Raw genomic sequence first — 72,089 nt, forward strand, 5'->3', positions numbered from 1 at the left:
TGACGAATAGTATCCCATGCTACATTGGTGAAACAGATGAGGCGAATTCAATGAGCCACCTAGAACGTAAAACAGACTTATCATTTTCTTAACATTTGTTATTAAAATATTTTACATCAATACGTCTACGCCGCCCATTTAAAAAATACCATAACCAGTAAAATTGTACCATGGTAGTTAGTGGTCAGAATATTTATATTGTATCTAGTTACGGCAAAGAAAAACATTTGCATAATCTCGATATTCATAATCAATTGTAGTTTTAATATTTTGTCATTCCACTACGTTTTTCGAAGTTGTTTTTAAATAACTATGGAATACAGAAATGAGAGTGACAGAAAATATTCCACTTAAATTATCGGTGGTTTACTATAGATATACAGGGTGTTTCAGAGAAGTCTGGCAGAAATTTACACGCGTGTTCTTTGGCTAACAAGGAGTGAAAAAGGTTCTAAGAAACGTTTTCCTAAATTGAACCGTATCCGAGTAATTGACCGTCAAAAATCGGTCTCAAAAACGTGCAGTTTCTATTATTCCTTGGACTCAATTGTTTCATTTTACTTAGCATTGGTTTCTTATCTTTATCGATAAAAAATAAACTAGTATCAAAAGTGCGTTATTAAAATGAAAGAAGTAAGCTACGTGTAGAAATACGTTTTAACAATAACCAGGGGTTTCAAAGTGGCTACGCCTATTAAAAAAACGTAATTATTGAATTAATTTTTTATTCTTCTAATGCCATAAGTTAGTACAAATTACCGTATCGAGCTCATCTCCGTGGTTTTTAATCCCGAATGCCAGTACACTGAATGTAATTGGCTTGTGTAATCATGGACTAGTTAACAACAGGGACGGCCCAGATCTCTAACATTTCCGTATAAAGACCCCAAAAAAAGTGTTGATGCGTTCAGCAGCGTTGCCAGACAAATATGTTTTATCTTAGGTATTCAAACGTCATAAACTTGAAACTAATTTTTAACGGTTTTAGCGGTTGTTATTTGAATTTTCAGATTTGTTGTTTACAAAGGAAACCCCAAACGTGTCTCATAACCATCCATGTTATCACATTAATTAACTATAATTATAGTTATTATTTTAGTATAATCGGTAGAGTTAAATGATACGTTTTCAACCTCTGATTCTAAAATAGATTCGAAATTATTCATCATAAAAAAGGTAAACAACTATTAAGCCTTGGTACAATTATTTATATTTATGAATAATATTATATTATGATAATAATAATTACCGTAACAAATTTGGGAATTGCTTCTAGACGGTAAGCAGAATATTTTACTTTATGTACGATCGGAAAAGCTCGACATTCTAAATTTTTACGACTATTAATTTAAAAGACTAATGTATTAGCATCACATGGTAATCTCGTGGTTCAAATTTAAAATTCCAAGCATTCCAAGGAAGCTTCTTTCCCTATTTTACTCCTCTCGCTTATTACAAGCATGTCCTGTTATGCCCACGATTACCGCTAGAGTGCGTGGATGCTTGTTCTTTTTACTTTTTTCCCGTGCCGGACCGTCCCTGTTGTTAATTAGTCCATGGTGTAATTAATGGTATCGTTAATTAGTCACCCACAAAAAAATGTCTACAACACATGTTCTGATAGTTGTTTTGAACGAGTACGAGGCTCGAATTTGCAATTAACTGAAGGGCCTCAATAATTAAATTGAAATTTCGTATCTTAAACCTGCTATGCTATGGCGTAATTCAGGAATGCGGAATATGCCGATATGCATCTCAGGGAAATGCGATGGAAGCGTGGCGGTTGTCAACACTTAGAGAATTTACGCTGATGTTTCCTCGAACCGAAGGTTCCGAGCCCCACAAATTTTGTAACGATAAAGTGTTGTCCCCTTAATGATACTTTCGTCTTATATTTTCCAATTAGATAATACTTAATAGCTATTAGTGAAATCAAAAGGCGTCATGCTTATTTCTAATTTTACATCCAGTTACATATTTCTCTAGTTTCGTATACCGATTTATTCCGCCGCCAGCTTTGAGATACAGAATTTTAAGAATTTTTAGTCAAATTAAGTGTTGGTCTGATCTTTTCCACCTTGTGTAATGTTAGTAATTTTATATAATAAAATATCATGCAATTTAATAAAACAAAAGCCTACTGGATAATTAATGGTAAGATCAAAGAAAGAATATCAGCACCCATTTGTACGAAAGCTGTGAATAGCAAGGATGGCCCAAACGCCTTCAATATAGCGCTTTCTATATTGAAAATGGATGTTTTTTTTTTGATTCCTCTCTTTCATCTGCACTGTTAAAATAAAAAAACAATTATCAGTCAAGCGTTTCTAATCCATGTAAGCTTCTACTCTATTAAGCACGATGAGAGTTTAAGCAGTTGTTGGTGTTGGGGTACAAATGCTTAGCTATGGCAGGGCTAGCCCCTAACCTTCTACGCTGTTTCAATTCCCCTGTCCAGCTGTGATAAAGGCCTCCCTCCTGTGGCAATGGCAGGTTTTTAAATAAATTATTACGTTTCAATGTATATATGCATTTGACTGTGACCAGTTTTCTTAATAATTATCATTATTTAGTTATTCTAAGTTCCATAGAAATAGCAGCCAGACGTTGTGCAATTGATTTATTTCCATTTAGATGTGTCACAATAATCTGATTGCAACGGCGATTAGATTATACGATATGTATACACAGGAATAGGCATGACGTCCAGGGGATGAAATATTTATTTTCTATTTTTACACTTTTTCATTTGGAATTTGAATTGAATGGGTAAATCGTATTAAACCATGTTAAGCTACCCGATCAGCACGAAGGTGTTGGCTTATATGTTGGCCAACAGCTGGCCCGGAGTCGGAGTATTTGACCAACCCTGGGCCAACCAATAATCGGAAAACAAATTTTGTCTCTACCATAGAGATTTTCTATCTCATATGGGCTCGACAGATTTGCCAAGTACTTTCTCAGGTTTAAGCCGACGGGGACGTCCTGATGACGTGACGGATGCGGAGTCGAGTTTGCGTAGCTCTTCGCTGCGGAACAAAGGAGCGGTCGACGTGCTCAACCCCTGCTTTGTATCTTATAGTTTTATCGGCACTTTTTCGTGTCGTTAATTAGGCGGTTGAGTGAATGTCCTAGTTTAATTAAAGATATTCCACGTTTGAAAATATAGTATAGAAGGGAGAACTGAAATGTTCTGATAAAAATGCACCTCAACACTATATTCTACAAAAAAGCAGTAACTCCGAAGTTCACAGTTGCACCAAAAGATGGAAATCATTGTTTCCAAATAGAATCTAAAGATGGAAATCATTGTTTCCAAATAGAATCTAAAGATGGAAATCATTGTTTCCAAATAGAATCTAAAGATGGAAATCATTGTTTCCAAATAGAATCTAAAGATGGAAATCATTGTTTCCAAATAGATGGAAATCATTGTTTCCAAATAGAATCTAAAGAATGCATTATTGTTAAAGCATTGAATAAGGCTGATGTTTGTGTGTGTGGGAAAACTATTAAATTTTTGAAAGATATATACACATACTTAGGAATTTTCGAAGGAAAGGAAACACATCTCATGATAACGAAATATTTCCTCTCCAAAGTTTAAAGAAAATGTGTTTTCTTATTCCCAGTGTTGGAAAGGAGACATTATATATATTCCGTTTGCTTCATTTAGCCTAATTGGTTAGTGTTTATATACAGTTAATTAATGGAAATGTTTAATATTTGGTTTACATTTTTTTAGATGAACATGTGTGTTGTAATTTGTTTTTTAGAGGAAGTTGTCCCACTTAGTTGGTGCTTGATAATAAGTGCGCTTGGTCTGTTGCAACTGGGAAATATTACACGAATAAGCACATAAGAGGATGTACACCTGCACCTTCCGATTGGAAATTCTATAAAATAAGAATTTTTAACACGACAGGTAATATTGCAAGATATTAAATAATAGCTAAAAATTTCCTTATGAAATTTTAAAGCTCATACGACAAAGGCAGAAAAAATTAAACCGATCAGAAGTTACATCGGATATGTTCAGTGAAACTGAATTTGAATGTGGCAAACGACAAAAAAGAAAATATGTAATATCTTCGAGTGACGAAATGCATTCTGATCCTGGTAGGTTTTAGTAACGCTCATTTAAAGACGCAAATTGGACTAGACCATCTATTAAAAAACTCTTAATACAGAGTTTAAGCAACTGCTGAATGTTGGGAGTTTTGTTGGGACGTAACGTCATTGCCCCCAAAAATTTAAAACTGTCTTTGTAAAGGAAGAAAATCCCGGATACTGTTTTTAGTGGTTGCTTTAACTATTGCAATAACTATTCATGGCAGCACTGAAATTACAAAAATTAAAGATTAGTTTTGATTTATCATTTTTTTATATAATGAATCAGATTCCTTGGAGGCACGAACGAAAAGGGCAGATGGAATCAACTTCTCTCCAAAAGTGTTCTGTTAAAAAGCAGAATACCAAAACCATATTTCCACCGGCCATCACTTTAAGGAAAAATACACCAACTGCAAAGAGTGTTTCAGCTTTATCAGGTACAATATTTTTAATATTGTAAAATGAAGTATCGAATAGCAAGAAGGAGAATTTTGGGAAATACTCCAGTTTTCAATGTTATATGCGAGAGAGATTATGGAGATAATCCTAATGGTAAACTTCGTCATATATTAGGAGGAATAGAGTGGTAAATCTATTTGACGTTGAGTTTGAATATTTATCAATTGAAATAAATTATCAGATGCCAAAAAATATCCTGAACATATTGTAAATGAAAACTCAAACAGTCACAGCCAACATCTAGAACAGCTCGCTCTCTAACATCAAAAGCAGCTGGCGTCAATACATTCAAGGGAGCAGCCTCCCCAGTTACATCCAAAGCAGCATCATCCAGCATACTTCCCAGTTACATCCAAAGCAGCAGCCTTCCCAGTTACATCTTTAGCAGCATCATCCCGCATGCTTCCCAGTTACATCCAAAGCAGCATCATCCAGCATGCTTCCCAGTTACATCCAAAGCAGCAGCCTTCCCAGTTACATCCAAAGCTTATCGGTAACGTTGCATTGTTTCATTTAGTTTGACAAAGACCCGCGGGTCGAAAGCTCGCGATAGTTTTAATTAAACTGCTAATTTTTAATATCCATGTGTTTCCTCCGTTTAAAATTTTAATTTTTAATTTGAAAATTGCTGTACAAATTGGCCTCATTTGGCTCCAACAGCTTGTTGGGAAGCACGAAGAGAATGTTAAACAATACGTTAAATCATTCGTTGTCACTTCAAATGATTTGGTCTGGGACAAATTCCAAAATATCGTTCAAAGAACTCGAGCCGAAGAAGGTGGTTATTGGTAAGTAGCTTAAATTATTGAACTATTAAAATTCAAATTTAAATTATTATATTTCCAGAAGCTGTTCGTCTAAGTATCAACATTAGACTTATGATCGACATGGAAATTGAGGAAGTTATAAAGAAGTGGTTAAAATATAAGAAAGACAGAAACGGTGGTCGACCAGAGAGAAAACAAACCTGACAGGATAAAAATAAACGTCAGGAAAGCCAAGCAGTGCCATAAGTTTGAATATCTTACAAACTACGCAGGTACACAAGTTATTTTATACTATGTCAATATATTTTATCCGGATTTATTTTAAAAGACCTTATTAAATTGGCCAAGTTCCTTTTAAGTGCACACAATTTTATTAAAAAATTTTGATTAATTTAATACAAGTGAAAATTGTTAATTGTAAATTATGAATAGTTTAAAGTAAAATATTAACCTTCATTATGGTAAAGTTTCTTAGATCTATAAATCTACACAATAAGTGTACTACTAGCATTTTTAGAAATCTTACTCATTAATCGTTAAAACGTTTGAATTTAGGAATTTAGGGTTACTTTTCTTAGATCTCACAAGTGTACGCAAGAAGTGTATTACTAAAACTGTAATAACTCTTGCTATTTTATTGTTTAACACGTTTGAATTTGACTAGCGTTAAATTAGTGGGGTGGCGGAGTGGTTAGCACTTTCGCCTCGCAGCAAGAGGAGCCGGGTTCGATCCCAGCTTGTGGCACTGTGTGAAAACTCGGAACAACTCCTTCTGCGTTGAGTTTGCAAGTTTTCTCCCCACTAGTTTAAGGGGTTTTCCCCCGAGTTCTTCGGTTTCCCCTTCCATAAAAACTTGTCTAGGTTAACGGTAATAGTTAGTGTAGGGAGCTGTTGGCTCGATCTCGTGGCATGCAGGGCTTGCCACCACCCTCCTACGCATTGTAACCCGGCCACCTGAATTAAGGGCTTCAAAAGTCACATGATGACTTAGGCCTAAGGTGGTGCCTTGGGTATTAGCCCAGCTGATTATTATTATTATTATTATTATTATTATTATTATTATTATTATTATTATTATTATTATTATTATTATTATTATTATTATTATTATTATTATTATTATTATTATTATTATTAAAATGACTTAAAACTGACTTAATACGTTTATTTTTATGATACGATAAACTAGGCGTACTTCATAATGAGGCGTATAACTACAGCGAATCGAACCCCCAGGCCAACGCAATATATGTTAAAACCGACTGCTGTGCCAACGGAAAAAAAACGTTGGTGATTTTGGAGGTGAGAAAACTGTTTTCCCAACGTCGGCCATTTATAAAACTTTTACCAGCGGGCCGGACTACCTTTCCAACTGTTGCCGTGCTGATCGGGTAGGTTTACCAAACCCAAGGTTAATTTTTATCCTTGCTGTTATAACTGTTTAGTTTTAAGGCTTAATGTAAACTAAATTCACGTATTTTATGACCATAAAATTGCATGCAATAGCTGAACCCCTTAATTTTGTGTTATTTTCCCAACAATTTCCGCCAAACAAGTTAAAACCAGTATCAGTATCCTAAAAAAAAACCAATGAAACTGTAGAAGATCACACGGTATAATTTTATTATTTGGTGTGATCTTCTCCAGTTTCATTGTTTTTTTATTATACTTTCCCATGGTAATTAATAAGTTCAATATTTATCAGTATCCTCTATGCGAAACAAACATATTCAATAAAAGTTCGTTTGTAAAAATGCTTGATGTCAACGCTGAATATCCAAGGCACAAAGAGATTTCTTTCTAAGCAACACGCGAGACCATTTTTTTCACGTTTAGTCTGTAATAGATTTAGTTCCAAGAAAATATCTGCTAAAGAAAATGAGGAGAATTATCATACTTCTACGCGAAAAAAAGACAAACGTTTCATTCATTTAGTATTTCAAAATCCTTTTACGGCAATAACATCGCCAGCATGTTTTTAGAAATAAAGATATTCGGTTTATCAAAAACAGTGGGTTAATTTGCTTTCCTGTCAGAGCATTAGAAACAAACAAGATCAACTTGCTGTAAATTTGGATTAAAAATAACATTGCAAACTTATGCTTCATTATCAAACAAGAAAATTCAAATTGTATTACGTCACAAAATTAGATTTTAGTTAAACTTATAGAATTTTCTATTATCAATGAATAGGCCAGTCGTAATCGTCCAAAAAGTATTGATCTCAGATGTGCCTTAATATGTAGCATTAACAAGGAATACGTTTCCGCAAAAAAAAAACAATTGAAAAATGACATTAGCGGCTCTTACTTTTTTGTTTCTTTGGAAATTAGCGAATGATTGGACATATATTTCTCCAGTTGAAAATTTGTCTTCTTTACGTTTAGATTTCGTTGCAATTTGGGTATGTCGGAGCTTTTTATTTCTCTTCTATATCCAATGTATATTAACCTAAATGGAAAATGAGAATTTACTGATAAAGGGTTTCTCAAAGGGCAATATCTCCTATTATTTCAAAATTAAAAATTTCGATTGATGTGCGATAAAATCGTATATCATGAATTTCCTGAAAAAAATTAATTATTTCATGGTAGGGTTTAAAACTTTTTGTGCTTGCTACTCAGATTTATTCATTACCAAGTTAAGAAATACAATTTGTAAATCAATTCTTATTAATAATCAAGATTCAACCTAGAGATATGACATTTTATATAACAATTTGAAGTGCAGTACTACCGATGATTTTAAAATTTGACCGGGCTTATCAGCGTTTAACAACTTTTTATCAGGCTTTTCTTGTTTTTCGGAATGTACATATTTGTCTAAATTATCGCTACCAGTGGTCATCTCAAGCTCCTAACAAAGGTTTTAGGCCGGCTGTTGGTACAAGAAAGCCTACTTGGTCTCTGCTAACTCAAAAACGGTACACGTACTTGTTCATCCATGAAAAAGAACACTTTGAAATGAATGAAGCGTGGTCTTCGGGAGATTCAGTCTGTTCCAAATAAATGAACCATTTTTATGACCGTGCTTACTTTAAGTCATTAATAAATAGAAACACAACACCATTAATTTATATCGAAAAAAAACATTAATAGGTCTATCACGAAGGTTCGCTTGTACAGCCTTTGTTTGTCCAATTAAATATAAGGCGTTTCTTACGGAAACTAATGCGTAATCGAAGTTTATCAAATCGCTTTGAACTTATACGGATTGACACTCTAAGTGGTTTCTTCGTTGCGATTTTGGACTCTAAAGGCTTGGCCTAAAAAATATAACCTACTCAGGAATGGCAAAAGGAACCTATGTGCTCTTGGTGGTAGCGAGAAATTGTGGTCAGAAGATAAATTCAACCCTAATCTGCTTTGAAGACGTATTTTTTACACGAAATTAAAATATAAATGGGATATGTGATGCGTATTTTATAATCAAAACTTAAAGAAGTTACTGTTAATATAATTAAGACAAATGCCTTATATGGCACCAAATTACATTTTGACCAGGGCCCACAAAGTCCAAAAGACAGCTAGAGATTTTCAATGAGAGAAACGCCACAATTTTAATACGTATTTGGAGTAAAACGATGGCAGGAATTAGTAAATGGAACCCAACACAACATAAATCTATAAAGGTGATTATTATAACGTACCTCATCAGGATGAAAGTCGGTGTTTGGCGCTTTTTCGTAATTAGGTTTTGCATCTAACAATGAAGACAGAAAAAATAGCAACGCTACTGACGAAAATTCGGCAATAAATAATGAAAATATTAAAACATTTTCTATGTGCCCCTAAAAAAAACCAAATTCCATATTAGTTTAGAGTGTAATTTACTTGGATATACACGAAATAAATAAAAAAAAATTTACCTTCTAATAAAATAAAATTCTATTAGAAATTAATTACAGTAATGTTTATTCTTGCTCTTTTAAAGTTAGTTTTTTAATTCGTTGTCTTGTTTTCTTTTAATTAATTTATTAGCACAAGTTAGCTAACAAAGTTTATTTCTTTAAATATATTTAAAACACCTATTTTTGGGAAATGTTATCAGATTAATCAAAATTTAAAGTTTAATTATGAGTATATATATAAAAACGCGTGCCAGAGACATTTTAACGAGACCAAACGTTTATTATTTTTTACATGAGCTCTGGCCGCAGTCCCGGAGTTACCAGGTCGGCTAGTCGGTGATCACCGAGGGCCCCCGGCTCAAGGGGGCCCCCAAATTGCTTATAATAAATTTTTCCTAAAGGTCCTTTAGACGAGTTTGGCTGCTTTGGCGATTCCAATTAATGTGCACGTAGACTCTAGTACACTTTAAAAACACCGTCGAAGGACGGACTTATCCCGATTCGATCTCGTTGGGAATTCAAAAAAAAATTATTTTCAATTATCGGTAGAACAGAACCAACGACGTTAGAAGTAAGGGAAAAAATTCCAGACTTCGGTATATTTGAGGCACTTGTTGCGAAATTAGCCACAATAGTCAATTTCGAAAGTAGTGTAGTCGAAAGAGTTTTTTATTTAATTGACTTTCGCATAAATAGTCTCTTACTCTTATAAAGTATTTTATCAAGAATTCAAGAGCGTTAGATTCGTAGGCTCTTTAGTGTCAGTTGCTGTTGCTTTATATTTCATAAAATTCGTAACAATCAATACTAAACCCAAAGTGTAGAAATCGATTGAAAAGTAGGTTCATATTGGTGATTTTGTTACATTTGTTGTATTTAACCAAAACGAACGTGAAATCTAGGAATATGAAATTCCTGTAGGGGAAATATGGGGTTCCTACGCCTGGCAATGTGGGCTGTTAGGGAATCGGGCATAAGATATATAGACGTCTAGCGGACACCGTGGTCAAAATTTCGTCTGTTAGGGTGGTTTTGTAACAGGCGTGTTTGTTTCGATTTAGTTAAGAATGCGAACCGGTTTTTAAACTTAGTAAAAAAGCATATATTTAGGGAACATAACTACAGTAACTGTTCCAAAAATAAAAGTAGAGATCGTAGAGATTCAACATTTATTACCGGTCATGACATTTCTCCTAAGCATATTTATAAATCTGTTGAGATTCATGAAGACTCTCGTTATCATGAACTCGCGGCGAAGGCAGCTTTTCAAAGCCGAAAAGGTCATGATATTTCAACTCTTCTGACTAGTTACCAAACCAAAAAGTGAAAAAGAGAAGTTAACACCAGAAGATTGGTTGTTCAACGTTTAATTGATATAGTTTTGTTTATTGGAAGGCAAGGCATTGCATACCGAGGGGATAAAACAGAAGGGCTTTAATCTTGAATCTATAGAAAATCATGGTAATTTTCTCGAACTAGTCATATTGGTTGCAAATTATAATGTGATTTTACAAAATCATGTCAGAAAGTGTATTGAAGACAGCAAAAAGCACAGACTGAAAATAATGAACAAAAGAAAAGCTATAGGAAAGTTAACTAAAAAACCGATTGGACGAGGCTCTTTGTTAACATTTTTTGTCAAAAACCTTTATCAACAAGCTAATCAAAGTAATTGGTTCGATGGGTCGCAATATTATTTTGAAAGACCTTCAGAATAGCATAATATACAGCGTGATGGCAGATAGTACCCAAGATGTAGCTGTTATGGATAAGTTGGCAATTTGCTTCCGCTATGTCGTTCAAGGAAAGATATATGAAAGACTTTTAGAAATAACCGTAGTGGATGATTCAAGTGGGTTTGCTTTGTACGAGCTTATAAAATCGGAATTAGAAAAATGTGCAATTCCAACATCAATTATTATTGCATGTTCATTTGGTAGTAGCTGATTCAACAGCAAAGTTGCTCCAAGCAGAAAACTTATTTGGAGTGGTGGAGGAATCTGGTGTTTTTCTAAGCTCGTCTTACTAAATAATGGCCATATGGGAGAGGGAAAGAAAAAGAAAACATTCGGCTCATGAAACACTGTACAGGTTGCAAAAAATTGGAGCCACAAGGTGGTGGAGCAAACATAAAGCTCTTTCTTCGATTATTGACGAAGAGTTGTTAAGGAGCGACTCGAGCGAGGAAAGTTTAAACTCAGGGAAACTCTTAAATTTTATTACCGTTTTTAAAGAAATATCGATTTTGACTGCAAATCAAAATTCATGGCGAGAAATTTGATCAGTCAGTGGTCCAAATTTGGAAACTTATTTATATCTATTGTTTTACTCGATTTATTTCTGGTTACATCTCCTGTTTCAAAATATTTACAAAGAAAAACCATTAACTATTCTACTGCCTGGAACTTGGTAGAGACGCTGCTCCAACAAATAAGTGATAAAAGGAGTGATGCACACTTTGAGGTTCTGTATTCAAAATCAAAATATTATGCAAGTGCGGTTAATAGCAGTTTAAATGATAACAAAATTGGTGTAGAAGTAGAACTAGATTTCAAGAAAAAAAGAACTTCAAAGAAAAAGGTAATGCCTGTCGACAAATCAAAAGATGAAGCTCCGGAAATCTCAACTGCTCAAAACTATAAATTCGTCTTAGATTCTGCTAGGACAAGTATCGAAGAGAGATTCAGTCCAAACAAAGATATTTAATAGATTGTTGCCGGTTAGACCCAAACAAATTTAAAGATATTGTAAAGCGTGATAGTTTTCCTACAGAAGTCCTTTGTAGCATTTCTAAACTTTGTAAACTTGAAAGAAGTCGGTTTAATAGAGCTCAAACAGTTTGCAGATCAGTACGAAAGTTTTATAATGGCTGTTAAAAAAACTGAGAATGAAAGAAAACAATACAAGCTGAATGAAGCGGAAGAACACTGCGAATATGACGATTTAGAATCTGAATCTGAAGAAGAAAATATTAATGGTTACTGCTCTGACAAGAAACAATGTTTACGGTGTTTATCATGCGCCTTTTCAGTTCTTTTTGAACCATCACAATCTGGACTGTTTACTAACCTATATGTTGCTTACAAATTTCTTCTAACTATACCTTACCTTGTACCCAAGTTACCTGTCAAAGGGTATTTTCAAAACTTAAGATAGTTAAGAATAGACTTAGGTCTACTTTAAGCCAAGACCTTTTGTCTAGTCTACTTTTAATGAATGTATAAAGAGACATATTTTATAACTTAGATAAAGATTTAATTATAAATGAAGTAGCTAGGACCAGTGAAGAATTGACCAAAAAGCTGTTAGGTTAGTATTTAAGCTTACAGTAGTTGACAGTTTCTTAGTACACTATATCGGTAAAATGTTTTAGGCTATAATAAATGAATAGCCTAAGGCCAATGTTGAAAGTTTTACAATACACTAATATTTACCATCGTTTTTTAGATGTAACGTATGTATTTTTTAATTCAAAGTGTTTGTTATTAACGCTTTAGATTTTTATTCCACCTCCCCCCCACACCACCGGGTAAGGGGCCCCATGTACCGTCTCTAGCCGAAGGCCCCCAAAGAAGCCAGTACGGGCCTGTCTGGCCGTAAACGCTTTCGGAAGAAAAAATGACGGTTTCGTTGGGAAAATGGAGGCGGAGTTTCTTCGAGCTAAGATGATAAATCAAGGTGTACAAAATATCGAAACTGATGTTCCGCTGAAAAGAATGTATCGTGAGTGAACCAATACAATGAATTGACCAAAAAACACGAATTTGGGCACTACCAATCTAACATTTATCCGAAGCCGCGTATAAAGTCCTACAAATGAGAATAGCCAAGGCCGGAATTGAAAGACGCACAATAGATTTTGCTTCGCAGGTAACAAATCCTTTAGAATTGTTATTAACAAATAATAAAACGAAAAGAACACGACGGAAGAAAGATCTTTTCGTTTTGATGTTTTTTAAATGTCACTATTGGAGCAATTGTTTTAAAAAGTAATCTAATTTCAGATCCTCATAATCATATAAAGTATTTGTTTTCGAAAGAAGGCGAATTATTATCAACACAGCTGTCAAGTCCAGTCAAATTATTTTTTGTATTACACCTTGATTTTTTACACTAGGTCCACTTTCATAAAATTTATTTCAATTCCTAAAATATAAATATTTATTTATTATTAAATAAAAAGAGGACACATCTCCCTTTTGATACCGAATTATTAAAAACTCCCAAATTTACTTCATAAAATGTTTATTGAACCCCAAACCGCTTTTATGGTTAAACGTTACAGGCAAACTATAACCAACAAATTGGCAAGCTTGCCAAAATATACCTTTCCTCGGAAGAATTCGCCCTTGGCCGTATTAACTACTGGACACGGCACTCAACAATATTTTGCCATATTAAAAGCGGCCCCCAGAAAAACCCAATCCCCGTTCTTTCCCAACCAGTAGAAAATTATTTATTATAATTATTATAAATATTACAAATGTTATTGCCTTGAACAAATTTCCAATTATTTAAAAATTGAATAAAAACAGCGATATTTAAAAGTACACAAGATTATTTATTTATTTAAAAAATGGACCGGACTAGTTTCGGTTCCTTTAGTGTACACTAACGCAATTTTTTATTTTCATAAAATGCACGCACAAGATAGCGTATACAGGAAAAACTAGCACGTCTACTTTTAGTATTTATCAATAATAACATGTTTGTTTTCGTAAAATTTAAATTCTTAGCTGGCAGCCCGGTACAGGGAAAAATTTACGCTGATTTCCAATCGTTGGGCAGTTAACTAGAAGGTGGGAGGCCGGGAACCGCAGCACTCTGGGGCTGCCACTTCCCTCTGCTTACAAAGCGACATTTGCCTTCCTAGAAGCTGTCCATTGTCATATTTTCTCACAAGCAGTCCACGTAGCTACCCGCCTTGGCCACCTTCTGCAACGATCAAGTGTTCTAGACTTAATTTTTACAAATAATGAGCAACTGGTGTTTGATGTTACTCAGCTTCCGCCACTAGGGAGGAGCGATCACAACGTCATCTCCTTCATGAAGCCTTTCATGAATTCCTCTCACAGCAAGATTTGGCAACTGTTGTTGGCAGTGATGATGTGAATATTTGCTGGTCAGCCTTTATTGAAATCCTCCATCAAGGCATCGAGCTCTATGTTCCATATCGGCGTCTCGGAGTGAAACGGGCTTCGCTCTTTCATCCCCGTTTCGTTAAATCTAGGGAGTACAAGACCGGTGCTTGGCGCCATTACCTTCGAGGCAAGGTTCGTCATTACTCGTCTGCGGAGGTTGAGTCAGCACATGAACAGTACAAAAAGGCGAGAAATGCTGTCACTAACGCATCTCGAAAGTTCAAAAGGAATCTTGAGCATGACCTATTGGGCCGTATTGCTGATAACCCGATGGTATTTTTCAGTCATGTGAATAGTCTCCGAAAGACTAATTTTGCCATCACTACCATGACTAATCCCAGTGGAGGATCATCATCCCCCCCCCCTGTTGCGAAGCATTCCAGGCCTTACTTATTCTCTGATGACACCAAGCTTGCTCACCCTGTTGGAACCCCCCAATATTTCCAGCACTTGCAGGAAGATCTCAACGCCGTAGCTCTCTGGGCTCAAACGCATGGGATGGCCTACAATGCGTCAAAAAGCGGTGTTAACCACCTTGGTCGCAACAGCCCGCGCACATTTTACACTCTGGATGGTCTCCCACTGCTAAGTGAGGACTCCCCGATGAGAGACCTGGGCGTGTGGATAGACCCATCCCTCAATTTTGGTAATCCCAGCTCCAGGGTTTTCAAGAAAATGAACTCACTGACAGGCCTCACAAGAAGAAACTTTTATTTTCGTTCTCCATGGCTAATGCGCACACTTTACACGGCACTAGTCCTCCCTCACATAAACTTCGCGTCAGAAGTGTGCAGCCCCTTCTCTGTTGGGGATCAGGATCGGTTAGTGAAGGTACACAACCGCTTTACAAAACTCACCAGGGGCCTTGAGAAACTTTCTCCTGACGCCAGAAATAGAGTGCTCAATGTCGACACGCCTCGCTATAAATGACTTTATTCAAGTCTGGAACATTTGGGCGGGGAAATCCGCTTTGAACCCCGATAACTTTTTCACGTTTGATGCCCTCCGTAGGACCAGGGGCCATGATTCCAAGATCGTCGAACCTCGCGTTAAGACGTCTGTTCGAAAATGGCACTTCTCATTCCGAACTATCGAACTCTGGAACTCCTTATTTATTAGTGTATGTATTAATCACTGCTGTAGGAATGCTATAAGTCCGCAGTTATATATGCTTTTCTTAGCCGCGTGAGTGCGGCAATGGGCAGTAATAGCAGTCACAAGCTAAAGTCGTTGGCTGCAATTACTTCTGTTAGCTCGCTGCAAACATGCAGGAATTGGCGCGTTTATAGACTTTTTGCGACAACTTTTAAGAAGTAACGCAGTTTGAAAAATATTCTGGAAATTTGCTGCTCAAAAGCAGTATTGCAGCAACAAAATTTTGTACGGGAAGTGAAGCGTAACATGTATCGGTGGTTCTGTTGTAGAACACTCGCCTGTCATGCCGGAGGGCTCGGGTTCGAAACCCGCTCGATGTGATCGCAAAATGATAATTTGACGTACACCGTGAATATTTGGTGGAAATCCTGCAATCTGGACGTTGAGACGTTTACTGTAGCCCTCAACACTCGGTCCGTCCCAAACGTTAAAGACTCGTCACGTACAATCAAAATTCGCAAAAAGAAATTATACTACACCTAATAACAAAAAGAGGGCTATTTTGGAAAAATCTTATCCCTAATTCCAAGAAACTGCGAACGCGGTGATTTCGAGAAACTGCGTACGCAGTTATTACAATTTGCTCGGAAAATGCGAACGCGTTCGCAGCCTAGAGAAACAGAGCGACAGATACGGTGATTGTAAAACCCCTAATAAGGAGGTAAAAATATCCAAATGAAATTAAAATCTAGCGTCCAACTGATATTCAGAGAAAAACAATCAAGAAGATGGCGACCGCTCCGTTGGGAAATATAAGAAACCTTGGCCAGCTGAAAATTGCGCATTTGGTATTCTTGGGTCCACCTTTTCGATTACAATAATTCCCCCATGCCCAATTTATCGTTCTTGATTATTTCAACAGACAGGGCAGCGAGGTCTAATGTTACGGCACTTTCCTTTTGAATAGCTTCTTTTATCATCAAATTATTACTTATTTGTAAATTTATGTTAATCGGTTTTTGAGGGAATCTAGGAAAAGAGCAACGTTAACAATACTGCTTTTCAATTTTTCAGCCCTTCTGTCTATTTAAGAAATGTAACTGAGCTATATATGCTAGTAAGCAGTATATCTAAACTGACACTTGTGAGTGTTACTTAATATACTAATTTAAAGGGGCTCCAAAGTTCGGTGGAAAAAAAAGAAGAAAAATTAACATGCTATTCATCCCCCCAACCCCTCAGAGTCAACCGTAAATTTCGCACTTTACTGACTTAAAACACATTTTGCCACCGAACTTTGGGGCCCCTTTATTTGGCTATATATTGCAATGACAATATCTTGCATTGCCAATCTTTGTTTTTTTTTGCTATTGAGTTGTCATCAATATGGTAAGCTTAATTAAATTTCAAAGAAATAATGGTTACGTCTACTTTCTAGCAATAATTTACCATTTCTTTTTATGAGCCAAATTAATGAGAGCACTACCACTTGGGCTCGGTGGGGTACTCATATAGGTAACGTAAAAACGCTCCACACTTGGCATACCAATATAAACACCACTTGTTCTGGCTGCTAGTGTGTGAAAACTGGTGGCGCTTGTAGAAGGTACGCGGTTTTGTTTATATTGTTTAAAAATGTAATGTATATTTAACAATTTAAATTTTATTTTTTAGGTAAATGAACTACAGTTTGATGTTCCTGTTTCTTCATTGTTGTAGTATCAATGCGCTTGTCAACACCTGCTTTACCCAAAACTGCAGTTTTGCCAATTAGTTTCACCACCCAACCCGCAAGTGGTGTCAGCTCATCCTAAGTGACTGTAACACTCCCAGTCGCTTTTTGAAACCTCATATTGGTTTGAGCCCTCTTCTTGAATACACTTTTGAAGTTGGACCATTTGGTTCTTAGTTGAGGGCCTGTTCTTATCACACCCATTCCGACTGCCGAATCTTCCTTCGCAATTTCGTCCCAAGCTTTCGTTACGTCTTCGTTGCTAGTATATGCATATTAATTTATATCCCTATTTCCCGGTTTACTAACCCTAATCTTGCCTCTAGTCCTGCTACAAGAGGTCAAGAGCTTCTACTTCCCTACCACTGAATTTATTATGCCTTTGCTCCCTTTCTTGCGCAGCTTTAATTTAATTTTAACCATTGTATATAAGTCAAAAGTAAAAAAATAAATAAATAAATAAAATATTATATAATGTATTATATAATATAATATAGTGTATAATGTATTATATAATATAATGTATTATATAATATAATATATTATATAATGTATTATATAATATATTATATAATGTATTATATAATATAATGTATTATATAATATAATGTATTATATAATATAATATATTATAATATAAAATATCAAGATAAGAATTTTAAAGCTAACATTTTCCAAAAAACACGAAGCCCAAATATACTTTAAAGCCGATAGCAATTATTATAGTCAGCTAGGCAAATACTCTTGGCACCACCTTATACCCATGTTATGAAGCTACTCTTAACGACTTTATCCCAGGTGGCTGGGTTACAATGTGTAGGTGACATACCATTCTTGCCAAGCGAGCCAACAGTTCCCTACACTTTCTATTAATCTCAGCCAGTTTTTATTTAAAAAGCGAAACCGAAGAGCTCGATGTAAAACCTCTCTAACCAGCATTGAGATAACTTGCAAACTTAATTGAGAAAGACTGTTACGAGTTTTCACCCAGTGGTAAGAGTGCTACCCACTTCGCCACCACACATTTTTATTGTGTCCCGATAGTGGAAAAACACGTCCGCAATATAATAAGCCAAATATATTAACCGCAGCATCGAACCTTTTAACGCACTTGCTTTGAATTTGGGAAGTTAAATTACGAGGTTCTCTCAGCAGGACCATTGTCGGGCTCTGAAAACTGTTTTTTGTTTGTTTTTTTTTTACCGGTGTGAACGGGTTTCATCTAAAGTTCTATTAGATTATTTAAAAATGTAACTTCCGTTTTTTTAAATTTACATTTTTAAATATTTGTTTTGTTTTTCTGCGAAAACGGTCTAATGGTGCTATGGCTATACGCATGTTGTTATGATAATAATGAAAATGTAGCGTTTCGTCATTAATTAGAAAGTAGCCATACCTCATTTAACGTTAAGGAAATAATTGATCTGATTGAAATTATTCCGGCCAATGTTGAGAGACACCAATATACAAGTAGAAGGCCTGAGCGTCGGATGCCACATGCACGCCCCGATAACACGAGAGAAAGTGCTAAACCCTAAAACGAAAAGAAAGCTTCAGTGTCATACAATTCAAAATAATTAAAAGATATCAACTAAAAGAAAATTGCTGAACAGATTTAAGAATTTTTCTGAACTCACACACAATCTGTAAGAACTTAAGGGTAAAAGACATCAAGTCAACTACAGAAAGACTCTTTTACTTAAAACTTGAAAAGTCAAATCATCTTTCTCCAATGATGAAAACCGACTATTTAACGGTTATGTCATATCATTTCAAAGAGTAATAAATCTTGTAAAATATTGCGGTTTTAGTCACGACACCAAGAGTTTGATAAAAATTTTGTTTGGATCGATTAAAACAATTTTGTGAATTTCAATTGGTTGAACTACAACCCATTTTGGAAAATATCACTTGGTATTCCAATTTCAAATAACTATTAATTATTTTCTTTAAAATGCCAGGAACTTAAAAATGGGAAATTTCTAAAAATTATTAAATCATAATTGCATAGAATTTTCTTAAAATTCTGCTTATTGGGAACAAAATATTTTAACTTACTTCTGTCAAAAGTTTGATTAACGAAGGAAGACTATGTATGAGGAAAGGTTGTTTCTGGTAAACGTCGTAGGCTATTTTCACTACATTGATGGCTAAAAGTGCAACGTTTGCAATCTATATTTAATAAAAAAAAACAAGAAATTACGAGAATTCCAAGACCTTTTAGAACAAAAACGTTCAACGATTCCTTGTAAATTTTTAATTAATTGTTAATGTGTCATGAATAAACTTCTTATCCACCTAATGAGTGCTAAGTGGTATTTTTCGCCTAAAAGCAATTTGGCTAAGGTACCACGTATAATCTCAAATAAATTTTTCTTTATAAACAAAAGTAGTTGTTCTTTTTGACTAATAGGAAGACCACTTCTTATGGAGCTGTATGTAATTCGCAATGAATTACATCAATAGCCAAAATTCAAAAATTCGGGGTCCATTGAGTTGATTACTGCTGTGCTAGCCATAGATTATAGTAACGGACCAATGGCACGGTCCATTCGATTGAATTATAAGTGATTGCCAAGGGGTCCATTTGTTCGACGTGCATTTGATCGACACTGGGGTTTCATTTTATCTACACGTTTTTTAACAAAGGAACATTTAATCGACAAAAGTGACTGCATTTTTTAAGGGAGAAAGGTCTTTAGTTTTAGGATTTAGGGTATGAGTGTCTTGTGAAAAAAATAATAGTTTCAGCCAATTAATGTTTATTTTGATATAGTGGCTGCTCGATATCGGTTTGTCAGCAATCTGATTATGTTTGGTTGGGTTAGGTGAGGTTAGGTGGGGTTTGATTGGGTTGGATGGGTTTATTTTATGACTTCACTCTGTCTTTTAGATAATTAAAATAAGAAATACACTGAGAAAAAATTAAAACCGTGACTTGTCGATCATTTGAGCTTTCAATAAAAACATTTCGATCAAACAGAAACTGCTTTTCGGTTGTCGATTAAAAGGACACCTTGTTTGGCTCTCCATCTTTTGGGCCAACATTTTTATGATAGAGGTGTAATTTCAGACCACCTATGGAAGTTTGTGTTATGCATATTTTAGTTTCTTTGTGGGGCTGCCAAAATAATAAAATTATTTATCTTTTTTTCTAATGAGTGACAAACCCTTTTGTAACTTTAGCTTGCTAAGTGTGGAAAAAAATTATCTTACAGCTGCGTTTTTTTATTGAATTGAACGATCCTATCACCATTGTTTTATTTATTATTACGAATGGCTTATCATAATTACCACTGATTGACGAAGGTGTTGAGGAAAGATATTGGTATTAGCTTGGAAGTCTATCTAAACTTATTCTCCAAAACCATTTTATTAAAGAAAGTAATATAATTTCAATTGGTTTTATTCACTATTTTTGGAGGGCTACTTTTAATTTATTGAGGGGACCTTGGTATAAATTTGTTTGATGAAGGGGTGACAAATTCGAACTATGGCCCCACCTAAAAAGGGCCTAAAGACGCCTCTGGAATTCATCTTCAGACAATTTGCGCTTTGTATTTTTATTTAGCTTTCATGGCCGCAGACGTCATTACAAGTACAATATAAGGTAGATTGCTGAAAATGTAGGCAACCATTTCACACAAAACACCATCCCTATTTAAATAACCTAAATATATTGATAGCTTGAAGCTTAATACTAAATATGTCAGTCTTTATCACGGAAAAGCTGATCGGTTGAAATCGATACCAATCCTTTTTCAGATACGCGCTAAACTACAAATTAAACTATTTTAACGCGATACCCTAGATAATTATCACATTTTCTCTGGTTTATAGCGCAAAAGCGGATGCAGATTTGATTCAAATTTCCAAGTGGTTTCAACGAGTCCTCAGCACCACTCTCAAATTAAATTTAATATTAAGATGTTCAACTTTAACATAAATCAGTACCTTTAACATCATGAATGATCTGTAAAGTAGTTCCACAACCCTTAGGAAAAACGCACCACTTACCATTTTAGTAATATTCAGAAATGTCCATTGAATATGATTTCTTTTCGATCGCCTGAGCGTTTGAATTTCCGGGAGAAGGAAAATCCACAGAAATGCGCAAGGAACCCAAACCAGAACGGTGTGTTGGAAACATGGCGTGAAATCCGGATTGGAAGTATACCAAGTCAAATTTGAATCCTGAAAAAATGAATCCACGTTACTTTTCCGTTCAGTTCGAACTAAATGAAGCCGTATCATAACATAATTAACATAACAAATTTTGATGCTGATAAAGTCGAACAAAAAACATTCAGACTTCAAATTCGAAAATACAGTCACAATTTTAATCAAATGCGTAACATTGCTGACATGAGGTGTTTTTTCAAAATGACTTGGTCTATGTTTTCGGTTTATCGCAGAAGTACAATTTTTACGGCATATGTAAACTTTATATTCTTATGATCATTGGGTTGAAGAAGGAGATCAATTATATGTTATTAAGCTTTAATTTGTGTATGCATTGCTATTTGATATTTTTCCCAAAGTATACGTTATTCAAAGATTGTCATTAGGTTAATAGAAAATGTGTTGGCAGTACCCTATTTCCAGGGTAATTACCCGAAGCAAAACGAGACTCTTCGGTCTTTTCTTGTGAAAATGTTTCCGCTTTCGGCGAAAAAAGGAGGTAGAAACTCTTTCGTGTAGGCGGATAATATTTTCAGGTAATAATTAAATCAGAGGATGTTGTGAAAGTTATAATATTCTGTAACCTGAGTTCATTCTTGACTGTACTTTATTAGGACTTCCCAATTTTATCGATAACCGTAACATTATTAAATATTACTAAAAGGAGTCATTCCTATCCATCAGTGATCTTATTCAATGATCTATGACCTATTCACCATTATTTGATCGCACTCTTTGATTTGGATATCCATTCCAATTCATTGATCCACTGGCTTGTTCTCCCATTCGTTCTGTTAGATAGTTGCGTAGACAAAGGGATTCCGGGTCCCACAGGCTGTCACATTCTTGGCGAAATTCTGACTTTGTCAAGGGTGTAGTTACTGGATAAATCGGGTGTACACGCTTTAAAGCATCCTGACAAAAAGGTTATCACAGCTATATACCCCAAGGTACATGTATATTCGATAATAGCAATACAATCTAGAATCCCCTTATCATTTTCTTTTTCAGCGTCAAAACATTGAATCTTATCTCTATTATTCAAACCCTAATGAATCTAGACTGTAGCAGGGAAATCATAGTGAAACCTAGTGAATCCCGTCTGTAGCAGTGTAATGCTAGTGAATCTCGTCTGTAGCAGTGTAATACTACTTAATATCATCTATAGCAGTGTAATGCTACTGAATTTCGTCTGAAGCAGTGTAATGCTAGTGAATCTGGTCTGTAGCAGTGTAATGCTACTGAATATCGTCTGTAGCAGTGTAATGCTACTGAATATCATCTGTAGCAGTGAAATCATAGTTAATTTCGTTTGTAGCAATGTAGTCCTTGTAAAGCTATTCTACATCGGTGTCAGCGTATAAAACTTCGACTGTAGCAGGGAAATCTCACTGAATCTAGCATAACAACACAACAGGGTGGGCTTTGTGTAAAAATTACACCCGGCAAGTTGGGCTTTTGGCGCCATCGCGTCCGTACCAGGGTCGGACTTACCATAAGCAACAGTATCTAGGGCATACGAAAGAACTTTTAGGGCCTAAGGACTACGAATATTAATGGAAGAAACCATACTTTATTTTAAGAAATATGGAATAATAAATCTAAGGCGAAATATATAATACTTACTCAGTAACTTAGAAAAAAAAACATTACAGTTTTAATCAAAACACCACGAGTTTGATCAAAATTTTGTTTGGATAAAATAAATAAATTCATGCATTGTAAGTGGATGGACTACAACACATTTTGGAAAATATCACTTGGTATTCCAATTTCAAATAACTATTAATGTGTTCTACCACAGCCGACTCCAGTTGGATAAAAACACAACAATTTATCCAAATCAAATTGGTCCCAAATTAATTTAAAGTTATTTTTTCTAAAAGTATTTTGGTTTAAACCTGGTGAAAATCAATTAATGTCAGACCTAAAATATAATATTTTTAATACAATTTTTAAACAATTATCGCAATGGTGTTAGCTAGCCCATACATTTAACTAAAAACTTAAGATAAAAAGTCTCCAGGTAGGCACGTCTTTACTTTAAAAATGTGGCTTTAATATTAACGATAATTTGCGCTTTTTTGTTTCAATTTTCCTTCGTTAATTTTTTTTAAATAGCCCAGATTAACCTCCATATGAAAATAATATAACCAAGTTAGAATGAAATAAAGTTCGATAACATATTTTGTTAACCAATTAAGATGCAAATTGACTTTGATCAAAGTGTGATTTATTACACTGGAATCAGCCGTGTGTATACTAACTAATAATTTTTCCAAATGGAATCAAAAGCGATCCAATCGTTTATTTTTAATAGAATTAATATAAATTTGATTAGATATTTTTTTTAATAAAATTGGATTTAAAACAAAACGTTGGATATAATGTTTTAATTTTTATCCCATTAAAATATACGATAGCCAAATTTATTCCGATTTAATTCAACTTATTCAAGAAATGAGAACAGTTTGATCCATGGTAGGAAAGTGGATCCAGTCATGGGGTAGAAAAGAAAAATTAAGTGATCTCTGGTTATCTCCGAAAACTGCCCATATAAGTAAAACTAATATATAACTACTTTGCCCTATATGTGGATGGACCATTGCAATTTATAGTGACATTTGTTTCAATTATTGTGTAGAGTTTCCTTATTCCTCGATGAATTTTATGATCGGACATCAGTTGAAATTCGATGTTCGTAAAAGGAACGCAAATAAAGGGCAACATTGATGAATTTTAGTTCCATTAATACCTGCAGTTTCCTACTGTTGGAATCTCTGGCAGAAATTTTGACTTTTGTATATTTATCCAAACGTTGGACTTCGACCATCTCAGAGCATAAAATTTGTTGGTTGAATATCGATACGTCATGCATTCAATTTGACGAATTTCATTAAAAATTGCAACTAACTACTCACATATAGGGCAACATAGTTATTTATTTGTTCTACATATATTAATGAAAATCTTTCTTAAAACACCTTAATTATATTGCGTAAAGAACAATAAAATGAAAAAAAAAAACATTTCAACAATAAATTTTGATTCCAGCAGAGCGTTTCTCATGCGCAACGAGGATTTTACATTAGTTATCGTTATACAGATTAACCAACACAAACAATTTATTGGTAGAAATATTTCAAGCAATTTTCGGAAATATATTCATTTGTAAAAATATTGTTTACGTGTACCAATCTGTTACAATGTAACTGAATGGAACTTAAAAGTTCCATCGAACAACACTGTTTTACAGATTTCAGTAGTTAATTTGAAGGTCGAAATGGCAATTTTTAAGATCGATATTCCTCAAGATCTCCCAATTGGGCAACCCTATAATTAACCGTTTAACTCTCTTAACCTATTCCATAATATACCTAATTCTTTCAAACATATTTGATAACTTTTACTTCTTTGAATTTTTATATTTCAACGGTAGTTGTTGTCGATTCCCTTAAACTTATTCAGCTCTTAGCAAATCTATCGTTAAATAATCTTATTTTTTATATTATAACTAATTAAGGAGGCTATGGAATTTCCAATTTTGAATAAAAACTAATGAGTACTACCTGAACTCTTAAAGATCAAAATCGGTTTATGGGACAAAATAACATACATTATACTTAAATGAGTGATATACGAATAAAATGGTCTTAGGAAAGCTTTCGGAACTTACCCAGAATACCGTTTCGCACAGACCATAGAAACCATAATCTTCCTCCATTCAAGAAACTAGGTTCAAATCCTTCCAGATATTTGTGATCTATATATTAACGAGGTAGTTACTGCAATATAAAGAGAAATGTTAGAGTGAGATCTAGAAATGACCTCTTTTCGAGTTATCTTTGTTGATAATTGTAATATGATATAGTGAGATTTTTACTTTTACACATTTACTACCCCAATGTACATGTTTCTCCTTAATTTATTTATAAATTAAATTGGGACTGAATAATTTTTTATGTTATAAATACCCTTAAAGATGCAGTTTTATCTCTTATATTTTATAAAAGAAACAGAGAACCTTTAATTGACCAATATTTACATTTTGGTAGACAGATAGAATTGTGATAGTGTCTTTATTTCTCACGAAATAAAGCTCACGATCAGGACCATTTAATCCCTAAGGTCACCTTTACATGAAGAAACAAATAAATTACAGGCAGACAGACGATATAATTTATGTTTATTATATGTAGGCCTATTTAAAAAACCAACGAAACATTAAATCCAATGGTTTTTACTTACAATTAATCAAAGTAGAGGTGTTTTTCACTTCTAAAGCTTCACTGTACGCTGTACGCGTAAAACAGAATGGCTAGAGTGTCGCTTATCTTTTTCAATACCATATGGAGCTTCATGAATCATGATCGGTAACACTTGCGAGATTAACAAAACAATAGCCAATGACAGAAGTATGTAGTAGTAATACTTCAAGCTTTGACGGTTTTAGTAAATGGTTGACATAATGTAAAGGTAACTAATGTGGATTTATTTTTCTAATGAAGCCCTCTTATCGATTATTGCTGGAAATATTGAGTGGATGAAAAAATTTCTAAATATATTTTATTTTGTCAGAAATCCCATTGTTTGGACAACATGGAATAATATGTGAAATCGGCGAGTTTTATGCTTTACCCATAGTCGTACAGTGCCATTTACAGTGAGCTGTTCACCGGAATAAGTCTGGAGCTTGGTGGTCGACAATTGCAATGGGGTATGTGGTAGCGACTGAAGTTGTTGATAAAGATAGTCTGGTAAAACATTTACTTGAGCCCCAGAGTCAATCTTGAATTCAATCGGAATGCTATCGATGACCAGCTGAACCGTCCATTCCCGCAGTGTTGGAAAAGTGTGGACATTATTTGTGGAATGAATCATGCCCAAAAACAAGGTATCTTCATGATCGAAAATGGGGTCTTGACACGTAGCAGTAGAGAGCGGTCGGATTGAAGTACACGCTGTAGATTTGAGACACAATTCAGGGGAGAGTGACTGGCCACTGAGTCGTTGGTGCAATTACGCTGTGTACAGCAGGATCAGACTGAAGAAGTGCCGGGTGCGCAGCCGCAGGAAGACCATACACGTGAGGAGTAGTTGTAGATACTGAACCATGATATTGATCAGGATGATATGCGTTGAGGCCGGTGGTAGGAACAGGGCTGTATTCCGCGTAATCTTGGGATAAATGATAAAGCCGTGGCTGTGACGGGAAACAGCTTGAGAAGTGGTCGTAAGCATTACAGTTATAACACAGCTTTCCGACTGCAGGGCAGTATCGGTGAGATTGAGGTCCGCCTCATTGAAAGCATTTCGAAACTTGATTACTTGGCGGGCGATCCTGTGTATAATCATGGCGAGATTGTGGAGAAGCAGCTGGGCGTTGAGCACGATACACTTGGTAGCGAGGCGAGGGAGGCGGATATCGAATAGTAGGGTATCGTGGGGCAGGGCGATAGGAAGGTTGGCGCTGGTGAAACCTGGGTGGCATAGGATCATGATAGTAAGGTAGAGTAGGGGAATAACTACTCGGAGGAGTTTGATGGTGCAATGTACAGACTGCTGGGGGGGAGCTGTTGAGACTGCGACACCGATGATTCCACAGGGGCAAACAAAACTGATAATTGCGACATATGCAATTTGGAAATTTCAGCCGCTCTACAAATTTCGACAGCTTTATCCAGAGTGAGATAAATGAGCTTCTCTTTAGTTGCCGAGCTGGCGATTCCCCGGAGAATTTGATCCTTGATGAAAGAGTTTGTAAGTTCACCCAGCTCACACCTGGAAGCCCGGTCACGAAGGCGAAGTAAAAACGGCTCAAATAGCTCTTCAGGCTCCTGTCGGGTAGAAAGAAATAGCGTACGCGCCTTAGTGGCAGTGTCGTCGTCGCGAAAGTAGTTGGTGAACTCGGCCGTAACTTCAGCAAAAGTAGGGGCCTCGGCATATTCTTCAAAATTGAAAGAGTTATAAATATCAATAGACAGAGAGCCCATAGATAACAACAGAGCGGCTAGTTGCTGGGGAAGTGGCTTAGATGATAGCCCAGTTGCGTTATGATTAATCGTGTATTGTTTCAGCCAAGATGACCAACTCACACCATCACCCGGAACAAATGGTTTTGGAGTAGGGAAAGAAATAGACATTTTGAAGGTTTGGTAAAGTTCAAAAGCCTGGGCGTGTAGTAAATCGTCCAAACAAAACAAGCAATTGCGTGAAAGCAAGGAAAAAAACTTGCCGGTAGAGGTGATGAAACAATGGGATAAACGTCCTCCAACTTTCAAATTTTAACGAACTTTTTAAGCCTTGCGACAAGGCTCGTGTAAAATAACAACGTATAACTGTAGTTAGCAAATTTTACCTCACTTCTGGCACCATGCAATATACCTGTCTATAACTAATTATAACTGTTTAACTACTAATGATTAATCATATTATACTTTATATTTAAATCTTTATTAACGGTTATTCACGTCTCTTACTCAGTCGCTCTCTCTCTCTGATCACTGGCCTCCGCTTGAGGGGAAAGGAACTCTTGACTATTATAGCGACATCTGAGAACGTAGGCTGTTGAGAGCGTGAGCCAAGATAACAACATACATAACAGGTGTGTTTTACAAATTTATAATCTTATAGTTTATTTATTTTTAGCGAATGAGTTAAGTCTATTAAAAATTCTTTATCAAAATTTTTGGCAATAACCGAAAGTAAATAAATTGCTGTATAGTTTTTCGGGTTATTACAACCCCCTTTTTAGAATAAGGAGCATAATTATGTTTTTTGGCTTCTCTGAGTACTTCCATTTAAGAATCACTGCCATTTTAAACATCGATCTCTCCTAGTTGGATACCAAAAGATAACGAAACTTCAGATTTAGTGCGATCTAAGAACCCTCATTGCTTTTCAAAATCCAATGTTTTTCATAACCTCAGTGGTTTATATGTTTCTCACGCCAAAGGAGCTTATACTCAAAGGAATATATCTCTATAGCTTTCGTATTTTTGAAATAAAATTCTTTAACATTAAGAATAAAATATGCCCTACTTATTCTTTTAATAGGTGTTAAAAATTCATACATAAGCATCCCACATGATTTTTATAGGAATATTATCCGTTAAAATTAAAGGCAGGTGTTAAGAATACTTTAGAAGGTATCTTGGATGAATGTTTAAGGAAAAAGGCAACTGATATTCTAAATTGATTCTTAAGATAACACATATTTCAAGAAATATTTTAAAGAGGTTTGGATAATTTATTTTAAATATAATAATAACATTATCTAAAATACAAAATGCTTAACTATTTGGCAAAAGCGCTTGATATTGGAAATATTTTAATCGAATGATACAGTTTTATAGACTTCCATTTAACTGTTGCGTTGAAGTTCCGCGTGTTTTGATAGTTCAGAAAACCATGAGTTGCTATATCTTTTAAGATCTTGAGGAGCGCCAAATTCTACGATTTTCCCTTGAGAGAGAACCAACACCCTGAAAATAAATTCATTTTTTTAAACTGTAAATTGAATAACTAAATTTAAATAGCCAGATATTATAACATAATAACTCTTTCATTTGTTTTTGTAATTTAAATTAATATTGGACTAGGACTCACGGAGGGAGTGGCTGAAATTATATGAAATATCATTTCTTCTCAGTTCTCTATAGCCGCTCTATCAGACATTTGGTATTGTATAACTATTTATTTTGGCCTCTAATTAGTGAAAATGAAAATTGCTCAAACGTGTCTTTTGCAGTTCATGTGATTATTATGTTTGAATGAGAAATTTTCCAGATAAAAATCTTAAAATTAAACTTTAAATAATTATTTCTTGAATCATGTTTGTCGTTTTTCGAATATATCATTTCTAACAAATTCAAACCTTAGATTTTAAATTTCATAGATTATATAACTTGGAAAAATCACAAATGAAAACCATTAAATTTCTTGGTAAACTTAATATCTGAAACACCTCAAAAATGAAATCAGACGCAAAATTGAAAAGCTATCGGTTGCTTGGGATACTCGCAGTCCAAATCATTATATCGTCTATTGCACTGTCTCCAAGTTACTATAGAAAATTGGTTGTGTTGGCAAATTGTGTTAATACTGAAAGCGCGTTGCCCTGAGGAAAGACTTTTGCCTTATCGCAAAATGCGGCTAAGCTGCCTGTTTTGGAAATACAAAATTTCAAAACGAAGTGGGTTCCTCAAACCGCCGGAGAATCGTCGCCCTGGTATCAGTATGGCCAGCACCAGACACATTGGCTAGGGCCTTGCTTTGACTGGAGCCGCTTGACCATAGCGTGCATTCCGCATATAGTTGCTAGGGGACTTTGGCCTAGGGTTGTGCCTTGAGTAGTAACGAAGCTGATGATTTGTTTTATTATTAGTTATTTAGTTTGTTTGACGATATGATAATATTAATTTATTCTTATAGTTGGAGAGGAAACTTGTTATGAAACATTTATTTTGCTAATTGTGGAGTCTTGCTCCGTTACCCGTTCATTCACAGGAGATGATGAGAAATACCTTATGCTGATTCAAGGTGCCGCTCGCCAATATGTCTTAGAAATCTTTGAGATTGTATTTCTTGAAATAAAGTGTCTGTCTTGGATTTTGGGAACATATTAATTTGTCAATTGCGTGTATTTTTACCTGTCGTAGTCCATGATAGTGTTTATTCTATGCGCAATGGTGATAATTGTGCAAGATTTAAATTGGTCCCGAATTGTGGCTTGAATTAGATCGTCCGTTTCCATGTCCACAGAAGCCGTCGCTTCATCCATCACCAAAATCTTCGTCTGCCTTATAAGCGCTCTTGCCAAACATACCAGTTGACGCTGGCCAGCGCTAAAAAAATAAATAAAGCTATTTTATTAATAATTACTATTTCGTTGTTCCCAAAATAGCTAAAACAATCAATCTGCTCAGTAAATATAATTTAATGACGTTATGCACCACGTGAAAAACTATTTCATTAAATTAGAAACAAAAGAGTTTATCATGATTTTTATAATAGGAAATGTAAAACAACTATTTGTCATCATGGACTATAGACGACTTTAGGCAAGGCCACACCAACTAAGCCTCTAGGGCCAAATTCTATTTTTTTATAATTATCCTTATAGTAGGATAAAATAAATTGATGAGTGTTGGATAAAAACTTTGTATTTAATTTAAAATAGTTCGAATAAAGTAAAGGATTTAAAATAAAATAATATTTACTTTTGGAAATTATTAATACTTGGGATATTAATATTAAGTTCGGAAACACCAACTTTGCATATTCGGTAGCTTGTGGTTTCAAGGACTTAACAAAGAATTAACAGAATTAATTAATTAATATAATTAAACAAACGAAATCCAAAAACTAAAATTTATTTGGTCTAATAGAGGTAACTATAAAATTCTTTTAGTTTTTCCCAACAAGTTAAAATGGGAAAGAAAAACCAAGTGTGATCGCTACTCTACTCACATTTTTGCACGAGTCGTTCTCTGAACGAAAAATGTACACGCGACGAAATTAACATAATCACCGTATTTTACAGAGCTAACGACGTCAATAAGTCACGTTAGTCCCTTTTTACCTCTCCGAGGGGACTTTGTACCCTAGGAGTTGTTATACAACCACCGTGTCTGTCTGTCTGTCTGTCTGTCTGTCTGGCCTGCGAACGCGTTCGCATTTTCGGGGCAAAGGGTAATCACTGCGTACCCAGTTTCTTAGAATCAGGGAAAAGGTTTTTCCAAAAGCGCCCTCCTTTTGTCATTGGGTATAGTATAATTTTTTAATCGGCCAGGATTTGAACCCGGGCCCTCTTGCACTACAGGTGAGCGTTTTACCGTAGAACCACGGATAAAGTTACGCTTCACTGAAAATTAAAAACTCTTCCTAGGAGAGGTATATTTTGGCTTGCCAACTTGTTTACATTCCCCTTCGACTTAAGTTTCATCTATTGATCAAGGTTCAGGCAAAGAAAAAAATAGTTTTAAAAGGCAAAACTTCCAGGGAACTTTAATTAGTATGAAGCGCAGGTCTGCCTGTTGCTTAAGTTCATTTAATCGCCTACATTGAAGGTTGCTGATTTGAAGAATTTTATAAGCGTTCAAAGATAACTATTCCAAATATGGCCATATTTCCGTATCAAAAGATTAACAAGACGTTCAATATACTAACACGTACCTTTTTTGTCTTGAAAAAATAGCTTTTGGTCCAAAAAGTTGAAACGAAAAATAACGTCAGGTGTTTGGGTTCGAATTTTCTCCGCCATCTTAGGGGCTGCCGCCAGCGCCCCTAACCCCGTATGAGCGATTTGCTATCCTAACTTTTAAAATCGAGCAATTTAGGCTTAGGTATGTTATAACTGGATCGCGCCGCACGTGCAAACATATTTTTCGCGTATTCAGCAGCGCGCGCTTTTACGTTGTTTTTCTGTCTCACCGACTTCTCACCAGGTGTTGCGGCAGACGCGCGCTTTTCGATTTCCCGGAATTTCTTTATTTTATTAAAAATTAACCACTTAATATTTTTTATGCGGTTTTCGCCATAAATTTCAGTTTTTAATGGGCTATAGGGCTATCTAATTGGTTAAAGTTTGACCGTTCCCCTTTAAGTCGTTTGTCACGCGGAACATAAGCAAATAAATCTGGTCGAAAATATTTCTAGTAAAAACTGGTGAAATTTTGCTGTTGATTTCCAACCCCATTATCTCCTTTTTTTTAAGTATTCCAAAAATGCAGACCCGTATCCAAATCGTTATTCACAGTGCTTAAAATTTCGAATAAAATCTGACCTGAAATTCTGTCCACCTTCCAATATTTCGTGATTTAAGCCATTTTTGTACGTCTTCACGAGAGTTTTTAAATGAGCTAATTTTAGAGCTGTCCAGAGTTCGTCGTCACTGTTTAAGTTGAAAGGGTCCAAGTTGAATCTGAGGGTTCCGGAGTAGAGAACAGGATCCTGTGGAATGATGGTGATTCTGGATCTCAGATCGTGTAGACCCAGCTGGCTGATATCTTGTCCGTCGATAATGATTTCTCCGTTTGCTGGCTCAATCATCCGAAACAGAGCCAACGCCAAAGAAAATTTTCCAGCGCCTGTTCTTCCTACTACACCAACCTATTTAAATAAATAGAAATTACTTTGAATATCTTTAAAATGCTCACAATCTTTGTAATTTTTATAACAAAGGCCACAACTAAGCAAAAAACCAATGTGAAATTATGTAGCGAAAGCACCCATTTATATTTCAATATTATTTTGGGTTAACGTTTGTTTTATTTCGATAGTTGTGTTTGGTTATAATTTTGAACTTCAAAAAAGGACTAAAGACAATTATTTTTTAATGATTTTAGAAGATTGTAGGAAAATGTAAAGTTTTTGTTTCAACAAATATTAATTCCAACATTTCCGGCTATCAGTGGTTCTGGAGACCATGAATCTTAATTCTAAATAATATTTTTTAAACTACGTAATGTCTTACTTTTTCCATTGGATTTACAACAAATGATATGCTATTTAAAACCAGGTCTAATCCTTCACGGTAGCGAGTCGAATAATTCCGAAATATAATTTGACCTTTCTCAGGCCATTGCTTCGGTAGATGTGCTTCTGCTTTATCCCAATCTGCCTGTTTCGGACCAAAACGTTCATGAAATGTTACAGGCATTAATACACTTTGTGGCGCTTGGCACAAGACTAATTATTTCTTAAGTACTATACTTATTGTTTTCTAACATACATTTTTTCTTCAAAATCACGTGAATTTTAAACATTACTGATCAATGATTAAAATGTGCAATTTATTTAATTTACTAGTACGACATTTTTCTTAGGCCTTTCAAATGTTCTTAATAGAGCTAAACATTAAATAAAACTAATTCGAAATAGAAAACCCTTAAAAACTTTCGCGTTAAATAAAAAAATTAAGTGTTCGTTGGTTAATTATTTTGTTCGATTACATTTTCCTATGATTAAATATTGTGTACCTTTTTTAAAATGTGAGACAAATTATGCGAATTAATTAGGCAGCATTGCCCTTAATCTGGATAAAAGTCGATTAATTTATTGAAGACGATGACCACCTTTTCACATTTCAAAATAATATAGAGTAAATTTCGAGATTAAAATTTATCTAGTCTGTATTAATTTTATGGAATAAAATTTAATGCTAAAGAGACCGCAATTACAATTTTCAATAAGTTGGCTTTTTTTTGTAAAGTAACAATTACCTTCGTTGCAAACTCTAGTCTGAATTTAACATCATTACAAACCATAGTCTTCATTCGGTGTTGTTACTTGTTCTATTCATTTTTTAGCACCATAACAAGCACTTGGCATCTAATTTGGTCTCGTGCTCTAGACACGCCGTATAATATTGTTAGGAAGCCTGAATACAAAAAGCCTAGCAAAGGGCCATTCAAATTGCATAGCATCGTTCCGGGCCCTAGACATCATCTAATTCGGTTACGGAGCTAAAATATAATCAAATCCTTTCATGTGCTCTAGACAACATTTAACTCGAAACGTCGCAGGTGTCTAAAATATTGTGAAGGCAAGCTGGTCAATCCTGTTCGTTTCAAGGTGATAAGCAAATTTTGGCCAATCAAAAGTGCAAATCGTTCGATTTTTTCAAAAAGGGGCACAAAATAAAGTTTTGCCTTGAAGAAAATCTCTTTTTTGGAGGGTGAATTTTTTTTTATTAAGACTGAATGTTTTAATGAAAAAGAACCTCCTAGATTTATATGTTTAATTTTTGTTTTTTAAAAACATTAGCCTACATGTTCAAGTTCATTAAATGATTAACTTCGGCTCTCTTAACTAAACCATTTTTCATATTTGAAAATATTTTAACCGCTAAGCTTAATTTACAGCTGATTCAGAAAGCACTTAATTTGAATATACTTTTTAACAATGCTGGATTTTTTATGAACTTTTTTGAAGTTTAAATAAACGTGCTAAATTTGTAAATTGAAATATACACAAAATATGTGAACTGTACAATAACAACATAGCATCAAATTAACATTAAATATTTCACTCACATTGATATTCATTTATTCGTTTAAGTAAATGTGCACACAATAACTTTATAACAAAAATTAAAATTGTGTCGATAAAAAATTAGCTCACTTCAGGATTTAATTTGAAATATTCAAAAATCCTCTCCAGACTCACAAAAGAAGCCTCAATATGTGTTCCGTAAAGTAATATGCGCCACACCAAAGGTGCAATCTGCAAAAGTAAGACAATTAAACGATGAAAGATTACAAAAAAATCACATTGAGAGATTAACATTATTAGTCATTGGGAACTGAAATTACAGGATGATAGATATCAAAACTCGCGATAAACGAACAATGACGCCGAAAAAACAGATAATTCAAATTGTGATACTTAACTATAATTGTGATTCTGAATAATAATCGTCATATTTAATTATAATTGTGATACGTAATTTTAATCATCTTATTTAATTTTAATTGTGATACTTAATTATAATCGTCATATTTAATTATAATTGTGATACTTAATTTTATTCGTGATATTAAATTATAATAGTGATATTTGATAATATTAGTCATATTTAATTTTAACCGTGATATTTAAATAAAATCGTCTTATTTAATTATAATTGTGATATTTAAATTTAATCTTGATAATAATTATATCCTTGATATTTAATTATAATCGTGATATTGAATTATAATCGTGATATTGAATTATAATCGTGATATTGAATTATATTCTTGATATTTATATACAGGGTGTCTTCACTTAATAATAATTTGATCGGCCCAGGTATTTTTTCAAAAACTATACCTTCTAGAAATGTGCAATTTTCAGTAAGTTCTCTCTCGGTGGAGATCGTTGTTATTTGTGAATTTCATAAAATCATGAAATGTTTCACGGTTTAGAATTTGTAGTTTTTGAACGCTAGGTGGTAGACGAAAAGTTTCAAAGAGTAAGTTGTAGAGCATGCTCGAAAACCTGTAATGGAGTTGGTATGGTCGAAATCGTACATTTTGTCACTGAATTAATAGGTCATGGAAAATAATAAGTTGGTACTACCCAAATGTTTTTACGCCTCATATAATTGTCTGTGAAAAATGAACATGTTTTGAGCCAAATCATTGTTTTACCTTTACAAATTAAGTGTTAGAACAAGTGCAATTTTATAAGGAATTACAATAGGAGCCCGCACAAGTTTTCTAGGGACAAAAAGTGTTTTTTATTAAACAAGAAAAAGTAGGTTTTAGGGTCTACAAAATGTCTAATTTATGCCATCTGAATTTCCGAAAGCTTTTTTTTACACTTCTGATTCGTTTAAAATGTGGGTCCGTTTTAGTATTTAAAGTGCCACCGCTTTGTTTAAAAAAACATTTTCTCTACGTTATCCGGTAAAAGAGTATGAATCGTTAAATTCGTGAACAGCGGTCCCGAATGGTTGAGTTATACTACGGTGATGGTCATCGAAACGTACGCTTAACAAGTCGGTTGTTTCAAATGTTTTATCCTGACAGTCAATTAAATCACCACACTATTATCTAAGCTGTTGCTGACTTCGAAGGAGACGGCAATGTAAATCCCAGATTCCGCGGACCTGGACGTCATAACACTAATATGACACAGTCAACGAATACTTTGTCGCTTACCCTCGAGCAAGTTTAAGAATGGCATGCTCCGATTTGGACTTGTAAAAATAGTATGTCTGGAGTGTCCTTAACCACCATAAATTTCACCCATTTCGTGCCAGGCTCCACCAAGCACTTCCCGATGGTGATCAGCGCCTTAGGTTGGATTTCGGTAACTTAAGATTTAAGATTTAAGATTTATTTACTGACAACCCTTTTGGAACAGGGCGGCTCACTCACAAACGAGGAGCACAGTCGAAAAAAATACAAAATACATACACAAAACTGGTTCAGTACCATGGCGGATGCCAACGAAGATTTCCTCCGTTTGATCCTGGGGTCCGACGAGTGTTCCTTTGGAAGGGACGGCCCATTTAACCGCCAGAATAACCATATGTGGAGCGATGTAAATCCGCACTGGGGATTTCCACATCACAATCAAGTACAATTCCGCTTATACGTCTGGGCAGGTCTAGTAGGAGATCGCGTCATTGTGCCATTTTTTTCTTCCGAATCGGCTTAATGGGGTGAACTACTTGGCGTTTCTACGAAATGAACTAGCAGAAGCATTGGAAGATGTCCATTTAGTCGAATTGGTACCACTTTGGTTCTTGCATGACGGTGCACCTTCTCACCAGGAACGACATGTGGGGCAATACCTCAACAACTTGTTCCCTGAGCGTTGGATTGGGAAGAATGGTCCAGTGCGATGGCCTCCTAGGTCCCCTGATTTCACACCGCTGGACTTTTACCTGTGGGGATTCGTCAAGGAGGAAGTATACAAGACGCCAGTCATTAGCGAAGACGACTTGCGCCACAGAATCATTGCAGCGTTCCCACTCGTTACTCCAAATATGGTTCGTGGTTCGTCCCAGAATATGCTTCATCGAGTACGGATTTGTAAAGCAGCGGACTGTGGCATTATTGTACCGTATTTGTAAAAAACTTTCTGTATTTCCTTATTATAATAATTGCACTTGTTTTAACACTTAATTTGTAAAAGTAAAACAATGATTTTGCTCAAAACATGGTTATTTTTCACAGACAATCATTACAATAACAGGAGGCGTAAAAACATTTGGGTAGTACCAACTTATTATTTTTCATTACCTATTATTTATTATTATTATTTCAGTGACAAAATGTAAGATTTCGACCATACCAACTCCATTAAAGGTTTTAGAGTATGTTCTACAACTTACAACTAACTCATTGAAAATCTTCATCTACCACCTAGCTTTCAAAAAGTACAAATTCTAAAACCGTGAAAGATTTAACGATTTTTCTGAAATTCACAAGTAACAACGATCTCCACCGAGAGAATACACACTGAAAATTGCACATTTCTAGAAGGTATAGTTTTTGAGACAAATGCCTGGGCCAATCAAATGAAGACGCAGTGTATTATCCTGATAATTATATTCGTGATTAGAAGTTTCATTTAAACCGAGGAATACCTCTGCGTGTGGTAACATATTAGAGTATCTTAGAACAATCATAAAACTTCGGGCAGGAATTGAACCTACGACTTTTGGGTTACCGTCCCACCCCATTACCATAGGACTACCGAGGCCACGAATAATGAGGCCTCCGACATCCAATTTATGAATGACTCGGTCTGGTTCACATTGTTAACGGGATACGTTTAACCCGTTGCTGATGGTGCCATAGCATTATACGTCAACTAATTGGGCGTTGCGACCGAGGGGCTGGTCACTCCCCATAATCGGTGTACAGGCCTGTAGCTTTGACTACAATAAAATGATTACGTAAGTGAGTACAGATTTAGCACTACCAAACGCTGTACTAATTTTCATATTTACGTAATCGGTGTACAGATTTTCAGAGAGACGTTAGCCCCGCGGTTGCGACGGTAACCCAAAGGTCGTAGGTTCGATTCCTGTCCGAGGTGATATGATTTTTCTAAGTCACTCTTGTATGGTACCACACGCAGATGTATTCCTTGGTTTAAATGAAACTTCTAATTGTATTAATTCCTGCGTAATAACCAAAATAAATATTCATTATATTCGAAATACTTAAATTTAATCGTGATACTTAAAAATAATCGTGATATTCAATTATTAACGTGATAGTCATTACAATTGTGTTTTTCATTTTAATCGTGTTATTAAATTATAATCGTTATATTATTTTTAATCATGTTATTAAATTATAATCGATATATTTTTTAATCTTGTTATTTAATTATAATCGTGATAGTTCATTATAATCGTGATATTTCATTATAATCGTGATATTTCATTATAATCGTGATATTTCATTATAATCGTGATATATCATTATAATCGCGATATTTCATTATAATCGTGATATTTCATTATAATCGTGATATTTCATTATAATCGTGATATTTCATTATAATCGTGATATTTCACAATAATCGTGATATTATTATTGCAAGTATAAATCTATTTCGAATATCTATTTCAGAACTGCCTACTGAAACATTTGTCAAATGGCTACAAAACCCTATGTTAGAAAACCTTAGTTATTTTTATATTAACAAGGCGGCCCAGCCATAATATTAGTTCCACATCGGCCAAATGTATGGGTCCCCAAGGGTAATTAACAAAAATGTTTAAATATCCATAAAATTCCCAAAACCTTTGGACTACACAGAAAAACTTCTATAAAGTTTAGACATTCTGCCCTATTTAACATAATTATAACTTTGGAAAATAAAGCTTGAATGTATGTTCATTTTTTCATATTTCTTTATTTACTATATTTATTTCTCAAGTTTTAATCTGAACTACAGATTTTCCTGCGTAGGTGTAATAGGTTCCACCGAAAAAAAGTATTTCATGTACTTAGACAAATTTAGTGAAATAAATTTTCTAAAGGCACCAAGTAAAAATACAACTGGAATCATTTTACTGAGGTGATAATTAAATAACACAAACCGCGTCAAAGTTGTTAAGAATGTATGCAACTATTCCAGGTGAGAGGAAATATTTTGACAGTATTGCCCAGAGATAAGCAATTAGTAACAGCACACTTAGTAACAAATTTATCCGGAAGGACATCCATCTGGAAATAAAGTTATTTTAGTTTTGGAGTCGGTATTAAACAGTTTAATCATTATCACTAAAACGTGTACACGAAGATTTATCGTGTACGATCTACTCTCCTAAAAGAGGTGTGGCTTTCATATAAACTAATCCGGTCCTATTAATACGATTGGTTTGAAAGATGCATTATTTATAAAAGCGATACATGATTATTATAGGGAGGGAAAGGTTTTTAACAGATAACTAGTACGTCCACGCAATACATGTATCGCCTGGAAAATGGTGTTAGGACCGAGCGTCTGCGAGTTCTACAGATAATGTTAAGACGAATATGTTCTAAGACATTTTTCCGATTTAGACCACCATTTCGAAGATACGAAATAATTGATGTATGGACGACCCCTTAATTTAACCTAAAATTTTAATACTTTAATTTAAATTAGCTGTTTCATTCATAGACATCGGCCCGCGGACGACATAAAAAAATCTTTATTGACGAACGTAACTTCTTACAAATAAATAAAACATTCACACGCTCACCACAAAATCATTTTGTTGGGACTCGAACGCGCTATTTTTTCGTTACCATGGCGATTATTTATTTATTTTGGGAAAAATGTGAAAATAAACTTTATTAAACCTATTAAAAAATCAAATCCGATAATCGCCATGGTAACGAAAACATAGCGCGTTCGAGTCCCAACAAAATTATTTTGTAGTGAGATTTTTTTATTTCGGCCGCGTGCCGATGTCACAGAATGAAACAGCTAAGTTACGTAGACTCATGTTGTGTGCTTTTCCATTTACCAATTCCTGCCATCGTTTTACTCCAAATACGTATTAAAATTGTTGCGTTTCTCTTATTAAAAATCTCTACGAGCTGTCTTTTGGACTTTGTGGGCTTTGGTCACAATGTAATTTGGTGCCCCATGAGGCATTTGTCTTAATTATTTAAGCGTTAACAGTAACTTCATTTAAAGGAAAAGTCCAGGTTGGGTAAAACTTGGGTCTATTTGAAAGATCATGTTTAAATATACTCAAAAATATCAGTCGTAAAATTGTATCTTTTTTTAATGACGAGAAATTAATTGTTAAACGAGCGAAATTTACCGCCAAGCGAGCTGCCATTTTGTTTCGCCTTCCCTCCGCAGACCGCACGCGGAGCAAGCACACGCGGGGAACAGAGCGCTGTTAAAGCCTGTTATAGCGCGAACAGCGCGTGCTTAAAGTCCTAAAACGTCATCCCGAAACAAAAAATGGCAGATCGCTTGGCGGTAAATTTGGCTCTTTAAAAATTAATTTCTCGTCATTAAAAAAAGATATAATTTTACGACTGATATTTTTGAGTTTATTTAAACATGATCTTTGAAATAGACCCAAGTTTTACCCAACCTGGACTTTTCCTTTAACATCAAATTTTAAGTTATGGTACTAAAATACATATCACCTATCCCATTTATATATAAAGAATAATACTTAATTTTTTTAGTAAAGCCTAGTTCGTGTAAAAAATAAACGTTGTACTAAATCTTTACTAGAAAAAATTCTAAAATTATTTTTTAAATATGTTTAAAGAACATAAGCTTGTTGCCTCTCATTTAAGCTGGGTACAGATGCGCACATTTTGATTTTCTCTGTGATCTTGGCTTCTGTTTCATTGTTCAGTAAAGAAACATCTTGCATCTGAAGTTGGTTTCAACCCGCTTGTACCAAAATATATATTATCCAAAAATGGAAGATGTAGTTTTCTCTAGTTTTATTTGTTTGCCTATCGTCTACAAAGCAGATTAATGTTGATTTTATTTTCTGACCACAATTTATCGCTCTCGCCCAAGAGCACATAGGTTCGTTTCTCCATTCCCAAGTAAGTTATATTTCTTTGTTGAACAGAACGCTTAAAACAAGCTGTCCGATGTAGGCCAAGCCTCCAGAGTTCAAAATCGCAAGAATGAATCCTCTTAGATTTGATAAACTTCGGATACGCATAAGTTTCCATAAGGAACGCCTTATATTTAATTGGATAAACAGTTGTTTGAAGCAAACCTTCGTGATAGCACTATTTATGGCTTTTATTCGGTTTAAATAAGTGGTGTTTTGTTTCTAATTTTAATGATTTATATTAAGCACGATCATAAAAATGGTTCGTTTATTTGGAACAGACGGAATCTCCCGAAGAGCACGCTTCATTCATTTCACAGTGTTCTTATTCATGGATGAGCAAGTATGTGTGCCGTTTTTGAGTTAGCAGAGACCAAGTAGGCTTTCTTGTACCAGCAGCCGCCTAAACACTTCTTTTAGGAACTTGAGACCATCCCTGTTAGTGATCATTTAGATATTGATCTTTGTATTCCGAAAAGGAAAAAAACTGATACTTAAATGTTTAAAGCTAATAAGCCAGGTTAAGTTTTAAAATCATCGAATAACTATTAATACACGAAACGGATACCTCGTGGTTTTAAATTTGTATTAAATAAAATAAAATACGGTAGTTTTGGGCCGTGGCCCCTCGTCAGGCTATTGGTATTATGATTTTTAAAATTTACGATTAAAATCATCGCTTATGTTGGGCTCCAAATTGTGATATAAAATGTCATATCTTTAGGTAGAATCTTGACTCTAATAAGAATTGATTTACAAACTGTATTTCTTAACTTGGTAATGATTAAATTTAAGAAGATAGTACAAAAAGTTACCAATAAAACCTAACGTAAAATAATTAATTTAATTCGGCGAAATTCATAAAAAAAACGTTTTTATCGCACATCAATCGAAGTTTTCAATTTTGAAATAAAAAGCAATGTTGCCCTTTGAAAAACTTTTTATCAATAAATTATCATTTTCCATTAAGGTTAATATACATCGAATATAGCAGATAAATAAAAAGCTCCGACATACCGAAATTGCAACGAAATCTAAACGTTAAGAAGACAAATTTTCAACTGGAGAAATATATGTCCAAGAATTTGCTAATTTCCACAGAAACAAAAAAGTAAGAGCAGCTAATGTCATTTTCCAATTTTTAAGGTGGATAAATGTTCCTTGTTTGTGCTATATATTTGTGCACATCTGAGATAAATAATTTTCGGACGATAACGACTGGTCTATTTATCGTATTCACGTAACGTAATTTTTTTGGAAAATGAATAAAATTATTTTAGACAGGTGTCACTAAAAATAGAAATGCTGGCGTTGTTATAGGTGTTTTCTTAAAAAAACCTTAAAAAATAAAAGTATTATAACAAAAACAGTTCTTCGAACTGAAAAAACAACAGTTTAGAGCTCGTTAAATGTGCAGCCTTAAAGGGACATATATTATTTTTATTGTTGATTAATGTGTCAAATTCATTTAAAGTATTAAAAAATATTCCTGTGAACAACAGAATGACGTCATTCCGCCTTTCAAATCACAGTCCACTGCTCCTCTAATTTTTAACACAAAATCTTTGATCCAATTTTGCCCACAAAGGTATCCATATTTATATTTATATTTATTTATTCTTATTATTATTTTATTTTTGTTGCAGATTATTGCAATAAATAATAATACATTTTAAAAATTTAGAATTACCAAATACCGTAAAGTGACAAAACTTAGGTTGAAATGAAAGCCAACTATATTATTTACCTTTTATCATCGAAGATTTGTTCGTTTTAAATCATTATGTTTAAACATGTTAGAATATGAAAATTAACGGGCAGCCGGGCACGCGGCATTAAAACCGCCGTCAAAACGAAGCCGTGTCGGCAAGTTGGCAACTTTTTTCCGATTTCCACCCGTTCCCGTTGCGCATGCGTGCCAATCTGAAACTTAAAAGGGAAAATGGATGCCTCGAAACCGTAATTTCCTGGCTTCAAAAGCTTATAATTTCTCGGCGTTATATAATAAAATGTTTTTATCTGCGTTACGAGTTTAAGCTTTTTAGTACTTTATTTGTACGCGCCTTTTGCACGCTGGTTTCAAATTCCGAAATGTCTTGCGACTTCAGTGCGTGGTCTCTACCTTCAAGAGCTACAGCTAAGTGACTTAGACAAAACGTTGTCACATGACCTCCCATATTTTATAGAAACACCTATTAAACGAATGATACGTTTGTAAAATTTAAAAACGATAATTCTCCTCATTTTCTATAGCACATCGTTCCTTGGAACTATATCTTTAACAGACTAAAAGTTAAAAAATAGTATCTGTGTTGCTTGCAATGAAATCTCTTTGTGCCTGGGAAGTTCAGCGTTGACATCAAGCATTTCTACAAACGCCCTTTTAATTGAATACGTTTGTTTCACATAGAGGATACTGATACATGTTTTAATTTGTCGACGGAAGTTGTTTGAAAATTAAAAAAACTTAAGGTGTTGCATGCAATTTTCAGGTCAAAAAATTAACTTCCGCTAGGCTGTCTCTCCTCTAGCCCATAAACTATGTTTCATTAGTATTTATTAAGTAGTTATTAAATAATAATTGAAGAAGAAATTTAAATTTAAATTTAAAATATATACATATTAACATGATTTTATGCTACGTCTTAAAAGTCAAATGAAGTGGAATATTTGTCTTGCAAATGTGACGTCACAACTTGTCTCTTCGATTCCCTTGAAAAATAAAATAAAAATAAAAAAACCTCAGAGCCGGCGCTGCTGTGCGGTCGAAAATGAAAATATTTAGGGAGGGGCTAATTTTACTAGGCAGAGCGCTTAGTGTGGTGGAAGGGGATATAGGGGTCTTGACGATAAATTAAGTGTCGTCTGCTCGCGTGGAAGATGAACCATCTTTTCTCTTAATCTAGTGGTCAAGAATGGAAAAAGGAAGTTCTATTGAAATGGAATTAGAAAGCCGAAATTATGGATGGAATACCGCATTTAATTAATGAGAGATCAAATTAAGTTTTTAATTCTGTATATCTTTATGGAAAACTTACTAACCAGTTATAAAAGTTTAACTTAAGCGTTAGAGTGCCTTTCTTTAATTTTTTACTTTTAAATCGATTGGGGATTATTTTTACCAACGCTTCCCACTCCATATAATACCTCTTCCAGCTGAAATATTGCACTGACTTGGATGTGCTTGCCACCACGCTCCTACGCATGGTAACCCGGCAACCTTAACTAATGGCTTTAAATGTCGCTTGATGACTTAGGCCTAAGGTGGTGCCTTGGGTAGTAGCCTAGCTGATTATTATTATTTATTAAAGTTATATTATTTTAACGTGAGATATTTAAATTTCCAACAGATCCAATATAAAAATCGCTCCCACTCGCTCGTTAAAACTGTCGGCTATTTTCATTAGCCAATAAAAATGACTTTTAAGTTGAGTCACATGAGAAAAATAAACCAATAGAAAAAACGAAATTTCCGAGGGAAAATCGAAATTTATCTCTTTTGAGCAGAGATGGGCAAAAATTGCGAGCGCTCATATTTGAAAATCCTTTGCAGTGAGCGAGCTCTGTAGATTAGAAGTCAGCTAATCTTGTTCAGAGTTAGAGCAAAACTGAGCCAGCTCAGGCCGAGTGCCAAAAAGTCATCTCAATCACTGATCGTTCACGGCGCATTGAGCGAGATCGGCCGATCGACGCGATAGCATGCTCACTTCTGAGCGCCGCTTCGTCTAGCGGCCAAATAGTTCGTAAAGGCGAGATATATCTACCCGAGTGATTGAATTTATTTTTTAAAGTTGACGTATCTCAATCACGGTGAGCGACCGGATGGTTTGTTCGACCACCACCGATCACTCGGCGGGAAGCCTACGTGTAAAAATGATTAAATTTTTATCATCATAACTTATTTTTTAGTTGTTATAATCAGTGATGGGATGAATATTTTCTGTAATTTCTCATCGATTTGTGCGTTCTAAAAATTAAATAAAGAGCGGAACAGAGGGTGCCCAATACTAACCACAAAAATTTAAAAATATTATAAAGGAATAAGAAAAACAATTGGATAGAATAAATAATTAGACTTCCATATCTATATGGCACTATTTTATTATAAAAGATATTGACCGACTAATGTTACCGTTGTAAGTAACAGGTTCATCAAAATCTGGGGGGCAAACATTTTTCTCTCGATATTAATTAATCTTGGTTTTATACTGGAAAATTATTTGGGTTTTTAGTCATTCCGCCGGGTACGTCACATGACCCCTTAAGCAACCAAATTTTTGTTAGAATAGTTTTTATTGTTAACGGATCTAATCAGTGGCGTACATAAGGGGTCGGATTTGGGGGAGTAGTGTATCAAAACTGAGTGCACACCACCGGAGGTCCTTATCATATTGTCCTACGCCAGCGTCCACAGCCCGGACAGGTGACAAATCCAGCATGGGTAGCAGCATGAATGTATTCATTTCAACCATGCATATCGAACTGCATTAAGTAGTGTGGCCTCTGTCGCTAGGATGGGAGGGGCATAGTTATTATGATTAAGACGGTGGTAACGCGCCACCGCTCAAAAATTGTATTGAAGCTTATTTCAAGGGCAACGTTTTGAAACTTGACTATCTTTTAGTGCCAAGGCTTAGGACGAAAATAAGTTTCTAAAATTTTAATACACATCTTTTTGATTGCTCTAAAATAGGTTAGAATTTTAATAATAATTTTATTTATGATTATCAAGTAATTTGGATAGAATACAGTTATTTTTCAAAGAATCACGCCAGTGAAATCGCGAAATTCCGGAAACGTTTTGTGAATCTACTCAAGGACAACGCCTGTCTTCTGATTGGCTCAAGTGATTACGTAAAACGCAGAAAGGCACCGCCCGTCCCAACCCCAAATGTCAGAAACGGTAATGATGTAGTTCGATATTCATGGTTGAAATGAATACATTCATGGTAGTAGTACCCTACTACTGATGGTCGCAACTGTGACGTAAGAAACTCAACCCAGCAGTAGGTGCAGCAATGGGTGGTCCAATTCCCACTTCGCTCACAGCAGTGGGAGTAAGAGTGGATGCTGTAGCAACTCCAGCCGACACCCTACATTCGTAGGTTGAGAGCCACACCCTTCAGAAAGAACTCCTAACGGGGAATGATGGGCACATAGCGGTCCAAGTAACCTGCCACAACTGGCACCGGAGATCCCGGTCTGCCCCAAAAAGCCGGGAAAAGGTCAACTTCGCCTCATACGTAGGCCCGCCACCCCACAACATGCTACCCAATCCTCCGAGGCGGCCAGTTTGCCCGGCCCCTCTCCGTTAGCCTGGGCTGAAGCCCAGTTACCAGCCCACACCGGACCGAAGTCGTAGGTGGATATAGGACCGTTTGATAAGAGTTAACATCTCACAGTGCGCCACCGCCCTTAGCGGTTACAAGAGCTGGACCCCGACTCACCAGGAAAGCCACCAGTTATTGCACACTCCAATCCCTTAAGGGGGAGTAGCTGTTTTATCAAGTCTACCCGGATATTTTTCATGTTTTAAACTAAACCTCAGTTTACCGACTATCCAAAACTTTGGGGGGAGCCTCCCACATCCCCTAAGGAACACCTCTGAAAATAACGATTACAATAAAAGAACTTATTTTAAGGCGTTTACAAAATTTAGAGCCTTCAATATGTTTAACCAAATTCTAATACGTTAAGTCTAGCAGGCTGCCCACAAAGTTGAAATGTTTTATATATCTATATTATAAGGAGCGCTTGGTACGTTGGTCGTCGTCGTACGTCCGAGCTTTCTGGAATGTTTGCTTAGTCTGTCATGAAGCCAAAGGCGGGCCGGTGAGAGAAGCTGCTGCCTTTGGCTTTGTAAGTGACTCAACTATAGCCCTTTTAGTGTTTTTGCTTAGAGAGTAAGGGTACCAAAGGCGGGGGGGGAAACCAGGCGAAGACAAAGGTGGCACGGAACAGAAATAAACCAGGACTGCCTTTCGCTTTGTCACTGGTGGTGGTTCGAATAGCCTATAGGTAGAGATAGCGAGGCGCCAGCGACGTCTCTCCCCCCCCCCCCGCCTTCCACGCTGAAGTTATTATAGTCGACCTTGAACCACCGACGTTCAGGCTTTGGATTAGTCACTAAGCAAATCGGGACTGCCTTACAATGTTAAGCCGGCCGAGTGGTAAAATTGCGCGTATGGGTAGTGGCTCCACTTTTTCCAGTCTATTACGTGGTCGAGAAAACCTATTAGCTCGGTTTCGCGGAGTCTTTTTACTCAATCAGGGCAGCAGTAGGTAACATTGTCAAAGCTGGGAGTAGGAATGCGGCAAGCTTTTCGACCTTCCCGGCCTTTCCGCCGTTCTGCGATGCGAGGCAGTCTCTAGGACTCTTTAATTTTAAGGGACGAGCGGATTTGTTTCTGTTCGTCATGAGGGGGGAGAAAATCTGCCATCGGGTACAGGGGTTTACAGGGGTACAGGGGGTTTGGGACGAGAGAGAAAGGCGACTTTTTTGTTATTTTTGCGGGGAAAAGGGTATCCCGGTAATTCAGGCATGGGAAAAAAGGGGACCGGGTGCCTCATTGGGGGGTTTGGGTCGCGAGAGAAAGACGAGTTTTTATGTTATTTTTGCGGGGGAGAAAGGGTTCCCCGGTAATTCTGGCATGGGGAAATGGGGCAGGGGGGCCTTACTGGGGTGAAGTGCCTCGAAACACACAACTAGTTGAGGGCCCACCCGTAGGGTGGGCTTCTCGGCTTTTTAGTCTATATGGAGAGATGGCCCTACTCCGTCGAGCTGAGGATGTGGCGGACGACCACCCACTGGTTAGTCGGAGTACAAACACCTATTATTTCCTTGGGGAAAAGAGGGATATAAAACCTTACGAAGGTAATTTTGAACTCTATACAAAGTGACGTGTAGGCAGTGTCCACTTAAGTGTCGCGTTCGTACGTGGGCTTTCAAACCAAACGTTCCATTTACAATATCAACTAAATTCTGCGCTAAAAAATGCAGGGGTAATTCGTTTTCACTGGAACTGTATTGTTTTTTACATACAATCCCTAAGGCATTTGTTTCTATTGATATAAAATAGCTGTTTTTGGGATGATAATATGATGTAAATATTCTGGCATATTCTCATGTTTAAAATGGATATTTTCGGTTTTTAAGTATCTGGATAGGTTTTTCTTACAAATGACCTAATTGTTTTTAAGGCATTATTTACGTTTTCAAGTAACAGTCTTCTGACGGATTTTGTATTATTATGCGCACTCTTTATAAAGTGTTAATTGATGTTTTGTGTATGGTAAGTTGAGTTTTTTTTTATTAGTCCTTTAACTGTTCATGTAGGGTTGGATGCGGTTTTATAACACTAATTTTCTCAATTGGTTTTTACAGATACTTGTATGTAGTTTGTCAAACTAAAACAGAACCATTTGCTTTTCATTTTTTTATGAACACACAATTTATTAAACACTATCAATAATTACTTCTAATGACGTATAAAAAGCTCATTTTTATTGGAAGTACTAATACCCAGCTTTGGCCGAAGTCTTAGTTTTAATGAATTAGATCTGATTTGTACGTAAGAAAGGTAAACGCTGTAGAAAAAACGCAACACACGTAGCAAAAACGTAACACACGAAACACGCCTAGCAAAAAGTCCTGAACTACTTAAAAATCCCAACTAAACCTCCCCTTCTACGATGTCCCTTTCCTTCACACTACACTCTAAAAACTAAGGGTTTAAATTTAAACCATTAATGTGTATAAACTTTTTGTCCAAAATACAATCCATCGAAGGATTTCATAAAAACCATTCTAAATTTAATTGGTTTAGTTCTAAACCATTTATATTTCCAGAGAATTTAACATTTATTTATTTGGTTTAATTTTAAACCATTACTGTAGCAATATAAAACGATTTATATGATATTAGAGTTTAATAATGGCTTGTATATAAACCATTTTAAATATATTTATATGCTACTGCAAATACCACAAATGTTTAAAGTTATACTCTTACTAATATGGCGAGATACCTTTACTGCGCTTCCAATAGCAGCTTAATGGTTTGAATTTGAACTCTAACTATACTGCGCTTCCAATAGCAGCTTAATGGTTTGAAGTTAAACTCTTACTAGGGTTAAGTTAGATTTTTTAATTTTAATTTAGTTTATTACTCGAAGATCTATTTTATCCGAGTTTCGCGTTTTTTGCTCGAAGACCTATTGGGTACGAGTTAGTAGTAAGTTTTTTAATTTCTTCAAATTTTTTAGGATTTAGCTATATTATCCCTTTTAATTATGGACTAATCTATTTTTTCGCGTATTTTATCATTAAACTCTTACTATACTGCCGGGAGACCTTTACTGCGCTTCCAATAGCAGCTTAATGGTTTGAAGTTAAACTCTTACTATACTGCCGGGAGACCTTTACTGCGCTTCCAATAGCAGCTTAATGGTTTGCATTTGAACTCTTACTATACTGCCGGGAGACCTTTACTGCGCTTCCAATAGCAGCTTAATGGTTTGAATTTGAACTCTTACTATACTGCCGGGAGACCTTTACTGCGCTTGCAATAGCAGCCTAATGGTTTGAAGTTAAACTCTTACTATACTGCCGGGAGACCTTTACTGCGCTTCTAGAGGCATCTTAATGGTTGGTGTTTAAACTCTAACTATACTGGCGGGAGACCTTTACTGCGCTTTTGAAAACACAGTAATGGTTGTTCTGTTAGCATTATTTACCAGAAAACATATAGTAGACTGTACCCTAATTATTATTTAAATGTATATACCCAATTTAAAATACCGACCCAAATTGAGACAATTACCCAAAATTTGATATTTCCCCAAATTTAACCGCCTTTGTTTAAAAAAAATTGATCGATTTTGCCATGTTAATTTACATAAAGAAATATAATATTTTAGTTGTCAAAAACGTTTTCAGTTGCCATGAGCCCATGGTAAAACTAAATCCCATCGCATTTTTTCCCTTTGGGGTTTTTTAAGTTACATGAAGGTCTACTTAATCCCTAAATTTAAACAAAATCGGTGAGTTACACCTCGGGTAGTCTCCTTGCTAGTGTAAGGTAGGTGATGCTAATATAAACAACTTTAATCTTTATTATAATTAAATTTAATCCATTTAAATACAGAAACCTAAATTTAACAATTAACAAAAGAGGTCGGCTTACGTTAACCTAACGCCGCCACTAGAGGTGTCAACGAGCCGAGCAAACTCGCGAGGGCTCGCAACTCGACACACTCGAAGTGTGTAACGAATTGTTGACTGCCTATGGTCAAGACCCCTATTGCACCCAACTCTCTCAAACTCGTTGACGAAACAATTAAATCAATTATGAAAACTCTGGTTATGGTTATGCTTATTCACTGTGAAAAAAAATATGACTATTTCATACCAAATGAGGTATTTTACGTTGCGTCCCCAGACGACCCTTTTAAAGTGCAAAATAAAACCTTTTTCTATGAAAGTATTATAAAATACCTTTTCATAAAGGAATAGTTTTGAACCATGAGTTACACATAAGTACCATTTTAAGTATTTTAGAAAACCTTATATTGGGATTTTTAAATACCTAGTTAAAAGGTATAGTTTTGAAGCATGAGGTACACATAGGTACTATTTAAAGTATTTTAGAAACCCTATTTTGAGATTTTTAAATACCTTTAAAAGGTATAGTTTTCAAGCATGAGGTACACATAGGTACCATTTAAAGTATTTTAGAAACCTATTTTGGAATTTTTAAATAACTTTATAGGATTAGTTTATAATCTTTTTAAGAAAATCGTATCATTTCGAACCTTTCAAAGTCTTAACCAATACTTTAAAAGGTTTCATAAAAAGCCCCTTGAAAAAAATGGTATTAATTTGTACCTTTCTAAGTCTCAAAAAAAGCCCTTTAAAGGTTTCATGAAAAACCCATTGGAAAAAAGATATCATGCGAAGCCAATTAAGGTGTTCATTTTTGCCTTTTATGGAAATAAATCTAGCGTTGAAAATAGAACGAAGTACCTTAAAAGGTACTATAAAATACTCTATTAAAAAAAGGTATTATTTCATCAAACTAAAGTTCTGAAATTATCCTTTGTATTTAACAAAACTAATAAACTATACTAGAAAATTAATGTTTACGAAAACAGTATTTCCCAATTTAGAAGATTAAGATTTAACACATTTTTTTAAAATCATTTCAAAATTATCTTTCAATAGTACCAATACAAAAATTGTACATTTTATTTTCAAAAAAACCTAGTTACATTTCTCGTGGGTTATGCACGTAGCCTAATAGTTTGTGGCAATTATTTCGAGTTTGTTTCTATTTCTAAAACAACTTTCTGTATACATTCCAATGTTTTTGCCAATTTTGGAGTGTATAGTAGGTCATGAAAAGGGTGACAAACCCTTTAATCACACTTCCTGATGAAATTTCTGCAGTTTCTAAAATTACTTTAACTGATTTGTCCAAAAAGTCAGTTTTGTCAACATACACCACTGCATGTTCATTGCTTGGAGCCTAAAAAAAGCAATTATTGCAATAATATGTCAAATAATATAACGAAATAAATTGTACTTACATTGAAAGTAAATAGAAAATTAGGGTCTTCCTTGAAAATCAATGGTAGTAGCATTAAACTGACAGTTACTTCCATTTCTAAAGGAGGAATAAGGTAGATATTATTATAGTTACTTCCAAATAGTTGAAAATTATTACCTGCAATTCTTTCTTCAGTTACGAAGTCTTTCTTTCTATTTAATTTTTTTTTAAAAAGGTTTGACTTTATTGTTAAATGAAATATTTTTAGTATGTGGTTGGAAAATTAAACAAAATTCTGGGATTTTTTAACGGTACTTTTGTTTCTTTTTTGTTTTTTCTTTTTTTTATTACTATTCGCCAGGTATTACAGTAATGCCAAAAGTTTCAACCGCAGTTTGTTTTTTAGAAAGATATGATAAATGTATAATTTTTCGCACGGAATACTCGGAATATACGACATATTTCGAGATTTTTCTACGTGTTGGATGAGGTAGGACTGATAACGAAAAAGATTTAACGGCAAGATATTACTAAATATAAGAAATATTGAGTAAAAGAGAACCAAAAGAACGCACAACAACACAACCCCAGTGAAATTTGGACAAGGTTAAGTAACCAAAATCAAAAGTAAAACCTAATTTATCTGTCTAAAGCAAAACTACAACCGATAAGCAAGTTCCAAACTAATAGTAGCGGGCCGAGGGGAACCAGATGGTAGCGCCATCTACTAACAAGGAGGCGCGTTGTAAATATTTGTTTTACTAATCACGCTACGGGAGGCATCCCGATGAAGGTTAAAGATAAGATAAAGATTAGATAAGCAAGGGATATAAAGAGAGTTCCCTGGGCGGTAAGGAGGGCAGTTTTTGGGACGACAGAGTCAAGAAGATCAGAGAAAACGGTGGACGAGGGCAGCGGGCCCAAGTCGAAGTTGTACAAACGCGAGAAGTGTGTGCAGAGTCGTGTCCCTCAAGAAAGGACTGTGCAGTGCGGTATTGTGAATACAAAGACTGTGTTCTCTAAAGTAATTGTGCGCGGAAGGACAAGAAGTCCAGCCAGAAGTTGGCGGTAATTGTATCGAAACTTTTGTTATTTCTTTGCATTATTTGGTATTATTGTTATTAAGTGTATATTGGATAAGAGCTGCTTATATCAGGCCCACATTAGATGATTATTTTTGCGACGCCCTTGAACTCTTAATCTCGACCCCGTAGATTCAGATATTTGAAACCTCTAGCCGCATGGTAGTTCCCCCCAACCATTTTGTTCAAGAGAAACCAGCAGTTCTCCCCATAATTTAGTAAGTACTCTTCCTCTCCGAAATCTGTGTCACCCAGTACCAGATCCCTTAATTAGTTAGTATCAAACTGTGTCACCCAGTACCAGATCCCTTAATTGTATTATCAAAGCGGTGTCTTCCAGAACCAGTCCTCCCGTAAACTTAGTTGAACCCTTGGCCCCTCTAGAACAGTAAGCTAGCTTCCCAGTTGTATTTCTTAAAAGTGTATTGTATTAGATTACGTTGAACTGTTGAGTTACAATAAACTCCATTATCATTTCATTGGTTGTGTTTCCTCAATTCATTTACACTTGGTACCAAAACGGCAACTCGGGCAATTCGAGCCTCAAATAAATGTGATGTACACGACGCCAAAGAAAGCCTAAAAACTCTCTTTGCATTTATTGGCGTGGGATGCTCTATTAAAGCCTTAAACTTAAATCCCCTCGTTCGTAATTGTACCCGATTTCGGCCACGAAAACGGAAGCGTCGTTATATCTGGCGCAGTCGGCAGGATTGCTCCATTAAAGTAGTTGTCATTACCAAGTGTGAAGAGTTGAGTGCATAGCACGTGTATAGTATAATGGCGTGGAGTCAAATGAGAGGGAAAAGTCAGTCCTCATCATCGGATGATGAGACAAATAGGGGGAACCGTAGCCCTACCAGACCAAAAACAGTGCCGAGAACTTTAACGAGACAGTTTGAGCAATTAAAATTATCCGATACGCAAAGATCCGTCGCGCCCCAGCTACCACCCCCATCTCCCCAACCAAAGAGGGTAAATCAATTACGTAAAGATATGAATCCGTTAGGCCTAAGCTTAGGGGGCATAGCTACCAGTAGCCCTGGGGGGTTACCGGGGAGTAATCCGACCTTCCTCCCAGGAGGGAACTCTTGGAACCATTGGTTTACCCCAGGCAGGCCCGACAACCCGCAGAACGTCAGGCCTCCCCCAAAGAGCATCGGGAATGTCCAACCAACAGCTCCACCCGTAACTTCAGGCAGTAATGTACCGTGGCCCCAATATCAACCGAGCGGTACCCCACAGTTTTGTCCCACGCTAGCGGTTCAGGATCCTTACTGGCAATATAGATCAGGGGTTCCGGCCCAAGTAGCGGCGGTGCAGCACCCAAGTCCTCCAATAAACTATACCTTACCCAATCCCCTGGGAAACCCATACAGTCAATCGAGTGTAGGCTATCAGCCACCTCTTTACCTTCCCCCACTCATGCCCATGGGAACTACTCCGTCTTATCAGCAGCAAATGCCCGGGCTCTTACATCTACCACCTAGCCCCTGGCAACCCCCGACCATGTCATATAAACAAGCGCAACCCGGAGCATCGATTGGCACATCACCAGTTACTAATCGACCTTTGAAAGTTCCACCTATCAGGTTTCGAGGGGAAGAGCATGAAAACCCCACGGACTTCAAGGACACCGTGAAAGAACATCAAGCCGTCTCCAGAATGTCCGAAACAGACCTTCTTCTGGTCTTACCGTTGATGCTCGAAGATCAAGCCAAGATCTGGTATCGCCAGAACGCACATCACATTTTGTCTCGGGCGGATTTTGAGGTCATGTTTGACAGACAGTACCTTGATGCGTCGTACAACGAAAAAATACTAGATAAAATCGACGGAACCAGACAAGAACGAGGCGAGGCACCCGAAGAATATCTGAAGAAAATGATTCAACTGTATCAAAGCCTGGATGTGGGGGAAAGGCCAAAGGAAAAAACAATGGTGAGACAAATTCAGAAAGGGCTTGCTGCAGAAAATATCGACCATCAGGGAATTGCAAGCAGAGCTGCCACGAGTACTGATCGCATTAAAGGCCATCAACCGAGGAGGACCGCGCAGCTAGCCGCCAACACCGTCCTGGTACCGAAGTATGGCCCAGTAGAGACCCAGATGCAACTCCAGGCGGAAACCGGGCCAGAAGTGAAGTTCTCGTTCTTCCTCCTAGACGATTTGGCGTGGGATATCGTTCTGGGAATGGACTGGTTGCGGGGGATGAGGGCCTCGATGGACTTCAACCGTGGACAGCTTACTATCTGTCACCAAGGGTATAATTGGTCATTCCCCTTTAGTGACGGTTGCGAACGGGAGGATCACCCGCCCGAACCAGTGCAACTACCAAAGGATTTGCCTATTACGGAACAACAAAAAACGGACCTAACAAACTTAGTGTCCCAATTTCAGAAAGTGTTCAGCGATCAACCAGGTACTACGAGAGCCTTTCATCACCAAATAGACACAGGAGAAGCACCACCAATCGCAGTAAAACTACCCAGGACCTCAGAAGCTGAAAAAAGGGACATCGAAGAACATGTACAATCAATGCTACAACATGGAATCATTCGACCCTCAAACAGTCCGTGGGCTTCCCCAGTTGTGCTCGTTCCAGAGAAGACAGGGTACGTCCGCTTCTGCGTCAATTTCAAGACCAAGAAGGTAACAAAAAAAGATAGTTATCCCATGTCTAACATTGATGATTTAATGGACAGTTTGGGCAATCCATCCTACATCACCACGCTGGATTTGAGGGCCGGATATTGGCAAGTCCCCATGGCCCCGGATAGCATTTCCAAAACAGCGTTCATCACACACCTAGGAACCTTCGAGTTTTTGAAGATGCCATTTGGACTGTGCAACGCGCCCGCCACCTTCCAAAGAATGATGGATGTCGTGTTCCCGTACCCGAAGAGGAAAACTTATGGATTGGGTGTCTACCTCGATGATCTTTGCGTTGCTACGTTCAGTTGGGAAGCACATCTACATAATTTATCCTACGTACTGTCAACTCTCCAGGCGGAAAACCTTACGATACGTATAGACAAATGTCGTTTTGCCCAAAGACAAGCAAAATTGTTGGGACACGTTTTGGGACATGGAGGAGTTAGCCCAGATACAGACAAGATCAAGGCGCTACGAGAATACCCTCGACCAACGAATGTGAAGGAAATAATGCGGTTTTTAGGAATGGCGGGCTGGTTCAGGAGGTTCATACCGGACTTTTCAACCATAGCAGCTCCCCTAAGTCAGTTAAGGAAGAAAAATCAGCCATTCGTGTGGACGGACCAACAACAGGTAGCATTTGAAAAAATGAGAGACTGTCTAATAGTTCCCCCAATTCTAGTGAACCCGACGGAGAACGGGAAGTTCTCCATCCATACGGACGCGAGCGGTGTGGGACTCGGTGCGGTTTTACTGCAAGAACAAGCAGGTGAAATGAAAGTGATTTACTACGCCAGCCGCAGCCTGAACGAGCTCGAACGCAAGTACTCCAGCACAGAAGCCGAATGCCTAGCGGTGGTGTGGGGAGTCCAGAAATTCCGCCCTTATGTACAAGGAGTGTCCTTCACCGTGATCACCGATCATCAAGCCTTGAAGTGTATGTTTAACCTCAAAAATGCAAACGGGCGTCTGGCCAGGTGGGCCCTGCAGCTGCAACCATACGACATGGAAATCGAATACCGCCCAGGAAAGTGTAACCAGCTGGCGGATCCGTTATCTCAATCTGCAAAGCGACAAAGGAACCCCCAAAGACGTTGCGGACTACCAGAACCCAACCGAAATAACAATATGCGAAGTGGTCTCCCAGAGCTCTGAGGACGGAGAAGAGGAGACGAGGAGAGTTCAAGTGATCGAACCGGAGCCGGGAAGGGGTTGTAGCGAGAGCCTCCCAGAGCCTCGCGGAAACGCCGCGATTCAGCCAATCCCAGAAGCACCCACGGTAACACTACTCAGCAAGCAACAATGGAGAGCCCTGCAACAACAGGATGAAGACGTCCTGGACCAACATCCGGAGCTCGATAAAATAGGCGACCTGATCTTCAGGAAACCGGCCAGAGCAGGTGGTAACCCTCAGTTGCTGGTCCCATCTAATAATTACGCTTCTGTATTGCAGACCTACCATGATAGTCGATTTGCGGGGCACCTGGGAGGCACCACAACGTACCAGATAATCAAAGCTCGATTCTACTGGAAAGCGATGAGGAAGTATATCCTCGCATACGTAAAGAAGTGCAACATCTGCCAACGAACGAAGATGGACCGCAGAAAACCGCCCGGGCTAATGATGTCCGCAGTAGTCAGAGGACCGTGGGAACTAGTGGGGGTCGATTTGATGGGACCCTTCCCCAAATCCCCAGAAGGCAATCAGTATCTGCTGGTTTTCGTGGACTATTTTACAAAAGCCATTGAACTCGTGTCATTAAAAACCCCAACCGCGATAGAAGTTGCTAAACATTTTTTAGATCTGATTGTGTGTAGGTGGAATACCCCGCAGAAGGTATACTCCGACAATGGAGTGCAATTTGTTAGTGCTGTATTTCAAGAACTTTTGATCCTATTAAAAATCGACCAAGGCTATACCAGCCTATACCTTCCACAGTCTAATCTTACAGAAAGGGTAAATCAAAATATTGGCCAAATCTTAGCTACGTATATAGGGTGTGACCATACCGCTTGGGACCAGAGTCTCCCCTTGGTTAGATTGATCCTAAATTCCTCTCCCCATATCACGACGGGGTATACTCCTTATTTTTTGAACTATGGGCGGGAAATACGGTTGCCCGGGGACATACCTCTAGCGGGAGACGAACTAACTACACAGATCGACCTCGAATATATCCAACAGTTAGCCGCTAGTTACAACGCGGTCCGAAAAAACATATCGAAAGCCAACCTCTCGAGCAAAAATTACTACGATAAACATAAACGACACGTCGAGTTTAACATAGGACAGTTAGTTTGGGTACGGCAACATGTTTCATCCAGAACCGCTAGTAATATCTCAAAAAAATTGGCCCCTAAATACGAAGTACAACATTTAGAGAGCACCAACATAGTGGGGAGATATCACATATCCCAGTTAAAGATATACCACGAAGATTTTAGGCAGGTAGAACCGCGAGTTGCCGGAACCCCTCTAATAATCCGGGAAAGGGAGGAAGTGGCAGTTCCAGGCCCTTCGGGGGAAAACGTCAGAAAAAGGAAACTGCCCACACTCAAACCTTGTAAGCCACGGAAAAGACCCGCGAAGAAACAGACGAAAGACCCCAACATCAATTGGGTGGCGTGTGATCACTGCGAATTATGGTATCACACTTTCTGTATCAATCAGAAAGACAAAATCCAAAGTATCGACGATTACACGTGTGCGATTTGTACTAACCCCAATTCTTTACTTGCTACCATAGGAGTCATGCAGAGAAAGCAGGAGTCCTGGTGCACTCTGGTCCCCCAGACCCAGAGTGAACAAATAGTCCATGCCGGGAACAACCCGGAAGGAAAGCCCGAGATCGCGTCCGAGAGAGGAAGGAGCCTGGTGGCAAGACCACCCCTCAGATGGTCCTCCCAACGTAGGACACAATCCGAAGCCCAGGGACAAGAGATAAAACGTCGACCTAGTAAACCGAGATCCGACCCCAAACCCACGTCGAAACCAGATATGCCGCCCATAGGCCGGGGTAGAGAATGGGCCCAGGAAATATCCAGACCCAGAATCACCCGGGAAGAAAGCGCCGGAGCAGATTTCCACGTCCTCCTCATACTACTGGAAGCGAAGGAAAGCCACGAGTCACCCAGACCTCCCGAGAACCTGTCACCACCTGTACCACTTATAGACAACCCAACAGATGGCCGAGACTCACGAGGGAGGTGTGACGATTACACGGACGCCCAACATAAGGGTCCCACCTACAAACCGGGGGACCACAGATAAAAACAGTTTTTTGATCAGTAAGATGAACGGTACTTTTCTTTTTGTGTTAGTATTCCTCCAAGGGAGAGGACTTGTGTATATAAGGGGTTTGAATGAGAAGTCGAAAGTCAGGTTAAATATTTTGTGTTATAGTTCGGGACGAACTGTTTGAAAGGGGGGGGGGAGATGTTAGGAACTTGACAGATGTTAGGAACTTGACAGATGTTAGGAACTTGACAGATGTTAGGAACTTGACAGATGTTAGGAACCTGACAGATGTTAGGAACCTGACAGATGTTAGGAACTTGACAGATGTTAGGAACTTGACAGATGTTAGGAACCTGACAGATGTTAGGAACCTGACAGATGTTAGGAACCTGACAGATGTTAGGAACCTGACAGATGTTAGGAACCTGACAGATGTTAGGAACCTGACAGATGTTAGGAACCTGACAGATGTTAGGAACCTGACAGATGTTAGGAACCTGACAGATGTTAGGAACCTGACAGATGTTAGGAACCTGACAGATGTTAGGAACCTGACAGATGTTAGGAACCTGACAGATGTTAGGAACCTGACAGATGTTAGGAACCTGACAGATGTTAGGAACCTGACAGATGTTAGGAACCTGACAGATGTTAGGAACCTGACAGATGTTAGGAACCTGACAGATGTTAGGAACCTGACAGATGTTAGGAACCTGACAGATGTTAGGAACCTGACAGATGTTAGGAACCTGACAGATGTTAGGAACCTGACAGATGTTAGGAACCTGACAGATGTTAGGAACCTGACAGATGTTAGGAACCTGACAGATGTTAGGAACCTGACAGATGTTAGGAACCTGACAGATGTTAGGAACCTGACAGATGTTAGGAACCTGACAGATGTTAGGAACCTGACAGATGTTAGGAACCTGACAGATGTTAGGAACCTGACAGATGTTAGGAACCTGACAGATGTTAGGAACCTGACAGATGTTAGGAACCTGACAGATGTTAGGAACCTGACAGATGTTAGGAACCTGACAGATGTTAGGAACCTGACAGATGTTAGGAACCTGACAGATGTTAGGAACCTGACGGATGTTAGGAACCTGACGGATGTTAGGAACCTGACGGATGTTAGGAACCTGACGGATGTTAGGAACCTGACGGATGTTAGGAACCTGACGGATGTTAGGAACCTGACGGATGTTAGGAACCTGACGGATGTTAGGAACCTGACGGATGTTAGGAACCTGACGGATGTTAGGAACCTGACGGATGTTAGGAACCTGACGGATGTTAGGAACCTGACGGATGTTAGGAACCTGACGGATGTTAGGAACCTGACGGATGTTAGGAACCTGACGGATGTTAGGAACCTGACGGATGTTAGGAACCTGACGGATGTTAGGAACCTGACGGATGTTAGGAACCTGACGGATGTTAGGAACCTGACGGATGTTAGGAACCTGACGGATGTTAGGAACCTGACGGATGTTAGGAACCTGACGGATGTTAGGAACCTGACGGATGTTAGGAACCTGACGGATGTTAGGAACCTGACGGATGTTAGGAACCTGACGGATGTTAGGAACCTGACGGATGTTAGGAACCTGACGGATGTTAGGAACCTGACGGATGTTAGGAACCTGACGGATGTTAGGAACCTGACGGATGTTAGGAACCTGACGGATGTTAGGAACCTGACGGATGTTAGGAACCTGACGGATGTTAGGAACCTGACGGATGTTAGGAACCTGACGGATGTTAGGAACCTGACGGATGTTAGGAACCTGACGGATGTTAGGAACCTGACGGATGTTAGGAACCTGACGGATGTTAGGAACCTGACGGATGTTAGGAACCTGACGGATGTTAGGAACCTGACGGATGTTAGGAACCTGACGGATGTTAGGAACCTGACGGATGTTAGGAACCTGACGGATGTTAGGAACCTGACGGATGTTAGGAACCTGACGGATGTTAGGAACCTGACGGATGTTAGGAACCTGACGGATGTTAGGAACCTGACGGATGTTAGGAACCTGACGGATGTTAGGAACCTGACGGATGTTAGGAACCTGACGGATGTTAGGAACCTGACGGATGTTAGGAACCTGACGGATGTTAGGAACCTGACGGATGTTAGGAACCTGACGGATGTTAGGAACCTGACGGATGTTAGGAACCTGACGGATGTTAGGAACCTGACGGATGTTAGGAACCTGACGGATGTTAGGAACCTGACGGATGTTAGGAACCTGACGGATGTTAGGAACCTGACGGATGTTAGGAACCTGACGGATGTTAGGAACCTGACGGATGTTAGGAACCTGACGGATGTTAGGAACCTGACGGATGTTAGGAACCTGACGGATGTTAGGAACCTGACGGATGTTAGGAACCTGACGGATGTTAGGAACCTGACGGATGTTAGGAACCTGACGGATGTTAGGAACCTGACGGATGTTAGGAACCTGACGGATGTTAGGAACCTGACGGATGTTAGGAACCTGACGGATGTTAGGAACCTGACGGATGTTAGGAACCTGACGGATGTTAGGAACCTGACGGATGTTAGGAACCTGACGGATGTTAGGAACCTGACGGATGTTAGGAACCTGACGGATGTTAGGAACCTGACGGATGTTAGGAACCTGACGGATGTTAGGAACCTGACGGATGTTAGGAACCTGACGGATGTTAGGAACCTGACGGATGTTAGGAACCTGACGGATGTTAGGAACCTGACGGATGTTAGGAACCTGACGGATGTTAGGAACCTGACGGATGTTAGGAACCTGACGGATGTTAGGAACCTGACGGATGTTAGGAACCTGACGGATGTTAGGAACCTGACGGATGTTAGGAACCTGACGGATGTTAGGAACCTGACGGATGTTAGGAACCTGACGGATGTTAGGAACCTGACGGATGTTAGGAACCTGACGGATGTTAGGAACCTGACGGATGTTAGGAACCTGACGGATGTTAGGAACCTGACGGATGTTAGGAACCTGACGGATGTTAGGAACCTGACGGATGTTAGGAACCTGACGGATGTTAGGAACCTGACGGATGTTAGGAACCTGACGGATGTTAGGAACCTGACGGATGTTAGGAACCTGACGGATGTTAGGAACCTGACGGATGTTAGGAACCTGACGGATGTTAGGAACCTGACGGATGTTAGGAACCTGACGGATGTTAGGAACCTGACGGATGTTAGGAACCTGACGGATGTTAGGAACCTGACGGATGTTAGGAACCTGACGGATGTTAGGAACCTGACGGATGTTAGGAACCTGACGGATGTTAGGAACCTGACGGATGTTAGGAACCTGACGGATGTTAGGAACCTGACGGATGTTAGGAACCTGACGGATGTTAGGAACCTGACGGATGTTAGGAACCTGACGGATGTTAGGAACCTGACGGATGTTAGGAACCTGACGGATGTTAGGAACCTGACGGATGTTAGGAACCTGACGGATGTTAGGAACCTGACGGATGTTAGGAACCTGACGGATGTTAGGAACCTGACGGATGTTAGGAACCTGACGGATGTTAGGAACCTGACGGATGTTAGGAACCTGACGGATGTTAGGAACCTGACGGATGTTAGGAACCTGACGGATGTTAGGAACCTGACGGATGTTAGGAACCTGACGGATGTTAGGAACCTGACGGATGTTAGGAACCTGACGGATGTTAGGAACCTGACGGATGTTAGGAACCTGACGGATGTTAGGAACCTGACGGATGTTAGGAACCTGACGGATGTTAGGAACCTGACGGATGTTAGGAGCCTGACGGATGTTAGGAGCCTGACGGATGTTAGGAGCCTGACGGATGTTAGGAGCCTGACGGATGTTAGGAGCCTGACGGATGTTAGGAACCTGACGGATGTTAGGAACCTGACGGATGTTAGGAACCTGACGGATGTTAGGAACCTGACGGATGTTAGGAACCTGACGGATGTTAGGAACCTGACGGATGTTAGGAACCTGACGGATGTTAGGAACCTGACGGATGTTAGGAACCTGACGGATGTTAGGAACCTGACGGATGTTAGGAACCTGACGGATGTTAGGAACCTGACGGATGTTAGGAACCTGACGGATGTTAGGAACCTGACGGATGTTAGGAACCTGACGGATGTTAGGAACCTGACGGATGTTAGGAACCTGACGGATGTTAGGAACCTGACGGATGTTAGGAACCTGACGGATGTTAGGAACCTGACGGATGTTAGGAACCTGACGGATGTTAGGAACCTGACGGATGTTAGGAACCTGACGGATGTTAGGAACCTGACGGATGTTAGGAACCTGACGGATGTTAGGAACCTGACGGATGTTAGGAACCTGACGGATGTTAGGAACCTGACGGATGTTAGGAACCTGACGGATGTTAGGAACCTGACGGATGTTAGGAACCTGACGGATGTTAGGAACAAATCAATTGGGTGGCGTGTGATCACTGCGAATTATGGTATCACACTTTCTGTATCAATCAGAAAGACAAAATCCAAAGTATCGACGATTACACGTGTGCGATTTGTACTAACCCCAATTCTTTACTTGCTACCATAGGAGTCATGCAGAGAAAGCAGGAGTCCTGGTGCACTCTGGTCCCCCAGACCCAGAGTGAACAAATAGTCCATGCCGGGAACAACCCGGAAGGAAAGCCCGAGATCGCGTCCGAGAGAGGAAGGAGCCTGGTGGCAAGACCACCCCTCAGATGGTCCTCCCAACGTAGGACACAATCCGAAGCCCAGGGACAAGAGATAAAACGTCGACCTAGTAAACCGAGATCCGACCCCAAACCCACGTCGAAACCAGATATGCCGCCCATATGCCGGGGTAGAGAATGGGCCCAGGAAATATCCAGACCCAGAATCAACCGGGAAGAAAGCGCCGGAGCAGATTTCCACGTCCTCCTCATACTACTGGAAGCGAAGGAAAGCCACGAGTCACCCAGACCTCCCGAGAACCTGTCACCACCTGTACCACTTATAGACAACCCAACAGATGGCCGAGACTCACGAGGGAGGTGTGACGATTACACGGACGCCCAACATAAGGGTCCCACCTACAAACCGGGGGACCACAGATAAAAACAGTTTTTTTGATCAGTAAGATGAACGGTACTTTTCTTTTTGTGTTAGTATTCCTCCAAGGGAGAGGACTTGTGTATATAAGGGGTTTGAATGAGAAGTCGAAAGTCAGGTTATATATTTTGTGTTATAGTTCGGGACGAACTGTTTAAAAGGGGGGGGGGAGATGTTAGGAACCTGACAGATGTTAGGAACCTGACAGATGTTAGGAACCTGACAGATGTTAGGAACCTGACAGATGTTAGGAACCTGACAGATGTTAGGAACCTGACAGATGTTAGGAACCTGACAGATGTTAGGAACCTGACAGATGTTAGGAACCTGACAGATGTTAGGAACCTGACAGATGTTAAGAACCTGACAGATGTTAGGAACCTGACAGATGTTAGGAACCTGACAGATGTTAGGAACCTGACAGATGTTAGGAACCTGACAGATGTTAGGAACCTGACAGATGTTAGGAACCTGACAGATGTTAGGAACCTGACAGATGTTAGGAACCTGACAGATGTTAGGAACCTGACGGATGTTAGGAACCTGACGGATGTTAAGAACCTGACGGATGTTAGGAACCTGACGGATGTTAGGAACCTGACGGATGTTAGGAACCTGACGGATGTTAGGAACCTGACGGATGTTAGGAACCTGACGGATGTTAGGAACCTGACGGATGTTAGGAACCTGACGGATGTTAGGAACCTGACGGATGTTAGGAACCTGACGGATGTTAGGAACCTGACGGATGTTAGGAACCTGACGGATGTTAGGAACCTGACGGATGTTAGGAACCTGACGGATGTTAGGAACCTGACGGATGTTAGGAACCTGACGGATGTTAGGAACCTGACGGATGTTAGGAACCTGACGGATGTTAGGAACCTGACGGATGTTAGGAACCTGACGGATGTTAGGAACCTGACGGATGTTAGGAACCTGACGGATGTTAGGAACCTGACGGATGTTAGGAACCTGACGGATGTTAGGAACCTGACGGATGTTAGGAACCTGACGGATGTTAGGAACCTGACGGATGTTAGGAACCTGACGGATGTTAGGAACCTGACGGATGTTAGGAACCTGACGGATGTTAGGAACCTGACGGATGTTAGGAACCTGACGGATGTTAGGAACCTGACGGATGTTAGGAACCTGACGGATGTTAGGAACCTGACGGATGTTAGGAACCTGACGGATGTTAGGAACCTGACGGATGTTAGGAACCTGACGGATGTTAGGAACCTGACGGATGTTAGGAACCTGACGGATGTTAGGAACCTGACGGATGTTAGGAACCTGACGGATGTTAGGAACCTGACGGATGTTAGGAACCTGACGGATGTTAGGAACCTGACGGATGTTAGGAACCTGACGGATGTTAGGAACCTGACGGATGTTAGGAACCTGACGGATGTTAGGAACCTGACGGATGTTAGGAACCTGACGGATGTTAGGAACCTGACGGATGTTAGGAACCTGACGGATGTTAGGAACCTGACGGATGTTAGGAACCTGACGGATGTTAGGAACCTGACGGATGTTAGGAACCTGACGGATGTTAGGAACCTGACGGATGTTAGGAACCTGACGGATGTTAGGAACCTGACGGATGTTAGGAACCTGACGGATGTTAGGAACCTGACGGATGTTAGGAACCTGACGGATGTTAGGAACCTGACGGATGTTAGGAACCTGACGGATGTTAGGAACCTGACGGATGTTAGGAACCTGACGGATGTTAGGAACCTGACGGATGTTAGGAACCTGACGGATGTTAGGAACCTGACGGATGTTAGGAACCTGACGGATGTTAGGAACCTGACGGATGTTAGGAACCTGACGGATGTTAGGAACCTGACGGATGTTAGGAACCTGACGGATGTTAGGAACCTGACGGATGTTAGGAACCTGACGGATGTTAGGAACCTGACGGATGTTAGGAACCTGACGGATGTTAGGAACCTGACGGATGTTAGGAACCTGACGGATGTTAGGAACCTGACGGATGTTAGGAACCTGACGGATGTTAGGAACCTGACGGATGTTAGGAACCTGACGGATGTTAGGAACCTGACGGATGTTAGGAACCTGACGGATGTTAGGAACCTGACGGATGTTAGGAACCTGACGGATGTTAGGAACCTGACGGATGTTAGGAACCTGACGGATGTTAGGAACCTGACGGATGTTAGGAACCTGACGGATGTTAGGAACCTGACGGATGTTAGGAACCTGACGGATGTTAGGAACCTGACGGATGTTAGGAACCTGACGGATGTTAGGAACCTGACGGATGTTAGGAACCTGACGGATGTTAGGAACCTGACGGATGTTAGGAACCTGACGGATGTTAGGAACCTGACGGATGTTAGGAACCTGACGGATGTTAGGAACCTGACGGATGTTAGGAACCTGACGGATGTTAGGAACCTGACGGATGTTAGGAACCTGACGGATGTTAGGAACCTGACGGATGTTAGGAACCTGACGGATGTTAGGAACCTGACGGATGTTAGGAACCTGACGGATGTTAGGAACCTGACGGATGTTAGGAACCTGACGGATGTTAGGAACCTGACGGATGTTAGGAACCTGACGGATGTTAGGAACCTGACGGATGTTAGGAACCTGACGGATGTTAGGAACCTGACGGATGTTAGGAACCTGACGGATGTTAGGAACCTGACGGATGTTAGGAACCTGACGGATGTTAGGAACCTGACGGATGTTAGGAACCTGACGGATGTTAGGAACCTGACGGATGTTAGGAACCTGACGGATGTTAGGAACCTGACGGATGTTAGGAACCTGACGGATGTTAGGAACCTGACGGATGTTAGGAACCTGACGGATGTTAGGAACCTGACGGATGTTAGGAACCTGACGGATGTTAGGAACCTGACGGATGTTAGGAACCTGACGGATGTTAGGAACCTGACGGATGTTAGGAACCTGACGGATGTTAGGAACCTGACGGATGTTAGGAACCTGACGGATGTTAGGAACCTGACGGATGTTAGGAACCTGACGGATGTTAGGAACCTGACGGATGTTAGGAACCTGACGGATGTTAGGAACCTGACGGATGTTAGGAACCTGACGGATGTTAGGAACCTGACGGATGTTAGGAACCTGACGGATGTTAGGAACCTGACGGATGTTAGGAACCTGACGGATGTTAGGAACCTGACGGATGTTAGGAACCTGACAGATGTTAGGAACAAATCAATTGGGTGGCGTGTGATCACTGCGAATTATGGTATCACACTTTCTGTATCAATCAGAAAGACAAAATCCAAAGTATCGACGATTACACGTGTGCGATTTGTACTAACCCCAATTCTTTACTTGCTACCATAGGAGTCATGCAGAGAAAGCAGGAGTCCTGGTGCACTCTGGTCCACCAGATCCAGAGTGAACCAATAGTCCATGCCGGGAACAACCCGGAAGGAAAGTCCGAGATCGCGTCCGAGAGAGGAAGGAGCCTGGTGGCAAGACCACCCCTCAGATGGTCCTCCCAACGTAGGACACAATCCGAAGCCCAGGGACAAGAGATAAAACGTCGACCTAGTAAACCGAGATCCGACCCCAAACCCACGTCGAAACCAGATATGCCGCCCATAGGCCGGGGTAGAGAATGGGCCCAGGAAATATCCAGACCCAGAATCACCCGGGAAGAAAGCGCCGGAGCAGATTTCCACGTCCTCCTCATACTACTGGAAGCGAAGGAAAGCCACGAGTCACCCAGACCTCCCGAGAACCTGTCACCACCTGTACCACTTATAGACAACCCAACAGATGGCCGAGACTCACGAGGGAGGTGTGACGATTACACGGACGCCCAACATAAGGGTCCCACCTACAAACCGGGGGACCACAGATAAAAACAGTTTTTTTGATCAGTAAAGGCCTTTTCACACGAGCCAACTTTTCAAATCAAAATGCTGAGTCAGCAAAAATGGATCAGTGATCCATTTTTTACTCGCGTACTTTTTGGTGGATCAACTCATCGAACTTTTATTCACACGAACCAACTAGTTGACTCAACTCAAGTTGACTCATCTAGTTGGGTCAAAAAGTTGGCTCGTGTGAAAAGGCCTTTAGATGAACAGTACTTTTCTTTTTGTGTTAGTATTCCTCCAAGGGAGAGGACTTGTGTATATAAGGGGTTTGAATGAGAAGTCGAAAGTCAGGTTATATATTTTGTGTTATAGTTCGGGACGAACTGTTTAAAAGGGGGGGGGGGAGATGTTAGGAACCTGACAGATGTTAGGAACCTGACAGATGTTAGGAACCTGACAGATGTTAGGAACCTGACAGATGTTAGGAACCTGACAGATGTTAGGAACCTGACAGATGTTAGGAACCTGACAGATGTTAGGAACCTGACAGATGTTAGGAACCTGACAGATGTTAGGAACCTGACAGATGTTAGGAACCTGACAGATGTTAGGAACCTGACAGATGTTAGGAACCTGACAGATGTTAGGAACCTGACAGATGTTAGGAACCTGACAGATGTTAGGAACCTGACAGATGTTAGGAACCTGACAGATGTTAGGAACCTGACAGATGTTAGGAACCTGACAGATGTTAGGAACCTGACAGATGTTAGGAACCTGACAGATGTTAGGAACCTGACAGATGTTAGGAACCTGACAGATGTTAGGAACCTGACAGATGTTAGGAACCTGACAGATGTTAGGAACCTGACAGATGTTAGGAACCTGACAGATGTTAGGAACCTGACAGATGTTAGGAACCTGACAGATGTTAGGAACCTGACAGATGTTAGGAACCTGACAGATGTTAGGAACCTGACAGATGTTAGGAACCTGACAGATGTTAGGAACCTGACAGATGTTAGGAACCTGACAGATGTTAGGAACCTGACAGATGTTAGGAACCTGACAGATGTTAGGAACCTGACAGATGTTAGGAACCTGACAGATGTTAGGAACCTGACAGATGTTAGGAACCTGACAGATGTTAGGAACCTGACAGATGTTAGGAACCTGACAGATGTTAGGAACCTGACAGATGTTAGGAACCTGACAGATGTTAGGAACCTGACAGATGTTAGGAACCTGACAGATGTTAGGAACCTGACAGATGTTAGGAACCTGACAGATGTTAGGAACCTGACAGATGTTAGGAACCTGGCAGATGTTAGGAACCTGACAGATGTTAGGAACCTGACAGATGTTAGGAACCTGACAGATGTTAGGAACCTGGCAGATGTTAGGAACCTGGCAGATGTTAGGAACCTGGCAGATGTTAGGAACCTGGCAGATGTTAGGAACCTGGCAGATGTTAGGAACCTGACAGATGTTAGGAACCTGACAGATGTTAGGAACCTGGCAGATGTTAGGAACCTGGCAGATGTTAGGAACCTGGCAGATGTTAGGAACCTGACAGATGTTAGGAACCTGACAGATGTTAGGAACCTGACAGATGTTAGGAACCTGGCAGATGTTAGGAACCTGGCAGATGTTAGGAACCTGACAGATGTTAGGAACCTGACAGATGTTAGGAACCTGACAGATGTTAGGAACCTGACAGATGTTAGGAACCTGACAGATGTTAGGAACCTGACAGATGTTAGGAACCTGACAGATGTTAGGAACCTGACAGATGTTAGGAACCTGACAGATGTTAGGAACCTGACAGATGTTAGGAACCTGACAGATGTTAGGAACCTGACAGATGTTAGGAACCTGACAGATGTTAGGAACCTGACAGATGTTAGGAACCTGACAGATGTTAGGAACCTGACAGATGTTAGGAACCTGACAGATGTTAGGAACCTGACAGATGTTAGGAACCTGACAGATGTTAGGAACCTGACAGATGTTAGGAACCTGACAGATGTTAGGAACCTGACAGATGTTAGGAACCTGACAGATGTTAGGAACCTGACAGATGTTAGGAACCTGACAGATGTTAGGAACCTGACAGATGTTAGGAACCTGACAGATGTTAGGAACCTGACAGATGTTAGGAACCTGACAGATGTTAGGAACCTGACAGATGTTAGGAACCTGACAGATGTTAGGAACCTGACAGATGTTAGGAACCTGACAGATGTTAGGAACCTGACAGATGTTAGGAACCTGACAGATGTTAGGAACCTGACAGATGTTAGGAACCTGACAGATGTTAGGAACCTGACAGATGTTAGGAACCTGACAGATGTTAGGAACCTGACAGATGTTAGGAACCTGACAGATGTTAGGAACCTGACAGATGTTAGGAACCTGACAGATGTTAGGAACCTGACAGATGTTAGGAACCTGACAGATGTTAGGAACCTGACAGATGTTAGGAACCTGACAGATGTTAGGAACCTGACAGATGTTAGGAACCTGACAGATGTTAGGAACCTGACAGATGTTAGGAACCTGACAGATGTTAGGAACCTGACAGATGTTAGGAACCTGACAGATGTTAGGAACCTGACAGATGTTAGGAACCTGACAGATGTTAGGAACCTGACAGATGTTAGGAACCTGACAGATGTTAGGAACCTGACAGATGTTAGGAACCTGACAGATGTTAGGAACCTGACAGATGTTAGGAACCTGACAGATGTTAGGAACCTGACAGATGTTAGGAACCTGACAGATGTTAGGAACCTGACAGATGTTAGGAACCTGACAGATGTTAGGAACCTGACAGATGTTAGGAACCTGACAGATGTTAGGAACCTGAGTATTGTAGGGGATACGAGCTGCTTAAGAGTAAAGCAGACGATAGTGTTATTTGTCCTTTTCGCCAAGCGGGCCGAGGGGAACCAGATGGTAGCGCCATCTACTAACAAGGAGGCGCGTTGTAAATATTTGTTTTACTAATCACGCTACGGGAGGCATCCCGATGAAGGTTAAAGATAAGATAAAGATTAGATAAGCAAGGGATATAAAGAGAGTTCCCTGGGCGGTAAGCAGAGTAGTTTTTGGGACGACTGAGTCAAGTAGATCAGAGAAAACGGTGGGCGAGGGCAGCGGGCCCAAGTCGAAGTTGTACAAACGCGAGAAGTGTGTGCAGAGTCGTGTCCCTCAAGAAAGGACTGTGCAGTGCGGTATTGTGAATACAAAGACTGTGTTCTCTAAAGTAATTGTGCGCGGAAGGACAAGAAGTCCAGCCAGAAGTTGGCGGTAATTGTATCGAAACTTTTGTTATTTCTTTGCATTATTTGGTATTATTGTTATTAAGTGTATATTGGATAAGAGCTGCTTATATCAGGCCCACATTAGATGATTATTTTTGCGACGCCGTTGAACTCTTAATCTCGACCCCGTAGATTCAGATATTTGAAACCTCTAGCCGCATGGTAGTTCCCCCCAACCATTTTGTTCAAGAGAAACCAGCAGTTCTCCCCATAATTTAGTAAGTACTTTTCCTCTCCGAAATCTGTGTCACCCAGTACCAGATCCCTTAATTAGTTAGTATCAATCTGTGTCACCCAGTACCAGATCCCTTAATTGTATTATCAAAGCGGTGTCTTCCAGAACCAGTCCTCCCGTAAACTTAGTTGAACCCTTGGCCCCTCTAGAACAGTAAGCTAGCTTCCCAGTTGTATTTCTTAAAAGTGTATTGTATTAGATTACGTTGAACTGTTGAGTTACAATAAACTCCATTATCATTTCATTGGTTGTGTTTCCTCAATTCATTTACACTTGGTACCAAAACGGCAACTCGGGCAATTCGAGCCTCAAATAAATGTGATGTACACGACGCCAAAGAAAGCCTAAAAACTCTCTTTGCATTTATTGGCGTGGGATGCTCTATTAAAGCCTTAAACTTAAATCCACTCGTTCTTAATTGTACCCGATTTCGGCCACAAAAACGGAAGCGTCGTTATACCTTGTCCAAATTTCATTGCGGTTTTGTTGTTGCGCGTTCTTTTGGTTCTCTTTTACGCAATATTTCTTATATTTAGTAATATCTTGTTGTTAAATCTATTTCGTCATCAGTCCCACCTTATCCAACACGTAGAAAACTCTCGAAATATGTCGTAATTTTCGAGGTAAAAATTAGTGGCTAGTAACAATTGTAAGGTTTTTTAAGGAATTCGTCATACAATTGATGGACGTAAATATTCCAAACCCTTGCTCATAGATTTTAATTCACCAAGGCGGGGGGAAGATGGCGACAAAATGCGAGTCGTGGCCTTATCGTGGAGCGAATTAAATCTGAGAGAGGGGGGTTACATACAGGGGAAAGAAAAAAATAAAAAAGAGGGGGAGATTCGAATTCAGAATGGAAACCCTTTGTCGTTAATCAATCACAAAATCTTTATTTAACACTCAAATTTATAAATAACACTAAAATACAAAAACAAATGAACAAAATTGCGGGGGGAACTGAGGGGATAATCTAACTTCGCTTCTAGTGATGGTTAGGCCATCTCTACTATGGTTCTTTTAGCTTTTTCCAATATACGAGGGGAATTTAAACATTAAAAATACACTCTTTGACCTTAAATTTGTTAATGAAACTATCTCTTACTATTTTCTATGGGATCAGTTCCGGTATCCCTACTCTCAGGCATCTTGGTTTCAAAGGATGGAGG

General features: G+C 38.5%; 2 protein-coding genes and 1 long non-coding RNA gene across 3 annotated transcripts; all 3 read right to left on the reverse strand.

The window, feature by feature from the left end:
* Positions 1 to 7,645: 7,645 nt before the first annotated feature.
* LOC149954464 (ATP-binding cassette sub-family C member 3-like) lies at positions 7,646 to 25,084 on the reverse strand. Its single transcript, XM_090169913.1, has 7 exons — positions 25,016 to 25,084; positions 21,175 to 21,351; positions 19,216 to 19,329; positions 18,554 to 18,691; positions 8,989 to 9,129; positions 8,273 to 8,334; positions 7,646 to 7,790 (listed from the first exon to the last, which is right to left on the reverse strand). Exons 1-7 carry the CDS (start codon positions 25,061 to 25,063, stop codon positions 7,646 to 7,648), a joined length of 825 nt encoding a protein of 274 aa, XP_090026039.1. The 5' UTR covers positions 25,064 to 25,084.
* Positions 25,085 to 28,702: 3,618 nt separating this feature from the next.
* Positions 28,703 to 36,853, reverse strand: LOC149954465 (ATP-binding cassette sub-family C member 1-like). The gene is made up of 6 exons (XM_090169914.1): positions 36,719 to 36,853; positions 34,510 to 34,566; positions 32,816 to 32,962; positions 32,126 to 32,451; positions 29,991 to 30,185; positions 28,703 to 28,823 (listed from the first exon to the last, which is right to left on the reverse strand). The coding sequence occupies exons 1-6, from the start codon at positions 36,851 to 36,853 to the stop codon at positions 28,703 to 28,705; spliced, it is 981 nt and encodes a 326-aa protein (XP_090026040.1).
* A 14,308-nt stretch (positions 36,854 to 51,161) lies between these two features.
* LOC149954466 (uncharacterized) lies at positions 51,162 to 51,630 on the reverse strand. The gene is made up of 3 exons (XR_016480110.1): positions 51,604 to 51,630; positions 51,467 to 51,543; positions 51,162 to 51,405 (listed from the first exon to the last, which is right to left on the reverse strand). It is a non-coding gene; the product is annotated as an uncharacterized LOC149954466 (long non-coding RNA).
* Between the last annotated feature and the right edge of the window lie 20,459 nt (positions 51,631 to 72,089).

The sequence above is a fragment of the Leiobunum rupestre genome, chromosome 3 (genome assembly GCF_980474605.1).
Source record: "Leiobunum rupestre chromosome 3, qqLeiRupe1.1.hap1, whole genome shotgun sequence".
NCBI classification, from domain to species: Eukaryota; Metazoa; Arthropoda; class Arachnida; order Opiliones; family Sclerosomatidae; genus Leiobunum; species Leiobunum rupestre.

Coding starts and splice junctions, on each gene's coding strand:
- LOC149954464 (XM_090169913.1), bottom strand. CDS start 25,063: ATGGAGGAAGATTATGGTTTCTATGGTCTGTGCGAAACGGTATTCTGG. Junction 8,335..8,988: donor CCGACTTTCATCCTGATGAG/GTACGTTATAAT, acceptor TATTTGGAACAG/ACTGAATCTCCCGAAGACCA. Junction 7,791..8,272: donor TCTTTTTCATGGATGAACAA/GTACGTGTACCG, acceptor TTTTCCATTTAG/GTTAATATACATTGGATATA.
- LOC149954465 (XM_090169914.1), bottom strand. CDS start 36,853: ATGAAGCATATTCTGGGACGAACCACGAACCATATTTGGAGTAACGAG. Junction 34,567..36,718: donor TCCTTGACGAATCCCCACAG/GTAAAAGTCCAG, acceptor TTACTTTTGCAG/ATTGCACCTTTGGTGTGGCG. Junction 32,963..34,509: donor CACATATTGAGGCTTCTTTT/GTGAGTCTGGAG, acceptor GGTCCGAAACAG/GCAGATTGGGATAAAGCAGA.